Source organism: Apodemus sylvaticus, chromosome 22 (genome assembly GCF_947179515.1).
Source record: "Apodemus sylvaticus chromosome 22, mApoSyl1.1, whole genome shotgun sequence".
NCBI lineage: Eukaryota > Metazoa > Chordata > Mammalia > Rodentia > Muridae > Apodemus > Apodemus sylvaticus.
In genome coordinates this window covers 26,954,199-27,023,807 of record NC_067493.1, presented here as the reverse complement: position 1 = coordinate 27,023,807, position 69,609 = coordinate 26,954,199, and the positions used below count along the sequence as shown (strand labels likewise).

Genomic DNA, 69,609 nt, shown 5'->3' with positions numbered 1-69,609 from the left:
TAGACGGAGATGCTGGCAGTGATGCCGACGGATACCTCAGCCCATTCCACCCCACCCACCTGGGCTCAAAGAATACTGAACACCAAAGCGACCTCCCAGGTCTACAACTACCCAGCTAATTCTCTTAAAACACCGAGCTGAGAGGGCAACCGTGGTCGGGCGTGGCCAGAAGCTAGCCCAGAGCCCAACATAACAGGCCGGCTCCTTGTTAAGGACAAGAGTGTTTCTTGAGTATGGGGAGATGCCAGACCTGGGAGCCACAAGCTAGGACTCCAGGCCAGGGCTGGAGGGCTGTGGAGATGCCTGTTTGGTTTAGAAAAACCCCACCTAGGGCTACACCACGCTGAAGCTGGGGAGCCCGTGTTAGCTCGTGAAGACGGTTTAGAAACCAGAAGTCAATGGATCTTCCTGCCCAGAGAGAGGAGTTTCTCCCTGTGAAGCTCTACAAGCCCCAGGCCTCACGGAGGCCCAAGCCCGGGGGCCTGTCACACACTAAGTCTCCCCACCTTGGGCGCCAGCTCAGAGCTGTGCTGTAGCACTGTGTACAGAATCTGCATGTTGTTGGGGTTTCGGGCATTGGAGAGCTCATTGAAGATGACAAACTTGATCGTGGTCCCCAGGTTGTCCTTGTGCGCATTCAGCAGTTCCCTGGACACAAAGAGCCAAGCAGGTGACGGGGAGGAGGGGGGAGGAAGGGGGCGCGGGACGGGACAGGCTGCCCCTGCTGCCTGCTGGCCTGCTGACGCGCCAGCTGACCACATACCTGATGCAGAGCATATAGTGGTTGAGGAGCACCTTGGGCTTGAGGCGGATCTTGATCAGGTGGGAGATGACATCCATGTCTTCCGAGCCATGTGAGTTGCAGTTCATGCACACGGACATCAGCAGGTCCTGCGCTGGCCTGGTCAACTGCGGGGAGGCCAGGGAGACCACCGAGCATGCAACCACGACCACCCGGAGCCCCCGAGGAGACCCCCCACCCACCCATGAACTCTGTTCCGCCAACGCGGCGTACCTTGGGGTTCTGCAGCCACATCTCCAGCCGCTGCACGGCCAGCAGCCGCACCTCCTTGTAGCCGCAGGTGGCGGTGAGCAGCCGCAGGAGGTTCCTGGACACGTTGTCGATGGGCTGGCGCCGGTTGAGCTGGTCACGGAGCATGTCCAGGATGTACTCTTCCACGCTCTCTGTCAGTTCATCGTACCTAGGCCAGAGGGGGGGGAACGGAGGCCAGGAAGCATGGCAGCTCCCATGCCCCCCCCATGGGTCTTCTGAGACCGAGGCTGTCAGCCCACCTACCTTGGCATGAGCTGTCCCTCCTGCTCAGGACTCAGCTTCTCCTCTGCGATCAGCAGCTCCGTCTGACTGTCCTCCTCTTCTGTGAGTGACGGGTGGGGGCTGCTGCCTGCGGGGACCACGGGAGCTGATGGGTGCCTTCTCCCAGGGACGTGGAGGTTGGTGCCCTTGCCCCCCACCCCCAACCTCACAAGACACTTTAGCATCTCTTACCTGCACCAAGTTCACCACCACTGCGTGCCCCCTCCCCCTGCAGCATCTTTGGGGGCATCTTGGTGTTGAAGGCTGTCTGGATATTGTCCACGAAGGTGCGGCAGTGAGGGCTGTCCACCCAGATCCGCTCGCCCAGAGAGTCTTCGATGTATACCTACGGTGAGTCAGGTTTGGACCCGGCCTGATGCCGGATGGGTACCCAGGGCAGGCATGCAAGAGGCCTTCGCCAACGCCCGTAGAGGAAGGCAAGCACACCGGGGGCCGCCATTCGTGGCCCTCTCCTGTACTGGTCTCCAGCATCCCCACTTCCTCGTGGCTCTGCTCACAGAGACCCCAGAGAGGTGACTAACCTTCACGAAGATCTCAGGCCAGTTCTCGTCCTCCTCGTACGCGGCCATGAGAAGGTTGCAGGCCAGCACAGACACTAGGCTGTTCCCTTTGGCCTTGAAGTTGACAGAGGCGTCCCTCCGCAAGAGGCTGCACAGGGCCTGGAAGGAAGGTAAAGTTACAGTGCTCGTGAGATGGACCCACACCACACAGCGACGGCTGCGGCAGGTGGAGGGAGGGTGGAGTGAGCAGGAGGCGTGGCCAGTCTCACCTCAATGACACCCTCTGTGGCGAAGATGTTGGGCTTGATCTTGGCCAGGTACATGAGGCTCAGGTAGAGCGTGCTGTCGGGTTTGGCCCTTGTCACCTTGAGCTGCTTCGCTGCCCCGCAGAGCACTCCCTCAATCCTGTCGTCATTGCCCTCCAGCTCAGCCGCTTCAATCTCATCCAGCAGCACTGTGGGCAGAACTGACCACACGGGAGCTTCCGGTGAGGGAGGGGTGGAAGCAGAGGCCACGTCCAGAGCAGACAAGTAGAGGCAACACAGACGGGCCTCACCAGCACACGAAGGCTCTGAGCTCCCAGAAACCTTTCTCAGAAACCCATGGCTTCACAAATACTGAACCACGCCCCCAGCCCCTCACTGGAAGATTCTAGGCAAGGGCTCTACCACTGAGCCACACCTCCAGCCCCTCCCTGGGGGATTCTAGGCAGGGGCTCTACCACTGAGCCACGCCCCCAGCCCCTCACTGGGGGATTCTAGGCAGGGGCTCTACCACTGAGCCACGCCCCCAGCCCCTCCCTGGGGGATTCTAGGCAGGGGCTCTACCACTAAAGCATAGCCCCAGCCTCTCACTGTGGGGATTCTAGGCAGGGGCTCTGCCTCTGAACTATACCCATAGCCCTCAATTTACTTCTTCCCTGTGAGATAGGGCTGTGTTAAGATGTGGCTGGGGCTGGCCTTGAACTTTTGATCTACCTGCCTCAGTCTCCCAAGCAGCTGAGGTGACAAGGCCTACACCACCAAGCTTGGCTACCATCTGAGCCTTTCAAATGACATCCCGGTATCGAGGGATAATGTAGCCTTTTGAGACACAACTTCATTAAAGGCTGCAGGACAGGATGCTTGTCCCCTTTGGCTCTCAGGGAGGAGTCCCCTAGAAAAGGCTCTGAGCAGACACGCAGACAGTGGTGTCTGCGACTGGAACGCTAGGTGCTCCGAGGCTGGCACATAGCCAGTGGGTGACAGGTCTAGGCTAAGGCATCACGGAGCTGTTATGAGTCACGGAGGGGCCCTGGGCTGTAGAGTTCGGTGGTTACAACACTTGCCTCATGTGCATTGGGACCTGGGCTCCATCTTGGCACAGTCAAAGAAGTCATGGGATAAATGACAAGAAGCAGGGGAGGGTCAGACACCTGCACAACTGCAGGGACAGTCATCTCCCCTCTGAGGTCTCTTTGGTACTTTGGGGCACCTATTTTCCACCTAGAAAATGGCACCAAAATGCTCCCTGTCCTGGAGGCAGAAACAGTGAGCAAAAGATCCCCTTCCACTTAAGAACCAGGCCAGAACTACCTGAGTGCCACCACAGTCAGCGCACCTCCCCCAACCGGGTTCAGAACAGTGTTGCCACAGCCAGGGGCAGGCCATAGACACACCAGATAAATGACAGAATGGAACACTATGGGGTTGGGAGGTGCATCTGTTCACAGTGCCAGGCAGAGAGCCCACCCCCCCCCCACTGTGCTAACAGAGCCAGGCTGGAAGAGGCTCTGATGGGCACTGGGGTGAAGGACGGGATGAAGGAATCTCTCTGGGGATGTCGCCAGTCTGACCTTACCTTCAATGGGCACCACAGATGGCTCCTTGATGGATGGAGAGATGGCTCGTTTTTCTGCAACTGCAGCCTCAGCCAGACGTCCCAGGGCGCTCAGTGGGGGTGTGGAGGACAGCTTGGGGCGTTTAGTGAGACCAGTCAGCGCAGAGGCCCCAGACAGAGATGCGGATGCATCTCGCTTGCGCTCTGAAGGTAGCCCAGAAGGGGCTGGCTTCAGCAGGGTGGATGCTGTCTTTGATTCATTGGCCTGACCCTTGGACCCCAGAGCAATAAAGTCCCCAGGGGGAGGATGCCCTGCAGAGGAAAAGAAACCCCACACCTGTGATACTCCTCCTCAGAGCGGGACCCTGAGGAGACAAAAGTAAATTCAACAACACTCTGGCAGAGCAAGTGATGGCTGACGCTAATCCTGTGCTCACTAGAAACCAAGCCATCCTAAGTACTGTCTACTTAATTCTCACCGAGTTTCTTCAAAAGCATGAACCTCACTTTACAAATAAAGACACAGAAGTTAGGTAATGTACCAGAGTCACACAGTTAGCAAGAAGAAACTTTAGGTTCCCAGTCTAGATTATCCGGCTCCAGGGACTGTGATTCTGATCCAGGTACCCCGTCCTTTCCAGATACCCAACAGGGCAAGGATGCCCTTGTCCTCCAGGAGTTCCCCCCCCTCCCCGACTCCCCAAGACAGCAATGTTTGCATGAACCCTGAGTTGGATGACCGTGTTCTGCAGGAATACTGTGTTGGATGCCTATGCTCTTCAACAGTTCCCAAGTTAACTATGTCCCGTAAGAGCCCCTTCAGGGGCCATGCCGGCCTGCAAAGAACCCATTCATTGACTGTCCTGCGGTCGTCGCGCGCAGGGACGCACCTGAGGGCTTGGCGGCCGCGCTGGGCCTCCGTACGGTGGTGGGTTTGGCTCGATTCATCCTCCCCGCGGCCCGGGCGCCCCTCGACGAAGCGCCGTCACCTGGGAGGAGGCGACGGGAGTCACTCGCTCGCTCAGTCATTCATCCCTCGCAACGGGGCCACTGAGCGGAGTGCCCAGGGCCGCCTACCGGGGTCACAGAAAGGGGCCAAGTGCAGCGCACACGCGGCCGACTGCGGCGACGGATGTCACCGCAGGGAGCGGAATTCACCTAGGTGCAAAGGCCTTTCACCCCCGGTGCATCACCCTGCAGACCCGCAGCACGGGCGCTCCGGAAGTGCAAACTGATCAGCGATCCTTCCGAGCGCCGATTCCCCCCCACATAACCGGAAGTAAAACAAACCCGAAGGCGAGGAAGAGACAAGAGAGGCAGGCCGAGCGTCTGTAGTGTTTGCACCGCCCTCTGGCGGCCGGAGGCTGGATAGGACCGTACCTATGCCTGTATGAAAGTTCTGCTTATCGGGCAAAACGGTTCCCTCTTACTGTTTTGGAGCTAAGTCTGATCCTAGCTCAACAAGTTAGAATCCTATTTTCTTTGTTTTGTTTTCTGAGACAGGGTTTTTCTGTGTAGCTCCGGCTGTCCTGGAACTCACTCTGTAGACCAGACTGGCCTTGAACTCAGAAATCGGCCTGCCTCTGTCTCCCAAGTGCTGGGATTAAAGACGTGCGCCACCACTGCCCGGCTAGAATCCTATTTTCATATTGATCCGTCAGTGACATGTTCTAGAGTCAGGGATACTGAAGGCCTCCTTCAATGGCCTCTGGATTTCATCTGATTTGGGTACCTCCCTAAGCATGGAGACCAGAGCTGTCAGGACAGGTGCTGCCAGACTCCTACCTCCAAGGAAGTCCCAAGATCTGTTCACTTCCGGGTGCTATCTGGACAGGCCGTCCAGCTGCTGGATCAAGTGCAAAAATTTCAAACATGGCCAGGCGGTGGTGCCTTTAATACCAGCACTTGGGAGGCAGAGGCAGGCAGATTTCTGAGTTCAAAGCCAACCTGGTCTACAGAGTGAGTTCCAGGACTGCCAGGGCTACACAGAGAAACCCTGTCTCGAAAAAACAAACAAACAAACAAACAAACAAACAAAATCTCAAACATGGCCCTGAGACCATGTTTGTGTGTGTACGTGCATGTGTGTGTATACATATATATGTGTTTTTATGTGTGTGTGTGTGTGTGTGTGTGTGTGTGTGCAGGTCTGAGTGTATGTATACACACATAGACAGACAGACAGACAAGGTCCCAAGACCTTCAAACTCCCTTCATAAATTGTCCCCATGATGGCCAGCCTCCTTGATGACAGCAAGCCCAGAGCTGTCTAGTAAACATGTGTGGGCTGACGAAAGGGTGTGTTTGAACGCTCTGGCACAGAGGAGGCTCCGGGCAGAGAGCTGGTCTTCAGCCTCAGGCGTATGCCTCCTGATTCCTGTCAACGCATGCAGTTTAGGGTCTTTCTCACCATGACCCCAGGGCTGCAATAACACTCAAAGATCAAAGGGCCACAGCAAGGCAGCTCAGTAGATAAAAGAGCTTGCAGAGCAGGCATAATGGCTGAGTTTAATCCCCAGACCACATGTAAAAATGGAAGGGGACACCCAGCTCTACAAAGTTGTCCCCTGACCTGCACATGTGAGTGCTGTGGCGTGCACACCCGAGCAGTCTGCACACTCATACCCATAATAAAATAGATAAAATTTAGATTTAGAAAAGGATGAGCCGGTGTGGTAGCACACACCTTTAATCCCAGAACTCAGGAGGCAGAGGCAGGTGGATCTCTGCGAGTTCCGAGGCCAGCCAGGTCTAGTGAGTTCCAGGACAGCTGGAACCACATAGAGAGACTCTGACCCAAAATAAAAAGCCAAAAACAGGATGATGGGAAGTCTGTTTACTTCACTAGATCCTAACCCAGAGGCAGTGGGGCCCAGCTCAGCCTGTGTCCTGCTGAGGACCTTCTGGGGAAGGTTGGGCAGAGAGTCCCCCAGAACCTATGTAGCAGTGCTGGGAAACAACTCTGAGCAGAGCTGCAGCTGCTGCGGTCTAACTGTCCTCGTGGCAGGAAGCAGCTGTCTCCATCCGCCAGCCTGAGCCTCATCCTGCGGGGCCTGGTGGTGGACGGCATCTCTGGGGCTCCCTGTATGGACCCAGCATCCCCAGTTCCGCTTAGGCCACATCACTTGCATCAACTCTCCTTCTCTCTCTGTGGTACTAGCGTTAGTGCCTGCAAAGCATCCCTACCCGCTGCCACCCATCTGTGCTGGAACTCCTCACCACAGGCCATGGAAAGAGCAGATGTCTGCCCTAGCATCCATTCAGGGACATTGAAGTAGGACAGCTGAGGAAGACTAAGGAAGCTAGGAAGTCCAGATTTATCTGGCTCAGCAGCTGAGGGCCTGGGCTTCACCCATTGAAAGGGGAGCTAACCTCCTCCATCAGGACCACTGCTGTCCTCTGACCGCTTCTATAACCAACTCCATTCTGGTCTCCCCTTCCGTGTTGCACAGCCAGCTCCCTCTCCAAGGACCTTGGGCAAATTGGTACGCTTCTTCCAGTGCACCAAGCCCATCCGTCCCCCTGTGACGACCTGGAACCATCATCCGCTAGGAGTGAAGACCATTTTGTTTGTTTCCCTACATAGCCCTGGCTGCCCCAGAGCTTACTATGTAGACCAGGGTTGCCCTGAATCCAGAAATTCTCCTAGTTTTGCCTCCTGAGTGCTGGGATTAAAGGAGTGTGCCTTAAAAAAATGTTTTAAAAAAATGTAAATTGGTGGTGTCTTTAATCCTAGCACTGGGGAGGCAGAAGCAGAAGGATCTTTGAGTTCAAGGGTCAGCCTGGTCTACATAGCAAGTTTCAGGACAGCCAGGGCTACACAGAGAAACCTTGTCTAAAAAAAAAAAAAAAGAAAAGAAAGAAAGAAAAGAAAAGAAAAGAAAAAAAGAAGAAAGAAAGAAGCCGGGCAGTGGTGGCGCACGCCTTTAATCCCAGCACTTGGGAGGCAGAGGCAGGCAATTTCTGAGTTCGAGGCCAGCCTGGTCTACAGAGTGAGTTTCAGGACAGCCAAGGCTACACAGAGAAACCCTATCTCGAAAAAACAAACAAACAAACAAACAAAATCTCAAAAATGGCCCTGAGACCATGTTTGTGTGTGTACGTGCATGTGTGTGTATACATATATATATGTGTTTTTATGTGTGTGTGTGTGCAGGTCTGAGTGTATGTATACACACATAGACAGACAGACAGACAGGCCAGCCTGGTCTACAGAGTGAGTTTCAGGACAGCCAGGGCTGCACAGAGAAACCCTGTCTTGAAAAATCAAAAAAAGAAAAAGAAAAGAAAAAAAGAAAGAAAGGAAGGAAGGAAGGAAGGAAGGAAGGAAGGAAGAAAGAGAAAGAAAGGAAGAAAAGCAGACAGGAAAGGCACCTGACATCGGTCTCTGCCTCCCGGCACCCCACCTCCCCATGCATGTGTGCCCAGACCTATGTGTGCCCATGCTTTTAAACACTGAACCATTTCTCTAGCTCCTATATATTTGCTTTTGTTATTGTTGTTGGTGGTGGTTTCATTTTTCTTAATTTTATGTATGTGTGCACTCTGCCACTGTCTTCAGACACCGCAGAAGAGGGCATCAGATCCCATTACAGATGTTTGTGAGCCACCATGTGGTTGCTGGGAATTGAACTCAGGACCTCCAGTTTATGTTGCTTTCTTCAGACACCCCAGAAGAGGGCATCAGATCCCATTATAGATGGTTGTGAACCACCATGTGGGTGCTGGGAATTGAACTCAGGACCTTCAGAAGAGCAGTCAGTGCTCTTAACCACTGAGCCATCTCTCCAGCCCTCTTTCTCTTTTTTTTTTTTCTGAGACAGGGTTTCTCTGTGTAGTCCTGGCTGTCCTGGAACTCACTCTGTAGGCCAGGCTGGCCCTGAACTCCGAGCTCTGCCTGCCCAGTGGTGGGATTAAAGACATGAGCAGCCAGCAAAACAGCTTATTTCTGAAAGTGTCCATCATATCTGCTCCAAAGAGTAGACACTTTACAACAAAGAATGTACACACAAGAGTCAAAATTATGAACTGTGTAGAGTCTGAAGTTATGGAAGCAAATACATTTTTTTTGTTTCTGTTATGTTGTTGTTGTTGTTGTTGTTGTTTCGAGACAGGGTTTCTCTGTGTAGCCCTGGAACTCACTCTGTAGACCATGCTGGCCTCAGACTCAGAAATCCGCCTGCCTTTGCCTCCCAAGTGCTGGGATTACAGGCGTGCGCCACCACCGCCTGGCTTGTTTGTCCTCACTCTTACTACCAAGTCTGTTCCTTTGCTGGCATTTTTCATATTCCTGCCATATTCATATTCACATATCACAACTGAGACATTCAGCCTCGTGGACTGAACAACTACTGGCTTCTTGGACCTTCCATGGGTAGACAGTCATTGTTGGGCTAGCTGGACCACAATCTGTGTGACAATTTGTATATGCTTGGCACAGGGAATGGCACTATTAGGAGGTGTGGCCTTGTTGGAGGAAGTGTGTCACTGTGGGAGTGGGCTTCAAGACCCTCATCCTAGCTACCTGGAAACCAGTCTTCTCATAGCTGCCTTTGGCACAAGGTGAACTCTCAGCCCCTTCTGCACCATGCCTGCCTGGATGCTGCCATGTTCCCACCTTGATGATAATGGACTGAGCCTCTGAACCTGTAAGCCAGCCCCAATTCAATGTTGTCCTTGTAAGAGTTGCCTTGGTCATGGTTTCTGTTCACAGCACTAAAACCCTAACTAAAACAACCTGTAAGGGATTGCTAATAAATCCCTTTGTAGCTATAGCTATATAGACATAGACATAGATATATAGATTCATTCTTTCCATTCCATTCCTCCAGAGAACTCTGACTAATAAAGTCAGGCAGCAAGGAACATCTGAGGCCAGCTGGAATGGCTGCCTGGAGCTGTCTCCCCTCTAGTGTCTTCTCACGGCTACGTTCAATGCTACTAACCTACCCAGGAGAGACACTGGTTTTCAGGGACTCACGCAAAGGTAGCAACTAGGCACAGGATGTCTGCTGTTGAGGTAGGGTTCACCAGTTACCTACAAGCCGTGTAGTATTATGTACGTTTTATCTCTGGCCTCGGTTTACTTACCTGTCAAATGGGTACTCGGGGGAGCTGCTGAGAAGTTTCATAGCGGTGAGGCCTGGAATAGTGCCCTGGATGCTCTAGACACGCTGTTCCTTTCCCAGCCCTGCTCTGCCCACTAAATTTAGAATCGGCTTCTCTGTTTCGGAGGCTTCATGCCACCTGGGATTTAGAGCTATAAGCCAGCAACATGTCAGTGTCTCCCAAGAGCATAGCTTGGTGCCTATCTGTAGTGCAGGGAAACGTCCAGGATTTCCTGTGCGGAGGAATATTCCTAACAGAGGGTTCAAGGTAGGCTAATTAAATTCCCTGCTGCAAAGCTGCAGCAGCAACAGCAACAGCTTCAGGAGGCCTATGAGCCTAGAGTGGCGGTGCATGCTTCTGAGGGGTCTAAGGGAGGAAAATCTTGAGTTCTGGGCAAGCCTGGGCTATATAGCAGGACCTTGTCTCAAAAATCCGAGGGCTGAAATAGAGAGGTGGCTCAGTAAAGTGTTTGTCATGGCGGGGCGGGGCTCAGTGGTAGAGCCCCTGCCTAGAATCCCCCAGGGAGGGGCTGGGGGCATGGCTCAGTGGTAGAGCCCCTGCCTAGAATCCCCCAGGGAGAGCCTGGGGGCGTGGCTCAATGGTAGAGTCCCTGCCTAGACTCCCCCAGGGAGGGGCTGGGGGCGGGGCTCAGTGGTAGAGCCCCTGCCTAGAATCCCCCAGGGAGGCGCTGGGGGCGTGGCTCAGTGGTAGAGCCCCTGCCTAGAATCCCCCAGGGAGGGGCTGGGGGCGGGGCTCAGTGGTAGAGCCCCTGCCTAGAATCCCCCAAGGAGGGGCTGGGGTGTGTCTCAGAGGTCCATCTCTAGGAGCAGAAGTGGCGCCAGACAGTGATGGTCCAGAAGCGTGTGCACTTGATACCTGAGTCCTGTTGGGCAGCTAGTCTCCAGTCCGAAGCAAACCTTGGCTGTCAGACAGAAGTCCAGGGAGGCAGCCCTGGCTGGTGGCCTGAGACCTGCTTTTCAACAATTGTCTGAAAATAGCCCAGGCAGCTCATGAGGAAATGAGTCCCCGTCATGGTCACGGGGAGTGACAGTGGGACAGGAAGAGTTATTGACACGAAGGAGTGGTACCTCTAGGCCTCCTGACCTCAGGAGACTTTTGTGCATCGAGTTGTCAGCCTTGAATCCCAAATGCTTGAGAGGAAAGAACTACTAAATGGGGTGAGGGGAGGTTTCCAGAGTCAGTGGTCTCCCTGGGAGCCTCCAGGAGCACCTGATGTGTGATAGGACTTTTTCTCTAGAATAGTGAGGAGGGAGGCGGGACCGGGGGTGGGGACGGAGCTGCGGAAGAACCAGCCAAGGCTGGAAGACAATTGGTCCTATTTTGCTTGTGTCTATCTTAACTTACCTCCTCCAGGCGCCAGGTTCCCTTTCTGTTTTTTTTTTTTTTTTTCCTTCGGGGGCAGGGGTTGTTTTTTTTTAAAAAAAAGATTTATTGCTGGGCAGTGATGATGCATGCCTTTAATCCCCAGCAATTGCGAGGCAGAGGCAGGCGGATTTCTGAGTTTGAGGACAGCCTGGTCTGCAGAGTGAGTTCGAGGTCAGCCAGGGCTACACAGAGAAACCCTGTCTTGAAAAACCCAGAAAAAAAAAAGATTTATTTTTATTTTCTGCAGGCGTGTTTGGCCTGCATGTAGATCTGTGCACCATGTGCATGCCTGGTGCTCTCAGAGGCCAGAAGAGAGTATCAGGTCATCTGGAACTGGAGTCATAGACAGTTGTACCATGTGGGTGCTGGGCACAGAACCTGGGTCCTCTGCAAAAACAGCAAGTGCTCTCGACAGTTGAGCCATTGCTCTACACTTGCCTTTGATTTCCTCTGTATGTTTGTGTGTACATGTTCCCGTGTGCAGGTGCGTGTGTGCGTGTGTGCATGCATGTGTGTGTGTACACACACGCATGTGCTTATGTGTGCTTATGAATGTGGAGGCCAGAGATCAACTTCACTGACACTTTTTAGGCTTCATTCACCTTAAAAAACAAACAAAACAAAACAAAACAAAACAAAAAACAAAAAAACCAAAACAGAACATTCTAACCAGGTGGTGGCAGTGCATGACTTTAATCCCAGCACTCAAGAGGCAAAGGCAGGCAGATTTCTGTGAGTTCGAGGCCAGCCAGGTTTACAAAACTAATTCCAGAACAGCCAGGGCTGCACAAAGAAACCCCGACTCCAAAACCCCACAAACAAACATTTTTTTTTTTTTGCCAAGCAGTGATGACACACGCCTTTAATCCTAGCACTAGGGAGGCAGAGGTAGGTGGAACTCTGAGTTCGAGGCCAGCCTGATCTACAGAGCAAGTTCCAGGACAGACAGGGCTACATGAAGAAACCCTGTCTTGAAAAAACAAAAATAAATAAATAAATAAATAAAATTGTTTTTATTTTCAAATTACATGTTTATTTGAGGGTACGTGAATGTGTGTGCACGTGCCCTCAAGAGGTCAGCACCATCAGAATTTACTGGAGCTGCAGTTACAGGTAGGCCACCTGTGGATGCCAGAAACCAACCTCGGGTCTTCTGCAAGAGTAGTATACATCCTTAACTGCTGAACCATCTCTCCAGCTCCCATGTTGTTTGTGGAAAACAGGGTCTTTCACTAGTTAGGAACTCAGTGAGTTTGCTAGGCAGGCTGGCCAGTGAACCACCGAGACTTCCTGTCTCTGCTTCCCCAGTGCTGGGATTACAGGCACATGCCACTGTGCTTGGCTTCTTGTGTGTGTGAGCTTAAAACATGGAATTGGGGGCCAATAGAACTCTCTCCAGCCTGCTTTTCTTTTCTTCTAAAAAAATTATTAGCATGTAAGCATGCGTGTGTGTGTGTGTGTGTGTGTGTGTGTGTACATGCATGCACATCTGTGAATGCACATACAGGCATGCATGTGCCATGGCACATATCTGAAGGTCAGAAGTCAGATTTTAATAGTCTGTTCTTGGTATCCATCCTGTTACAGCGAAGTCTCTCTTGTTTCTGCTGCATTGCATATTCCAGGCTGCCTAGCCTGGAGATTTTGGGTAATCCTCCTGTCTCTGCTTCCAATCTCTCCATAGGCATGCTGGGATTAAAGGTGTGCACCACCACATCGAGTTTATATGTATTCCAGGGTTGTCAGGCTGTAGTGTAGTGAGTACTTGAACTGGCTAACCCATCTCACTAGACACCCCATTTCTATCTTGAGACAGGGTCTCATTATGTAGCCCAGGCTGTCTTCAAATTCAGCCTGGATATTCTTGGCTGTCAACTCAACTGTATCTAGAATTACTTAAGATCCAAATGTCTGGGCACATCTGTGAGGGAATTTTTTTCCTTTATTAAATCATTTGTCATGGGAAGGCCCACTTTTTGGTGGTGGTGAGGTGATTTGAGACAGGTTTTTTCCTGGCCTAGCTGGCCTGGAACTTGCTCTGTAGACCAGGATGGCTCTGAATTCAGATCCACCTGCCTCTGCCTTCCGAGTGCTGGGATTAAAGATCCACCTTTATATGGACTATACCTTCTGCTGGCAGCCTATATAAAGGATATGTTAGTCATTCTAATAAATGTGCTCTCTGCCTGTCTGTCTCTCTCTCTCTCTAACATAAATGTTCTCTGTCTGTCTGCCCATCTCTCTCTCTCTTTCTCTCTCTCTCTCTCTCTCTCTCTCTCTCTAACACACACACACACACACACACACACACACACACTCTATAAACTCTGTTCCTCTAGGGAACCCTGACTAACTCAGGTCCCCTGGTTGGAATGATAGACCTGGACCATCACCACATCATAGCTATCCTAGACTACATAGTAGGTGTAGGTGTGAGGTCAGCTATGGAACCTTGTCAGGAGAGAGAGAGAGAGAGAGAGAGAGAGAGAGAGAGAGAGAGAGAGAGAGAGAGAGAGAGAGAGAGAGAGAGAGACCTGACTGGGAAAATCACCTGCTCACAGGGTTTCCACTCCTCCCCAGATGAAATCTACTACTAGCTCTCTCTAGATCTTTGACCCTTTGTAGAGTGATCAGCTTTGATGTCTTCCTGTGTCACCTAGGCAATGGGAATGTCCCTCACTAACAGGTACCCATTTCAGGGACACTGTTGAGATACCCAAGTGTAGGGGTGTGGTCTCATAATTGTGACCACCTCTGGTCCACATCCTTTGTGACTCACAAGGTCCATGTGTAGGAATGAATTAGGGACTTTGACCTCAGCCATTGAGAAGGTAGTGGCCCTAAACAAGTGACTAAGATACTGAAACATGACTGGGAATGTGGAGTGCTTGTGTAGCATGCATGAAGCCCTGGGATCCATTTCCAGCAATCGGAGGTAGAGACGGGGGTGGGAGGAGTTCAGGGCCATCCTTGGCTACACAGAAATTCTAGGCCAGGCCAAAGTAATGATGACACCGAAGGCCAGCCTGGTAAGCTAGTCGGTTTGTATTGGGTTTACTAACAGGAGAGTGGGTGAAGGGTTACTTACGGGGCAAGGATGACCCAAAAGCGGTTGCATCACCAAAAAGTCCACCCCAGCAAGGGACACAACTCAGGCCAACTGCAAACTCTCTGCAAGCTCCCTGGTGCTCTCTGCAAGCCAGACAGGCAGCTGACAGCCTGAGCCTCTGTCCTCTCTGCAGGTCAGCTGGCCGAGTTACCCTCCCTGGCAATTACTGGGAGTGGTCTTTGAGCGACGTCCGGGTTTTCACTTTCCATGAATCTCTTGGAGGAGATGTTCTAATTCCAAGGAAGCTGCTATACAATAGATGTAGTGGCTCCCACTCAGAAGGCAGAGGCAGGAGGATTACCGGCAGTTCTAGGCCATGCTGGGCTACAGATGGGGCATACAAACAAAGGGCTGGCGAGATGACTCAGGGTTAAAGCCCCTGCCTCCAAACTCAATAACATGAGTTCACTCCTCAGGACCTACATGGTAGAAAGAGAGAACCGAGTCCTGAAACTTGTCCTCTGAGCTCCACACATGGGTAGACACACATACAGGCAGGCACACACACACACACACACACACACACACACACACACACACACGCACGCACCACATGCATATACACATATATACACAACATACCACACACAATACATACACACATACAAGTAATGGCACACACATGTACATACATATATACACATACGCACACATATATACATCACACACATATATACATATACTGTGGTACATACATATACATATATAGTGACACATGTACATACATGCACACATACATATGCATGCACATATACACACCACACACACATATATAAACATAACCACCCACAACATACATATACACATGAGCAGTGACACACATACATATATACACACACATACATACAGCATCACACACATATACACAATAAACTCTTAAACAAACAAACAAACAAACAAACAAGCACAAAAAAGCCAAACCAAATCTTAAATAGGGTGATTGTCTCTGTGATATCTTAGTGACTGGTAGTCATGGCTGTTACCTGGGGTCATGGCTTTAAGCAGGAATTGTCCTCTGCACAGGCCTTGTCCCAAAGTCCTGGAAATCCCCATTCTGTGATCAGCAAGAAGAGGAAAGGGCTCTGGTCGGCTGTGCAGACAGAGGACACTATGGCTGTAAGCACAGTGACAGGTGAGGTATTCGTCTTAGAGCTGTGTGTGTGTGTGTGTGTGTGTGTGAGAGAGAGAGAGAGAGAGAGAGAGAGAGAGAGAGAGAGAGAGCTAACACAGATGTGTGCTCGTGAGTGGAAGCCAGAAGACAAACTCACACATAATTTCTCAGAGACCATTCACCTTATTTTCTGGGACAGGGTCTCTCACTGAACCTGAAGGCGATTGGTTCAGGTAGGCTGGCTGGTGAGGAATCCTCCTGCCTCTGTCTCCAGGTACAGGGATGGCAGGCATCCGCTGCTGCACCTGGCTTTTCCTATGAGTGCTGGGAGTCGCAGCGCAGAGTTTCATGCTTGTGCCGCGCACACTTTATCCACGGAGCCGTCCATCTCTCCAGCCTCTCCTGAGGACCCTCGATAGAATCCCACTAGAATCGCTCTCACTTGACTTGTAACACGGACGCAGTTGTGACGACTGTGGGGACACTGCGCAGATTATGATGCACTTTTTTTTTTTAATGTAGCCCAGGCTGGTCACACACTGACTAGGTAGGCAAAGATGGCTTTGTGCTTCTGATCCTCCTGCCTCCGCTTAGTGCTGGGATTACAGGCGTGTACTCCCACACATTTGGAGCTGGTGATGGAACCCAGGGCTTTGTGTAAGCGCTGGGCAGGAACTCTACCAACTGAACCACATCCCCACTCTGGAAGCTCCGATACTCTACTGGCCCCTTTCATCAACGTGATTGTTGGAGGCCATGGGCACCGATATGGTGGCAAAGGATCAGGAGCTTTTGAAATCTAAACTCTACCCACCCTCTTCAGGCCTGCCATGCTTCCTTTTCTCTTCTCTAAGACCCCCTCTAAGACCTCTAAGCTAAAGCCAGTGCATTGTCTTTACCTCAGAAGCCTTTACAGACCTCTGTAGTTCCCCCTGCAGCCCTCATAGAGTGCAGGGGACACGGGACCTCACTATCACCACTCTTCTGGGAGGGAACTGGACTCAGAGAAACATCTCTGAGGACATAGCTGTGGCAGGACAAGTGAACAGTCTCTGTCTGCTCATTGATTCTCCCCCTATAAAGGTGAGAGGGAAGTCCCGACGAAACACCACATCCATCACTTAAGCAGGAGGCAGCTCTCGCACTGGTAGGAACTTCCATCTGCATGATATCCAACTCACAGGCTTCGGTGGCCGATGCTGCCCATCAGCTCTGGGAGGGTCATGTTCCAATATCTAAGGGGATACCATACACCATCCCGGATTCTGGCCTCTCCAAAGATCTAGTCTCCATTTTCAGGGGTCTGAGCTCTTGGGAAAAGGGGTCTTTAGGGGGACCGATGGAGTGAAAGTGCTACCCTTCTCCATCAGGCTAGTGCTAACCCACTCCTGTCTGTAGCCTTACTGCTGAATGAATTATGTTGCCAGCTTCAGGTTGCTTCCATTTCTCCAGCTTTGCCAGAGCCATCTGAGTTCCTATCTGCTCTCCAGAGGAAGAGTGTGGGAGGGCACGTAACCCTCCGGAGATGTCCAGCCTCCCTATGAACATAGATTGCCCTTCCCCAAGGACCAGCCCAAAACATCTAGAATGAAGGGCCAGTCTGACTCTAACCCCAGGGACATGACCCTTTCCAGGGCAGCAAGGGATAGATTATCAGGGTGTAACCAGCATTGCTTCTTCCATAAAAGCCACTATAAAAGGGAATGTTTGTCTGGGCAAGCCAAGCCACAACCACAGGTCTCCACAGTCACTCTGCAATTGAACCCATGGTAACTTGGTCGGGTGGGGTGCCCAGCCATAATCCTAACACTCAGGAGGTGTAGACAGGGGAGACCCTTGAGTTCCAATGTCTTAATATATAGCTCAGGTTATTAAACTCACGACCCTCCTGCCTTAGCCGTCCAGGTGTGTATTAGAGGTGTGCACTACCTGTGACTCCGTGAGTGTGCACGTGCTTGGGTATGTTGAGGCCAGAGGGAGAGCTAAGCTGTTGTTTCGTAGGTGCCACCTGCCTTGCTTCTTCTGACAGGGTCTCTCATTGGCTTGTCTCACCCCAAAGACCCTCCTGTCTCACCTTTCCACTGCAGAGCTAATACAGGCACACCACCTCATCTGTTACCCTTTCAGCAGTTTTTAAAAATGTGTACTGTGTTTTGCCTTCATATATGTCTATGTACCATGTGTGCCTAGTGCCCTCAAAAACTAGAAAAGGGTGTAGGATCCCCTGGAACTTGAGTCACAGAGAGTTTAAGAGCTGCCCTGGGAGCCCTGGGAACTGAACCCAAGTCCTTTGCCAAAAGAGGAGGAGGAGGAGGAGGAGGAGGAGGAGGAGGAGGAGGAGGAGGAGGAGGAGGAGGAGGAGGAGGAGGAGGAGAAAAGAAAGAAAGAAAGAAAGAAAAGAAGAAAAGGAAGGAAGAAGCAAATGCTCAAATGCTCTAACCATTTGGCCATCTCTCCAGCACCCCACCTTTTTATTTGGGTTCTGGAATCAAACTCACGTTCTTGTGCTTGCCCTGCCCCTATTTTTCCAGATTTTTAATTTTTGAAACAGGGTCTCTGTAATGCCAGTAGTCCTGGCATTGGCATTCGCTATGTAGACCAGGTTAGCCTTGAACTCACAGAAATTCACCTCTGCCTCTGCCTTCCCAGTGCTGGCCTTTTTTTTTTTTGTTTTGTTTTGTTTTTTTGTTTTTTGTTTTTTGTTTGGTTTTTTTTGTTCTCTTGCTTGAAGGAACTGAGGAGAATAAGATATCCCAAGAAAAACTCCATGAGAATAGCCTTATGGAGTCAGATAAACTGCATAAACCCACCCGACCCCCGAGAGAGGCCCTTGGAGAGGACCAGTTGAGACAGGTCCAGCTCTGCACATGGATGTTGGAAGCGTGTTGAGGATGCAGGGAAGCATCCTTCAGATCTTGGAGGACAGCCCTGAAAATATCCTGGTGAGATGCTGTCACTAATGTTGTCATTGGTAGGTTAAGCTGCTTTCGGCAGGTCTTAGCTGACACAGACGGACCCCCGGACGCCTCCCTTTAGTGGCAAATACCAGAAGAACATTTAGGAGCAAGAACAGATTTACAGCCCACTGCAAGAGGTCGTGGTGCCTGCAGCACCGTGAGCTACAGCATGGAACTGGCCACACAGAAAACCACGGGTTTCCAGGTGCTTGGGTCCGTTGCCCTCCGACATATTTCCAGAGCGCCTCATAGATTCGCTCTCCATAGTCTACACAGTGTGTGGGTTTGAGAGCCCCGTTGCTAGGGCTCAGGGAGGGAAGCCTCCTGCTCACTGTGTTCTCAGACCTGGGCATTCCCTCCCCTCCAAGGGTAGCAGGACCAGCATCTACAGCTTTGTCCTTCTGAGGCAGGATGAGGGGCATGGCTCCTGTGTGAGGACATCTTGGGACTCCTAAGCAAGTCTAGGAATCCAACTGCTGCGCCGCGTCGGAGTACAGGAAGTTCTGTGTGTGCTCTTGCCCCCACCGACGCCTATAGAGAACAGCCATATATATGTCCATGCCTTCCCACGTCGGACAGAAATGGCTTTCTGTCTGTCATGGTTTGAATAGGTTAGGCCCAGGGGGTGGCACTGTTAAGAAGTGTGGCCTTGTTGGAGTAAGTATGTCACTGTGTGTATGGACTTTAAGACCTACTGCTTGGAAATCAGTCTTCTTCTAGTGGTCTGCAGAAGGAGATATAGAACTCTCAGCTCCTCCTGCACCATGCCTGCCTGGATGCTGCCAGGTTCCCACCTTGATGATGATGAACTGAACCTCTGAACCTGTAAGCCAGCCCTGGTTAAATGTTGTCCTTATAAGAGTTGCCTTGGTCATGGTGTCTGTTCACAGCAGTAAAACCCTAAGACACTATCCATTGCTTACAGAGAAAGAGAGAGAGAGAGAGAGAGAGAGAGAGAGAGAGAGAGAGAGAGAGAGAGAGAGAGAGATGAGGGCAGGCATGGTGCTGTTGCATGCTTGGGATCCCAGCCCTCTCTGGAAGCTTCGAGCCAGTGCCACTGAGGTAAAGTGGGTAAAGAGCTCAGTGGGGAAAGGTACCAAGCCTGACCGACTTGAGTTCGATCTCCGGAACCCAAAAGCAGAAAGAAAAAAAACGACTCTCTAAAGTTGCCCTCTGACTTCCATGCATGCGTGGTAATGTGTGCACACCAACCCACACACATATGAACACACATATAAATAAGTAAAAAAAATTAAAAAAAAAGTTTTATAAGCATTCCAGGCCACTCTGAGCTACACAGTGAGACCCTGTCTCTGTCTCAGACTGATAAATCAAAAGGTCAGAATATGGGTCAGAAGAGAACGCTTACATACCCCTTTCTCCTTTGTAGGGTGCACCTGCCCTGCTGATTATGTAGTGGAACTGACCCACTTCGCCACCTTGATGTGGACTTGGTGTTAGGTCCAAAACATGGTCAATAGCTGGTTGACCTCTATTCCTCTGCCAAGACCCGGGGAGGCTCCAGCAGCTGCGACCTCAGGATCACAGTGGGTAGCACAGACGACAGTGGGTGGCATAGAGACATAGTGCCCAGGCTGAAAGTTCAGGGAAACTTGGGGTTCACACCCAGCGTGCGTCATGCTCGCCTGTCATCCCCTACCTTGGGAAAGGAGCACAGACCCCGCCCCGGGTGTGCTGGAGATGAACCCGGCTCAGCAATGAGACAACTGCACGTGGAAAGATCTAGGAGGAGCCAGGGACTGGGGCAGCAAGGGGCGTGGCCATCAGGGGCGTGGTGCGGACGCGCGGCCAGAGGGGCGTGGTTTTTGCTGAGCGAAGAGGCGTGAGCAACAGGGGCGTGATTACTAGGGGCGTGACCATCGCGGGGGCGGGGCGGTGACGCGCTTCGACGCGCGATCCCGGAAGCGGTGTCAGTACTGGGGAGCCGGCGGCGGGCGGCGGGCGGCGAGGACTTGTTGTTCTTCGCGGAGTCGGAAGGAGTAGTCCGAAGCGCGCGGGCGGAGACGGCGACTAAGGGGAGCGCGAGAGCAGAAGCGCGCGTGAAGAGTGCGTGTCCACAAGGAGCCGCCGCGCCCGGCCCCGCGCGCGATCCGGGTGAGTGAGGGTCTTCGGGAACTGGGTTGGGGGACCCAGAGTTCGTGCACCTGCGGGAGGAGCAGCCCGAAGGCCGCGGGGCCCAGCCTGGGCCTCGAGCACGTGTCACGCGGGACCTGGCTCAGGGCCCACGCGGGACCCACCACGTGCGGGAGAGTGGCACCCGGGAGCCGTGCGCACCTGGCCATTTCCGTCGGCGTAGAATTTCTCCCCACCTCGCCCCGGGCCGCGACCCCGAAAGGGCCTGAGTAACTGGTGTCACTTTCTAATCAGCTGACCGGCCAGCGGTGCCGGATGTGGAAGCTGTGGGTGGGGAGCGAGGCAGGTGACGGTCTTGGCCAGCCTATCGCTTCCGTCACTTCAGGTGTGGTCTGGGGCCAAGGTCTCGTCTAACTCGAGGTTCCCTTGTAGGGTGAGCGGATAGGTGTGTTAAGAGTGTGTGTGTTTAAGAGCGTGCGGCGAGAAATCAGAAGCAAAAAACTCTAGCAAATTACAGGTGAAGAAAGCCTCGTGGGTCCTACGTGCCTAGATTAGATCCCTTTGGGGGAGAGAGACATTTCTTCTGGCATCCTTACTCCTGGAGATGGCAGCCACTCCAGCCTCCCAGAACTTGCCCTGTATGCTAGCAGTCAGTATTTGGGAGGTCAGGCAGTTTGCTGCTCTTGTTTCTCTTGGGAAGCTCTGCTGCCTCGCATTTCACACAACTCTTTAACAATTTAACAATTCACCCTCCAATTTATGGACAGGCACTCACGTTTCTCTGGCCAGGTGCACTGAGTCCCAAAAAGCTAGCTTGTGTCACAGCTGGTAGGTAGCTCAGCCCTTCCCTTTTCTCTGTGGAATCACTAAAATTAGCCCAGGGATCCCAGAGGTTGGTACCGCTGAGGTCTTACTGTGGCCGCCACATTTCAGAACGTATCTGGTGGAGCACACGTGGGTACTTTGATGAGCTGGTATTTTCCAAGTCTGGTGTTTTAGGGCCAGGTAACTTCTTTCAAAGGTATTGATCGAAAGCCATTATGTTTATGGTGGTACATGCTTGTAATCCTAGCACATGGGAGTCTGAGGCAGGAAGATCTTGAGTTTGAGGTTAGCCTGGACTACTTAGCTAGTTCAAGACCAGCCTCAGTTACATAGTGAGACACTGTCACAAAAATCCAAGTCGAAATAATAAGGTATGAATTTAAGCCTGTGGATGGAGTCAGGAAAACTGTAGGACATACCTGCAGTCCATGTTACTGTGGACAGTCCTCACTGGTGACAAAACCTTCTCTGACCCTTAGATAAATTCAACAAGAGAAATGTGGTGTTTGACCTTGATAAAGGAAAAGTGTCCAATGTGATAACTTAAAACTAAACTTCTTGTGATTCCAAAATAAAAGATCTATTAGAGCAAAACACAAAGCCAGGCTTTGCCCGAGTGCATTCTCCTCTTGTTCTTGAACTGAGCTGGGCTTGCAGGGCCCCGTTGCAAGTTCAGGGCTGTGTACCATCCAAGTAGTTGCTAAAAATGGGAGGGAGTTGGATGGAGAGTCTGCCTTTCTGTGTCTCAGCCCCTTTTCAAGCACCCTCAAGGCTTCTGGTGAGTCTTTTCTGGCCATTCTGTCCCGAAGGACCCTCAGTTTTCAGTCCCTGGCTCTACCAGCCCCAGGGTTTGTTTACAGTCTCTGGTAACTCTTTCCTGCAGTCTAGACTAAGAGGTTGTGTCTGTTTCTGCCCCGGCTGTTCTGAGTCTAAAGGTTTCTTAGAGTGGACTTTCTGGATCCCGGGTCTAGTCCACACGGGAAATGGAAATAAAACCAGCTGGGAGAATTCTCTGTGTGGCCAATCTCTGGAGCTATAAACAGTGACTCATTCTCCCGCCCCACCCTCCCTGTCCCCCGCTTTGAGAAGATGCCTGGTCATTCTTATTTACTTTTGCTTTTTATAAGTCACATATGCGTTCTGTTTCCTCTTTGGTGCAGTTTCAGGAAACTGAAAGTGTTATCTGCAAAACCTATAGAGTTTCACAGAGGTAGACCTGAGCCCTGGTGATCCAACACCACACTGCCTGGTGTTTGGGAGGATACTACAGCCCTGCTTGCTTGATGGCCTGGCCCGAGGCTCGAGGTCGGGGTTAGCGGCTAGTGACTGTGATATCTGGTGTCACACCTGCCAGCTCTTCCCTGGGGCCATCTGGTATGGTAGGGGAGAGCACACACCCGCTACTAGGCTTCCTTTCCTGTCTGAGTCCCCGCCTTTGCATATAAAGCAGACCTTCTTTAGTGCCTTGATACCCTAAAGGAGCTGGTATCAGCAATACAAGATCTCTGCTTCACAGAAGCTCATTGTGCATGGAAGCTGCTAATAAGAAAGTTCTAGAACCAGGCCTAGCTCCAGGGAAAATGCTGACTCCCCAAAGGCAGCAATTAGGAGGGCTTTCTGGAAGAAGTGGCAGTTAAGGGTAGAGTGGAACCTCCATGTCCACCCTAGCCAGGAGCACTCATCAGCCAGAGAAGGGAGCACGGGCAGGGAAGCTCAGAAGGGAACCCCAAGACCTATGTTACCTTTAGAACTGAGTCTGAGGCACCAAGGTCAGAGTTGGGGATCTGTTGTACCAAGGCTAGGGTCCAGAGAGAAGCTGGACTGTGCTTGGGGCTGGGTAAGCTAAGAGGTGCTTCTGTAATCCCAGCTCTTGGGAGACTGAGGCGAGAGAAGGTCAGTTCCAGGCTAGCCTGGGCTGTGTGAGGCGCCATCTTAAACAAACAGGTCTGGAGAGAGAACTCAGTCAATAAAATGTTTGCTAGAGTCCACATGCACACGTTAGATGTGGTGGCATATACTCTTGTCCACATGCACACGTTAGATGTGGTGGCATATACTCTTGTCATCCCAGTGTTGGGCAGGGAGACACAGGAGGATCACCGAAGCTCTTTGGTCAGCTAGCCTAACGTTTGTGATTAGTTCCGGGCCACAGAGAGACCTGGTTTCAAACAAGTGAGGTATGCCCAGTGAGGTGGCTCAGGGGGTAAAGGTGCTTGCTTGCCAACAAGCCTGGTGGCCTGAGTTCAAATCCCCAAGGCCCACATTGTAGAAGGAGAGAACTGACTCCCAAAAAATGATCCTCTGACCTTTACACCCACTTTGGCAAGCACACGCTCTCTCTCTCTCTCACACACACACACACACACACACACACACACACACACATCTGGGCTTAGCTGTTTCCTGGGGACATCCCCAGTGAGACATGGAAAGCAGAAGGTTCCAGCAGCACCATGATGGTACAGAGCCCTAAGATGGACCCCTCATCCACCAGGGAGAGGAGGCCAGGTCAGGGGCAGAAGGAGGGGCAGCCACGGCTGAGAGAGGTGTGCCATGCAGCCTGCTGTGAGCCTTCCAGCTGCTTGAGTCACCTCTGCATGTAACTGGGATGACACAGCTTCCTGAGATTGCAAACGCAAGGTGACCAGACGTCCTCTAGACTAGGCAGACAGTTGTGGCTTATGGGAGGGAGGGCGGCCTGCCAGCCAGGGCTGGGTGGAGGTTCCCAGCCATGCGCTGTGGAAGGACAGCCCAGTGACATCTTAGTGGTCTGCAGTGGCAGGGTCCCATTTGACCAGCTGTGGTTTGGTTCATCAGCAAGTGGCCACTGTATGTCAGCCCCATGTGTCCTCGGGGTCCTGGAAAGGGTACTTGGCTCAGGCTCCCAAGCAGAGGTGGCTACATCCTTAGTGGCTTTAGGTTCTGTGACTGACTGCTGTCAGGGTGATGCTTGCTGTCCAAGGCTTGAACCTGTTCCCTTGGACAGAATAGGTCTCTCCCCCTCCTCATTACCCGCCCTGCTCCCTTCCCCATCCTGGGAGACCCTGAAGAGCACACGTCCTGGTCAGCTGGATTGGGGGCTGGAGTTGCTGTCACCCTGTGGAACAGGGGATATCATTCAGAACTCCCAGGTTGGTGTTACAGTTGCAACAGGGTGAGATGGGTGATCCAGATTATATACTACCCTGGGGAACACGGAGCCCCTTTGAGACTGGGGTCTTCTCTGGTCCACCGTAGCAAAGTCTCTGTAGCTCGCTGTCTGATTTTTCTTTGGACCTGGATGCGGTCCTTGCTGTGTGTTAGGACTGCTAGGAGGTCCTGCAGAAGAGAGGCCTGAGGCTGTAAATGCCCCCAATAGTGCAGTCAGCACAGGGTAGTGCTGAGGAACTGCTTCCGGGGAATACCCTCCCCTTCCCCTCCCGCCCCCCCCCCCCCGAAAAAGATAGTCTGCTGGTGCCCGGACTACCTGCTGTCTCTGGGTGCCAGGTTGGATTCCCACACTCTGTGGTGTGCCTCTCTGCTCTTTATGCACAGGGCCTCTTCTACTCCAGTCCGTCCTGAAGTGGAAGGACTGGCCACTCTGTCCCCGCTGGCTAGCTGTGTTTATCAGAGGAGCTGGGCGTGTGCACACGTGCGGGGGTGGGGTGGTGGGTGTTCACCCTAAGTTGTCGTGGCTGACTTTGGACACACTCTGGAGCCCAGGCTGGCCTTGAACTTGTAATCCTCCCAGGTTCTAGGATGACAGGCCTGACCTGGCCTTTGATGGGTAGGTTGGGACTGTACCCATGTGCTTCGGGTACACACATTTGAGTTGCTGAAGATCTCTGTTCCTTAGATTGTCCCCCATGATTGCCACCAGGCAGAAGGGCATGCCTCTGTCTGACTCAGGGCCAACTGACAACCTCGTCTTTCACCTGGACAGACTTGTACAGCGTTGGTCCTGAAGGATGGAGTCTGAGTTATTTTGACAGGGGGTGCAGGTATCCCTGCTGAACAGGGTTCCAGGAACCGAAACCTCACCAGGGCAGGATAGGCTGGGGTGAACACATTAGCTGGCTCGGTATGTGGATGCACCCAGGACCCCTGAGTGGGGGCTTCTTACCACTTGGGGTCTTTTCTCTCATCCTCTTTTTCTGAGGAAATGACCCCAGAATTGGGGCTTTGGCATTTGTCCATGGATTTACTTATTTTAAGCCAGCTTGGGTCTGAAGAAGGGTCCCTTGAACTCAGACCCCAGCAGAAGCCCATGAAGCAGGTGTGCATGGAGAGAGCCAGGGAGGGGCCCTTGCTGTTGGCCTGGTGGGCTCCATCCAGTGGTCAGTTGACTCTCATGGGATCACCTGGGGGGTGAGCCCTTGCTCTGTGCACATCCTGGCCACCCGGGTGTCACAGTACCATCCTTACGGGAGTGGAAAGGTTCCTGCTCCAAACCGAGCCTGCACGTCTAGGCACCCGTGGGTCTGGGTTGAGTCCCCCTTCTTCCCAGTACCTTCCTTTTCCGCTGGCAGTGGCCCCTGGGGCCCGTGAGCATGCGGGTGGGAGGGGTGTCCTTGTGTGGGAATGTGAGCCGGCTCTGTAAACAGCCTGTGACTCACCACATAGCTATGTCACTGACGCTGGGGTTGCAAGTTGGAAGAGATGCCCAACCCCTCCTCCCTCCTTACACGGAAAACTTTCTCAGGGCTCCCGGGGCTCCTAGGCGCCTGGCTCCTGAGACTTCCTAATGGAGCAGCCTGTGACTTCTCTGGTGCCACTGTTACCTAGCTGGAAAGGAGGTGGTCTGTGGGTGATACCTGCTTTGCCCAGATCCCCATGTGATCTCTTATCGACATTGGATCACTCCCACAAGCTCTGGTCCTTCTCAGGTCCCAGACGGGTACTGTGACAGAATGTATGCTGCTCTACCTGAGCCTTCTGGCCCTGCCCTGTCCTGGTCTGCCTACTGCCATTGGCCACTGAACGTGACCAGTGATGTCACCAGGGTACCGTGCCTATTACTAGAGTCAGTATCGTGTCTCTCGCTGATGGCTTCCTGGTAGTAAGGGTGGTGGGCAGTGGAGACCGGACCCCACCAGAGGTGGGATCACTGGGTAGAGAAATGGAGCCTAAAGGTCCCCCACTTCTGTGGGGAAGGGATGGGGAGGTCATCCTCTGTCTTATTCATGCCTACCCTCCACACGCTCTTTTGTGTGATTTCCCCTGACATTCCTTGTTCTGTGCCCATCCTTGTCAGGGTTTGAAATACAAGAGGTGGGGGTGTAGCCCACCCGAGGGCGTCCCTGTCCCTCTTACCCCTTCCCCAGTTGTCAGGGAATGAATGGGTTTGTTTACTGCCTGAGAACCTCGTGTTGTCCTTCTGCACAGGCTTGACCCACAAGTCCCAAATGCTTTTTGGGCTTCTCTGTTGCCATGGCGACCGTGGGGGGTTGGCTATATCCCAAGGTCGTCATGGCAACTATCAGAGGGGAATCATGCTTGGGATGCTTTGGCTGGCTTTTTCATGAATGATGAGGGTGTGTGACACAATGCAGACTGGAGAATGAGAAGGGCGGGCTGGGGGGCTGGCGGGCTGGCCATGGGGACAGGGCCTGCCAGACAGCCCAGTAAGTCTGCCAGGTGGCTGGAGTTCTCTGTCCGTGTCTCCGCCTGGATCCTCTGAACCTGCTACCCACCAGTAGCCCCCACCCCACCCCACCCATAGGGGCCTTGGGGTCACTCTGAGGGGCTGGGGTGGCCAGGGAGGAGTGGTGATGTCACAGCTGCAGTGTCCTTCACGGCGGTAGGTGTCCCTTGGGTTGTGGGAGGGTGGGGCTGCGGAGGAGTGGCAGGTGTTCTGTACCCCATCTGTCTTGGGGGGGCTGTAAATGAGGTTTCTGGAAATAGCCTTACTTCTCTCCCTGGCAAGGCACTGTCCCAAAGCCCTCCTTCAGAGTGGAATACTGCCGCTTATAGAGCCTGCTCTGCGGCTGCCAAGTCCCTTCAGTCCTGAGGATGCATGGGGCACCTGGTGTCCTCCAGCTGTAAATATCTTGTAGCATTCAGGGGGGCACCTTGAGCAGACAGCAACAATTGTTTGTGACTGGCAGTTACTCCACGGGGCTGACGGCCTTCCTGTGAGCTGAAGGGGGAGCCGGGCGGCAGCCCCCAGGGACCTAGGGGGTCTGTCTGCTCTGGGGACCGATGCTAGAGCATGAGGCGTGGTTGGATCTCATTCTCTCCCGCTAGGCAGAGGCAAACTGGTCAGGGCACCTGCGCCAGAGCACTGAGGTGGTGGTTCTCAACCTGTGGGTGACCCCTCGAGAATGCCAAAGAACCCTTCTATGGGAGGGTCACTTAAGACCATCAAAACTCACAGATATTTACATTATGATTCATAGCAGTAGCAAAATTACAACTATAAAGTAGCAATGAAAATAATTTCTTGGTTGGGGTAAAAAGAACATGATGTTCTATATTAAAGGCATTAAAAGGTTTGAAGGCTTAAGAGCAGGCCTACCATATTTGCAGGTGCTGTTCCTCAGAGGTAATGACACTAGCTTGATAAGTCCTAACTTTCTGTGTCTTTCCAGCTACACTTCTCTGGTGGTTCCGTCCTGGTGACAGGGCCCGGGTTATGACGACTAATCTCAAGCCCAACAAGGCGTTGAAGGTAAGGCTAGTATGGGCCGTGTCGAGCACTGTCTTGGCTTGGCACAGGGACAATGCAGCCTGCCCTGGTAAAGCCACAGCACTGCACTAGAAAATGAGGTCAGCTTTGTCCTCAGGAATTGGAGAAAGAGCCAAAGAGGAGAGGCCGTTCGTGGCCTTGATACCCAGGGAGGCAGCGCGCAGGTGGGAGGGCGGAGGGCAGGTGTGGAACACACACTAGCAACCTAGGGCTGCATCCACAGGCCCGTCCTCTGCCCAAGCTTGTCCCCCCTGCCCTCCATGCCAAGCGAGCACAGTGGTATCCCCAGGTAAGTTGATGTCCCTTCTACCTGCTCAGGTCCTTACTGCTTGATGTCACTATCACCAGAAGTGCTATTGAGTCAGCTTCGTCGCCTCAGAGGCTCCTGATGTAGGAGTAGTGGGTGTCAGGGAAGGGCAGGCCACTGTATCATCCTGTCCCTAACATAAAAGCACTTGGCCCTCTGAGGCATCTGAGGGGGCAAGGTCTCCGTTCCGTGTGTCTGTCGAAAACGTTAGAAGTTGACCAAGACCTTCCTGAGGGAATGGCTGTCAGGTCCTCCCTGTTCAAAGAGGTGTCATAGCATCTGGAGCAGGGCTGCCATGGGCCTAATCTTGGAGTTCCCTGCTGCCACCCTGGTGCAGAATGGGAACGTGGGGCAGGTGAGAGGCCCTGCAGGGCCTTTGTTGGACCGGCCCTTAGCCTTGGGTGATTTTGTGCCTTTCCCATGAACTCTGTCCCTGTTCTGACCGCTGCCCGTGTGGCTCCTCAGGTCAAGAAGGAGGCGGGCGAGAACGGGCCTGTTCTTAGCGATGATGAGCTGGTGTCCATGTCGGTGCGGGAGCTGAACCAGCACCTGCGGGGGCTCACCAAGGAGGAGGTGACTCGGCTGAAGCAGCGGCGCCGTACACTCAAGAACCGAGGCTACGCAGCTAGCTGCCGCATCAAGCGTGTGACACAGAAAGAGGAGCTGGAGCGGCAGCGCGTAGAGCTGCAGCAGGAGGTAGAGAAGCTGGCCCGGGAGAACAGCAGCATGCGCCTGGAGCTGGACGCCCTGCGGTCCAAGTATGAGGCCCTGCAGACCTTCGCACGCACCGTGGCCCGCGGGCCCGTCACTCCCACCAAGGTGGCCACCACCAGTGTCATCACCATCGTCAAATCCGCTGAGCTGTCCTCCACCTCTGTGCCCTTCTCAGCTGCCTCCTAGTGTCTGCTGGGGCCGGGCAGGGCACGGGCAGTGGCACAGCCCTCATGCCTATCCCAGGCTCCCTGGCACAGACTCCTCATGTCTACTTGCCCACTGTGGACCCTGCAGAGCTGAGGGCAGGGACGGCAGGGACAGGCAGATGCGGGATAAAAGGGAAGCTCTCTTGAGCCAGTGCTGCAGGCAACCCCCACTCACATCTCTCCTTCCCCTGGGGGTATGTTTTTAAGAGCTGCCAGGAAGCACCCGGCCAGCCTGGTGGACAACTTTAGGCCCCTGTGGCAGAGCATGAGGACTTGGTCTTCCATGTCTCCGGTGCCTGCTCGTCAGCACCGTCGGTGCCGTTCCCTCTAAGGGCATCCAGCTAGGTGGACACCATACTGCCTGTTCCTTTCTGGGCTCTGGCCTTCTTGTTCTTATCAAAGGGCGCTACAACCTGCTTTAGCTCTTAGATAGAGAGCCAGGTCCACGTCCTGGGAACCACTTGCAGGAGGTAATGTCTCTCTGTTCCTGTGTGTATATAGGCTACCATCACAGCCTGTGAAGACTGGAAACTGCTGGCCAGGTGGCCACATAGGAGAGAGCCTGTCCAGTATGTGTGCCGAGGGTTACACGAGTGTCATGGAGTGTCCCCGCAAGTCTGGTAGGCTGCCCCATAGTGGCGCAAGGGCCACTTGTCCACAGAGCCAGCAAACAGCCAGGCTCGGGTTCACTGGGGCTTAGCAGAGGGGAAAGGCGGGAGAGAAACCGGTGAAGCCTGCGAGATGCTAAGGGATATGTCGTCGGCAGTTGAGGTGTGTGCTGCTGCGAAAAGAACAGGAATGCAATAGACAGGGCTAGTGTGGAGTCCTGGCAGCCGAGGGCCAGGGGATGTGGAAGATGCCCGATAGGCATAGTATGAAGGGACAGGGATTGCATCTGAAAGGCCTTGTGGACACACCCATTGTGGGCAGGTCAGCAAGGACCCCAGGCAGATGATACATTGCAAGTACTCTGCAACTTCGGTGCCCAATTGTTACCTGCTTTTTCCTCCTTCATAGAGTTCTGGGGCCACTGGACATCTTGCGCTTTTTTACTGAAGGAATCGTGTCCTCCAGGTCCTGGGGAATATGGTGGACAGGGAGTCGGGGGCAGGCTGGGCCACAGCCAGGCACTTAGAAAGCACTGTTGGAACCATAGCCTTGGTAGGTAATCCATATTGGATATCAATAAGGACCATGGATATTTAAAGAGAGAAGATATATATATATATAATTATACACACATTTTATCGTACAGATTTTTCATAACAATTTTCTTTCCCAGTTTGATACTGTAGATCTTTATTAATGCAGAGTAGGTTGGACAGTGGGCGACGAAGGCTCAGGGTGCCAACCTCCCTCAGTCTTTCTGTGGTGGCTCTGGGCATCCTGGTAAAGCCTGCTCCAGCAGGTGTCACACTGGATGAGTGGACTCCAGGGTGGGTTGCAGTGGCAGGCAGGTGACCACTGACTGGCTTCCTGGCCACAGTCACTCCTGACCTGTGGTGGACTTCCTGGGTGGAGGCTCTATACTCTTGGCCTCCAGGGTAGACAGGGCTGTCAGTCCCACCTGGAGCACCCGTCCAGGGCACCTGCCTGGAGGGGGCTGGGAAGGGTGTGAGCACACCCCATGGCTTTGTGTCACTGAAATCTCATTGTCACAATTTAATATATGGATATTTTTATTTAAAGATAAAAGTGGGTTTTCTGTCTCGTTCCTCTGACTTCTTAAAGCAAGCTTTAACTTTTCCAAAAGGTGACAGGGACACATGCTGACCATGCAGAGGCCTGGCACCCTCAGCCACCTGCCACTTGGCAGTTTCATTTCAATATTTATTTTTTTTTTTTGTGCTTTTTCCCCATGTTATAAATTATTAAGAAGAGATCAAGATCACAGACTTGTTGGCCCCCTGTCTACACCCTGCCTCATGGCCACCACTTAATTTATTGCTGTACATGTCGCCGTGACTGCTTTTGTATCTTTGCAATAAAGAATTTCCTGTTTGAGATGCTTCCGGTGTCTGGATGGTGATGTGGTTGGGAACCATGCACCCTGATGAGGCCTAGCTTTCTTCTCTGCACACCTGGGCCCTCCCCTGGGAGTCGGGTCACAATCCGAGGCTGGTCTCCTAAGATGTAGGGACTATCACCAGGTGATACATTCCACGTGTACTCTTAGATCATCCGTAGATATGTCCTTCAGTGCCCAGGATATGCTGACCAAAGGCCTCTGATGGCCAGGGCAACTTGTGGGAACCTCAGGAACTTGAGCCATCCTCAGAGGGTGACCCATGTCACCTGCTTGGCCCCTGTCCCTGAGCAGTGTTGGTTGGGGTCGTAGGTGAACATGCAGGACATTGCGAGAGGCCCAGGGTCTGTGTGGAGCACGGATTAATGCTCCAGCTCAGTGACGCTAACAATGCTCTAAGGAGTCTGACTAGAGCTGAGGATGACTCAGGTGGTAAAGTGCTTGCCTTGCGAGCATGAGGACCTGGGTTCAATCCCTAGGAGGCCAGGTGCATATTTGTAGCCCCAGTGTTACAGAAGCAGAGATAAATAGATTTCTGGTGCTCACAGGCCTGCTGGCCTAGCCTGCTTGGTGAGTTTTAAGACAGAAACAGTCTCTAGCTAGGCCAGATTTCTCTACAGCTGACTCCAGAATCCCGTCCCCAGCTTATAGCCTACTTCTGTGTCTGGGTGGTGACCAGCCTCTGGGTAGATGGACTGTAAAAAGCCCTGTCCGCCCGTGTTGCACACCCACCCAGGTATACTCAGCACAAGTTCAGAGTGGCAGGAGCCCTTCATGGCGTCTCATGCCTATAAATTAAATTCCAGCAGTTAGGAGGGTGAGGTGGCCAGATTACTCCCAAGTCCAAGTCCTTTGACTACATAGGTTGAGGTCAGCCTTGGCTATGTAGTGAGTCCGGGGCCAGCCTAAGCTACAAAGATCCTATCTCAAGGAGTAGGGCTAGTACTATAGCTCAGTTACATAGTCTGTCATGTAAATGTTGAGGACCCGTGTTCGGATCCCAACACCGACATAATCCCAGCGATTGCAGGGGGGGGTCAAAGTAGATCCTTGAGGCTTCATCCGAATTGATGAAGTGCTACAGTTCTATTAAGAAATCCCGTCTCAAAAACTTTAAAAATATAGTGGGAAGGTAACTAAAGAAAACACCCAGCATCGACCTCTGGCCTCCTTACTAATGTGCACACATGCCTCACACCTGCACAAGAAATGGCAGAAGGTTGTACCAGGATAAGCCCAGTTACTGCCTGGCAAACAGCCCCATCCTAGGACCCCATGGGCGGGACCTGCAATGGTCCTTTTACCAGCGGTGAAGACTGAAGCCCCGCCCCCTCCCTGGTACTCCATTCAGTATCCCATCATTCTCCAATGAGCAGCTTGGCCTGGCCAACTCCTTCTGAGTCAGTCTGTAGCCACCAGAGCCCTGGGGGGAGGGGCATGCTATGCCTGGTTTGACTTTACTTTTTTTTTTTAATTAATTTATTTATTTTATGCATATGTAGCTGTCTTCAGATACCCAGCAGAGGGGGTCAGATCCCATTACAGATGGTTATGAGCCACCATGTGGTTGCTGGGATTTGAACTCAGAACCTCTGGAAGAGCAGTCAGCGCTCTTAGCCTCTGAGCCATCTATCCAGGCCCCTTGACTACTTTGTGACATGTTCAACTGATACGCCTCAGAGTGCAGGTGGTGGAGGAGAGGCAAGGTGCAGTGACCCCTACTCACATCTGGGACCCTACCAACATCTGGGACCCCTACCCACATCTGGGACCCTTACCCACATCTGGGACCCCTACCGACATCTGTGACCCCTACTCACATCTGGGACCCCTACTGACATCTGGGACCCCCTACCGACATCTGGGACCCCTACTCACATCTGGGACCTCTACTCACATCTGTGACCCCTACTCACATCTGTGACCCCCTACTCACATCTGTGACCTCCTACTCACATCTGGGACCCCTACCCACATCTGGGACCCCTACCCACATCTGTGTCCCCCAACCCACATCTGGGACCCCTACCGACATCTGGGACCCCTACTCACATCTGGGACCCCTACTCGCATCTGGGACCCCTACCCACATCTGGGACCCCCTACTCACATCTGGGACCCCTACTCACATCTGTGACCCCCTACTCACATCTGGGACCCCTACCGACATCTGGGACCCCTACTCACATCTGTGACCCCTACCCACATCTGGGACCCCTATCAATATCTGGGATCCCTGCTCACATCTGGGACCCCCTACTGGCTCAGTAACCTAGAACAACTTGTTTAATACCTTTGGTTGGCACCCCTTCCCCAGTGCCAGGGTACAGAAGTTCCTGGTGTACATGTGGGTATTTAGTGATGTTAACTGACTGTCCAGGGCCCAGGAGCCTACTTTGTATCTGGGCCTGTGGGAGGATCTAGCTTGTCTATGATCACGTGGCTTCTCCAGGGCAGAAGAAGGCAGCCCCCTGCTGGCCAAGCCCTAAGCCTCATATTTGAAGGCCTGGCAGGCATAGAACCGGTCGGTCGGTCGGACTCTAGAGTGTAAGTCTCTGGGAGTACAGCGCCCCTCCCAGCCCTGCTGACTGTGTGGGCTGTGGGGCCACCCTCTGTGCCTGCCAGTCCCAGAAGGCAGATAAGTAGGTGTGGGTGGCTTTTTACAGGCAGGTGCAGGAAGGAATAGAGCCTATCTTATCAGCCCAGAAGGGTCAGAGAGAAGCTAATGGCCTTGCCTCCTCCTGTCTCTGGGACCCAAGAATAAAAAAGACAGGAAAATAACACCTGCTTTGTCTGATATTGTGGGCTGTGGGAACTGACAACTAGGCAAGCGATACCGTTCCCGGGTGGATGACATTTCTGTCTAGTTGCCTGCCTGGCCTGCCTTTGTCCCCCGCCTTTCCAAGGCCAGTCTAGCTGGGATACTGAGCCTATCTAGACTCCCTGAGCACGGATCTGGTGTACAGGAAGAGACGAGAGAGAAGGCAGGATCTCAAGCTTGAGTCCTTGTACCGGGGCATGCCAGGCTATGCCATGGGTGGGGCTGACCTTCTGAAGTTCTGAGGGAGATACCTGCTCTAGCTCCCATTGTGGTACAGAGCTGGTCGTCTCATGGCAAAGTCCACCTTCTTTGCCATATACTGCTCTGAGCCACATCGTGATGCCTGCCTTAGCTGTTCTGACTCCCAGACTCACTCCATAGGCCCCAGTGAGCCACCATGGAGACACATCGCTCAGAAGACAAACACCACAAGAACAGAAATCCCAACAAAGTCTAGAAAATGCAAGGTGTTTATCTATAAATAAGCAGCTGGCAGACTGGCGCACTGGCAACTCTGTTGTGCTAAATAGGCTAAGCAGCCCCTGCGAGAGCCTCGCCGACTTTCTATATTAGAATGCAAGGGCAAGGGGTCTTCTTCATGCATCCAAGATAGCCACAGGCAGGCCCAGGGTATGTGGCTCCCCAGCCCTCGGTGACTGGGCCCATTCTGCTTGGCCGTCCCTCTCTGTCCCTCCTGCTCAGCAGAAGAGCTAACCACCTGTCTCTTGTGTCCATGGAAGGAATGGCCAACCCACAGCTCCACCTGCGGGCTGTAACTAAGACATCCCACTGGGTCCTAGGGTTGGTCCAACTCGCCCCGGTGACTTCACTCTGGGCAGTCCATGGAATAGAGAGGCCCTGTGAAATCTCACAGTGAGGCTCTCAGGATAGGCTGGGCCTCTGTCAAGAGATGCTGGTAGGTGGTGACCCTGTTTCCCCACCCCAGAAACCCAGGCATGCTGGGTCCCCAGCTAAGCGCCACATACCCCGCACCCCTACAGGTCCTCTGAGGGAATCAGCATGCGTTTCTCTATGTTGCGACTCTTCTTACCACCTCCAGAGCCACTGGCTGGGCCGGCGTGGGTGCTGGGTGATGGGTGCCCACCCTGGCCAGGCCCGGGAGCTTCGTGTGTGGACTGCTGTGTATACTGCTGGTAGGCTGGCGAGAAGTTGTGAATGGCATCCTGGACGATGTCCTGTGGGCTGATGGTCTCCTTTAAGCCACTGGATATGCTTTGCATAGGTGCTGGCGGGGCTGGAGGGTACAGTGTGTGGGGGGCGCTGAGTCATAGGTCCTCTGGTCCACAGTACCCCCACTTCACCTACCCCACCCCTTTAGCCCTGTCTCTCACACGCCATCTTGGGCTCTCTGGGTCTGGGGACTCCTGTGTGTCAAGACATTGCCATTGGCTAGCGGGTGATCTCAGACACCTGAGACCCGGCTCAGCTCCTGTATCTCAGCATTGGTCTCTGGGCCTATCCTTGAATAGATTCCTGCCCAGAGGAAGCCCCTCACCTTGAGCAAGTGGAAACCAGCCATGTGCCCTATATGGCGCACACAGTCCAGTAGCCAACCCAGCTCCTCCTGACACCTTGAGACCTTCCCCAAGCACTAGGATTCCTAAGACAGTAGCTGGCTCTGCCCACATCTCTCAGCGCTCATAATCCCTTCTCCCTGCCTGGCTCAGATACCCTCGGGGATGTCCCCTCATCAGCAGTAGACATCACGGCTGAGCCGAGGTGCCCCTGCCGGTGGGCCCAGCTCACCTGGCGAGTTCTTCTTCTCTGAATACACCTGACTGGGGAAGGCGTAGCGCAGCGCGAGGGAGGCAAAGAGCATCTCAATACAGATGAGGAAATTCTGGTAGCCAGCGGCTAGGGTACCAGCCCCAACCCTGGTGCCGTCCACGGCCTGGACCTCAGGGATAACCCCACACCTCTCCAAGATGGCCAGCAGCATTCCTAGGGACAGTGACAACCCCTCAGGCCTCATCCGTGGATAGGAGCTGAGCCCTGCAGTTCCTACTGCAGTCCAGAGTATGCAGGGGAAAAGGGTAGCCTGATTCCAGAGCATCTTTGGTCCTGAGTTCATTGGTGGACGTTAGGATTGAAAAGGGTTCCTGGGTGCTCTCTCTGACATATCTAACTCGGGCCAGGGGACTCCTGCTCTTGGCCACCTTCCATTTCCTCCCACATTGGGGATTGAGTTCTCATGGCCTGCTGGGAGCTCGGCAGGGACCAAGGCTCAGGAGGCTGAGGCACAGCCTCCCATCTGTTAACAGACTTCACAGTGTCCTTCTCTACTCCAGACTCCACCAGCTCCAAGCGGAGCAGCAGAGTCATTGACTTTTGGAAGGTAAGGTCAGGGAAACTGAGGCACGCAGGGCTAGGATGGAGGTAAGATTTGAACCCAGGTCCCAGGGATGCCAGTCCTGGCCCCACACCCTCACCCACCCAGTTCACATACCCTGCCAAAAGGAGAGGAAGATGATGGCTTTAATGGTGAGGAACTTGAGTACTGGCTCGAAGGGTCTCAGGAGGTCTCTGGTGGCAAAGTAGAAAAGGAACAGAGCGTAGAGAGCCAGGCTAACGGAGGCATTGTACACGAGGGTCACGTACAGGTAGCCGCTGTGGATGCTGGGCCAGAGAACTGCAGGTTAGAGAGGTCCCTGCTCCTCATGGACATCCTCTTTGCCTGTCCCTTTTCTGTCTGGGCAGCACAACCCTAGGACAGCTCCCCCGAGTCCTCTCCCCAGGGCCTTGGGCAGTATCAGTGGGCACAGTGGTTGGGGGCCCGGAGTTCCTTCCGTCAGGAGTAGGGCATGGTTCAGGCCCCTCTCCAAGAGCTGTTGTCTATCCTGGGCATTCCCACAAACTTAGCGATGTCATGTGTGTGTGTGTGTGTGTGTGCGAGTGTGTCTCCTTCCTCATGTAGCCCAGGCTGGCCTCAAACATGTTATACAGACAAAGCTAATCTCCCCCAAGCTTTTAGCATGCCTACATCTACCACCCAAATGCTGGGACAACAGGTGTGCACCACCACACCCGGTTTATATGAAGCTGGGGATGGAACCCAGAGTCTCATGTATGCTACATAAATATTTTACCAAGCAAGCTACTGCCAGGGGTGGGGGTGGGGGGCCGCTTGAAGAAGGGGGAGCCCTGCCTCCCATGCCCCCCCCCAGTGAGGCACCTGCTCACAACCCCCTTACTTGAAATCCCCATCGTGGTATTTGTCAAAAGCCTGGAGGATGATGGTGATCAACGCCATAACAGGTTTGACAATGCAGAACTGGAGTGTGGCCTGGGAGGGGGAGGGGAAGGGAGTGAGGCTGGGCCAGGCAGGGGTGAAGCAAGGGCATTGGGGTGGGGTGGGGCAGACCCCCTCACCTGTTTGCAGAAGCGTAAGAACGTGATGGAGTAGGACATACCACGGAGGCAGCAGGTCCCATAGAAACAGCTGGACCTGGGTGTGAGGAAGAAGTCGGTAAGGCTACTTGTACGGAAACCGGAAGTTCTCCAGTGTGGCCTGGCCGAGTCCGGATGGGTTTACCTGATGGGTTTGCCTCGGATCTCAGCCATGATGGCGCTCTCGCCCCCCAGATATTGGAAGCACAAGGTCAGGAAACTGTAGATGACAAATGCTACAAGGGGAGAAACGGGGTGACAATGAGGGTCGGTCATGGAGCTCCCTGTACATCAGATACAGTCGGCAAACCCGGGGAAGCAGGTGCGCAGACTCAGAGTAGGAATCCTACTCATGGAGGCTGCAGACCATACAACCCCTGAAGCCGGTTACGGATGAGAGAAGGAAGTGGAGCACCTTGAGGGTGGCAGGGGCGCTCAGCTCTCCAGGTCTCAGCCTGGGCGGGGTGGGGGGTGGGGGAGGGGGTCTCACCTTCGTAGCAGTCTCGCACAGAGTCGAAGTAGACGTAGTAAGGATGGCCCCCAAGGAGGAGGAGGCTGAGCCACGAGTCGAAGGCGTAGATGGGCACAATGAACAGGAGGCGAATGACGAACCGCTGCTCTCGCGGGGCGGTGTAGGAACGTAGGTGGGAGTAGATCTGTGGCAGAAGGGTTCCCAGTGGCACCTCTGCTCCTGTTCCTGGCCCGGCTGTCCACCGCACGGGTGCCAGGCAAGTGGGGGAGGACCAGGGCCAGGGGGAGCGCCAGGCTGCTCTCTTTCTCCCACACTACCTAATGTTCTTCTACCAAGCACAGGACCAGTACAGAGCGGAAATAATCAGAGGGAACATAGCGCATATATTAGGTGAAAAATGAGACTCGCTTATGACCGGGGGCTTCATGGGCGCTAAGACCAACTTAGCATCCCTGTCTTAAACTAGAAAGTAGGACTGGAGAGATGGTTCAGTTGGCAAAATCTTGCTTTGCAAACCTAAGGACCTAAATTCAAATCCCCAGCACTCGTGAGCAAAAAACTAAGTGCAATCACACACACACACACACACACACACACACACACACGAGGATTGGGGGCACCTACCTATTGAAGGGCAGAGGCACAGCTAAGGTAGAGACCTTGCCTAACAAGAGAGAGGCTCCGGATTCAATCCCTAGAACATGAGCCCTCCAAATTAAATAATGCTTAATATATACAACTATATAGTAAACGTTTTTTTTTTCTTTTAAGACAGGTGCAGCCGGGTGGTGGTGGCACACACCTTTAATCCCAGCACTTGAGAGGCAGAGGCAGGCAGATTTCTGAGTTCGAGGCCAGCCTGGTCTACAGAGTGAGTTCCAGGACAGCCAGGGATGCATAGAGAAACCTTTTCTTGAAAACCAAAGGGGGAAAATAGAGACAGGTGTAACCTGTCTCACTATGTATATGTAACCCTGGCGGACTTGGATCTCACTATGGAGACCTAGCTGGTCTTGAACTAATTGAAACGTGCCTGCCTCTGCTTCCTGCGTGCTGGGCTTAAAGGTGTGAGCCACCATAGCCAGCCTTTATTATTTAATTTAACCCAAAGTTTGACACAGGCTAAGCAAGTGGTTTCCCATTGAACCATATCTTTAGCCCTTTAAAATTGGATTCATAGGCCAGGGTATGGCTTTCTGGAAGAGTGCTTGCCTGGCATGTTCAATCGCCAGCACCACAAAGACAAATATATATATATGTGATTAACAAATAAAAATGTTACGCATTTTGGCATCTGTGAGTACAGTGCCACATATGCATGTAGTGCCTATGGAGGCCAGAAGAGGGCGTCAGAGTACCCTGCAGCTGTGAGCTACCCAATGCAGGTGCTGGGTCCTCTGCAAGAGCAGCCCCTCCTTAAGGGATCTGTAGGCACACGCTCCACCACAGGCCGCACTTCTAGTCCTCCTTTCCTCTTGTCACCTCCAGGGTCATTCTTCGAACACCACCCTTCATATAAACCGGGAGTTTTATGAGAGACAAGATCTCTTCCTGAGCCCGGAGCTATATCAATCAGGCTAAACTTACAGCGGGCCGATGACTTTCAGGGATCTTCTTGGCCACCCCTCCTTGAGAATACAGATGTATCCCACTGTGCCTGGAGTTTTTTGGTGGGCGCTATATTGAGCCCGGGTTCCCAGGCTTACACGGCAGGCATTTTCCCTACTAATCTATCTCCTGTTTTGATAGACATATAAAAGGCTGAAACCAGCCATCCTTCGTTCTTACTTGCTTCTGCAATACCGTGCAAAATATTTAAAAGGGGAAAAAATTTAAAAAAGGGGGAGGGGGGAAAGATTACTGTTGTTGGTTTTGAAATGAGAGGAGGTGTAGTTCACTGTGTAGCCCAGGGTTCTCAACCTGTGGGTCGCGACCCCCTCTAAAGATGGTTTACCTGATATCCTGTATATTAGATATTTACATTATGATTCATCGCAGGACCAAAAGGACAGTTATGAAGTAGCAACAGAATAATTTTGTAGTTAGAGTTGACTGCAACATGAGGCACTGTGTTAACACTGGTAGCATTAGGAACAATGGGACAAACTGGGCAGTGGTGGCACATGCCTGTAATCCCAGCACTCTGGGAGGCAGAGGCAGGCGGATTTCTGAGTTCGAGGCCAGCCTGGTCTACAGAGTGAATAAATAAATAAAGGGACGATGGGACACTGCTGGTGGAGCCCAGGCTGGCCTCGAATGCATTCTTCTGTCTCAGCCTCTCCCGGCACTGAAGAGGACAAGTCTGCTCATCGCCTCAGACCTAAAATTCATTCCTTCGACATTTTCAAGCCTACAGCGTATTTTGCTACTCTGTAGAGTTATCTTGAAGAACATTCCGAAAGTTGAGCTATTCATTCATTCATTCATTCATTCACCCATCCATTCAACCAAGAGTTTCCTGGATCCTGTAAGTGTCGGAACTGGGGTAAAGCAGGCCTGAAAGGTCTCCTGTAGCATCGCTAGGCTCTCAACACGGGGACCATGGAAGGCCTTATGTTCTTTGACCCCCTTCTAGGAATCTATCCCCCGAAATACATGGGATCCAGAAAAAAAAAAGAGGAAAGAAACTGTGTGCAAAGAGGCTCATCACAGCAAAATACAGGAACTAAATACTGTGGCCATGCTCACTGCGGGAGGGCCAGACTGGATACACCATAGAGTCTGGTTGCAAAGGAATATTAGATAGTCGGAAAAAATGACACACAACTGCACAGCTCTATGGGAAGTCCTCTGACAGGATAAGGGACCTGAGATCAGGGTAGGAAACCAAACAGGGGTCAAGTGTCATGCGTGCCTGACAAAAATGGAAGGGAAAGCCTGGGATGTGGTGGCGTGGCTATGAACACCCAGGACGCCCTGGGCTTCATCCCCAGCCTCATAGAAACAGGGTAAGGAGCGCAACACCTGCCATCTCAGAACTTTGGAAGCGGAAGCAGGAAGATCAGGAGTTCAAGGTTATCCTCTGCTACATAGGGAGTTTGAGGCCATCGTGGGCTACAAGATGCTGTCACAAAACAAAACAACAAAACAAAAATCCAGGAAGGTAATTATACCGCTCCCCTTGAAGCTATCTGGATTTTCTGTATTTTTCTAGAAGAATCACCTCAGTTCTAGGAACAGAGAACCCAGACCTCTACTACCAATCCCTTGTATTACCTTTGTTTTATTTTGAGGTGTGTGTGTGTGTGTGTGTGTGTGTGTGTGTGGCCTCACTAGTTTGTTCAGGCTGGTCTTGAACACACGACAGACCTGAGGGCAGCTCTCCGTTGGGACCCTCTTCGATCAGCCTGTGCCTCTAGAGTCTTTCAAAGGAAGCCAGCTGGCATCTGGACGCTTCCTCCCCATGCCAGGCCACTGTGGGAAAGGCCCTTTGGAGAGGTGCCCTGCGTGGCATGGCGGTACAGGGGCCGCGTGGGGTGCTGCGAAGGCTGCTGGCGTCAGAGGCCAGCTCCTTATCTGTCCCTTCCTCTCTCCCCCATCCCTTCCTTCCTCCACTGGGGAGGGAGGACACAATGTCACCAGCCAACAGGAGACCTTTCCCAGGCTGGTATCGTGCGGCTGGTGACCTTGGCAAGCTGCTGCCCTCTTCTGCCTCCGTTTCTCCACTGGTAAATGGGGGTGTCGATCCCCTCTGTGTCTAGCTGCTCCCCCTTCCGGAGAGGTCTTCCTGCTGAGCCTAACAGCGTGCCTCTTGCCTCGTGCCACCTCTGTGGCTAAGAGCTGCCCGCCCGGCCTGCTCTCTTTCTCCCTTATATCCTGGTTACCGAGGCACCGGGACCAGCCAGCAGGTGTCTGTCACATGCACAGGTGTTTGCTCCTGCTCCCTGCTGCCAGCTCACCTACTGATTCAGGCCCTCCCTGTGGGTGCCAAGTGGGTGTCCTAGAGAGGCTGGGGCCTCTCTAACCAACCTCCAAGTCCTCAGCTCTGGTTCCAACTCCCCAGCTCCCCTGCCATATTCCAGCTGCCTGTCTTCCGTTCCCTATTTCTCCACTCCCTGCCGCCCAACCCCCACCCCAGCTCCTTGACCCCCCTACTCTCCTAGCTCCCCATCTCTCACCTCATGCCCCCAACACACCTCCTGTTCTCCACTGTCCCAATTCCTATCCGGCTCAGTCCCCGCTCCCTCCTCCCCAAACTCCCTCTCTGTTTTGAGGTTCTCTATAGAGCAGGCTCCAAGCCCTGCCTGGAGGGAAGAGGCCCTCTCTTCCTCCATTTTGTAGGGAAGAAGGCCCCCGGTCATCTGAGCCTTGGTGTCTCTGAACTGGGACTAAGCACTGACCTCAGGGAGTAGAGTGAGGGGCCTCAGACATGACTGGGGACGCCCACCCAGCAATCTGCCCTCTGCCTGGCAGAGATCTCCCTCCTTAGGCATGCTAGCCCTGGAGAAGGGCCGTTGTGCCTGGGATCCTACCATGTCTCAGTGTCTGGTACTGGGAGCTGTCCCTGGAGGTCTCATGATCACAGCTTCTGTCCATGGGGCCCATTTGAGCTGTGCCAAGTCCCATAGAGACGTCCAGGCTCAGCAGGGATATGGGCGTGCAGGGGGTGCTTACCTGGTGGCCGGTTAGCAGCAGAGCAGTCCATACAAATACGCCTGAAATGCCTCGGGCCAATGCGCTGGTGAGGAAGAGCTGGGGGGCCCCCTGCGAGCCGTTGTCCACGCGCTCCATCTGTGGCCCGGCTGCCACTGTGGGCATTGCCGGAGGGGGGCTGGGTGGAAGCCAGGTCGCTGACACGAGGGGGGCTCCGGCTGTCTTCAGAAACTCTGATGCATTCCTCATCTGCAGAAGCCCGCAGAGGAGTGAGAACCCAGCGAAGGCTCCTCCGGTGGGAGTGTGAGGGGCAGGAGGTGGGGCCGGAGGTGGGCAAGGCCACGTGGGTGTCACCGCAGGACCAGTTCTGCCCAATGCACTTTCTGCCAGCCTGGCCACCACCCCTAGCACCGGTATCCACAGAAGCTTCCCTAGGGGCCCACCATAGCCACCTGTCCCCTTTGTGAGAGTCAGGGTCTGATTTTCCCACTGGCTCTCCTGACTCCCGGCAGTTGTGGGCTCACACTTGAAGAGCAGGGGCCCAGCTGCTTTCTGGCCTGGGGCTCAGATCCTGGGTTGACAAGTTCCCTCAGGTTCCTTCGGACCCCGGCTCTAAGGGAATCTAAGACTGCGTCTAACCAGGTGTTCGTGGCACGCCCCTGTAATGCAGGTGGATCGTGCATCTGTGAGTATGCACGATCTGTGAGTATAAGGACCAGCCTGGTCTACCTCATTACTTTGTTTCAGAAAAGAGAAAAAAAAAATCTCCGAAGAAACTTAAACCTAAAACAAACTTAAACAAACAAAAAGACCCAAAGCTTGTTTCTACCACGGGCTGGGCAGTGGGGGGCGTCTGGGAGGGGAAGACCAGTAGGTACACCTTCCTGCGGGGGTGGGGTGGGGGTGATCCACCCTTCCCCCTCCTCCCCCTCCGGTGCCATCTGCCCCCACCCAACCTCCGCCTGCCTCTGACCCTGACCAAGCAAGAATTCCTTAGAGTCTCACTGGCTCCTGCCAGCAAGCGGTAGAGTATGCGCCTGCTGGGAGGCAGCGACATCGGACCTCCTTCCTACCTTCAGTCGTCCGTCATGGGGGCGGGAGCCTACCTCTGTGAGCAGGAAGCTCTTTGGCCCGGGCCTTGGAGACCTAGCCTCCTCTGGGGCAGCCTGGCTGGTCATTCACTAGGCCATGTGGCCCCCAGTGGAGGCCAAGCTTGCGGTGGGGCAAGGCTGGTCTCAGGAAGGTTGCGCTAGGCTAGGAAAGGCACACAGGGCCTCACCTGGCCAGTGGCCCACCTGGGCTTCAGGCTGAGGGAGGGGCCGAGGGAGGAGAAGCAGAGGCTTGTCCCCGCCCCTGGTGACACTCTATCTCGCTGGGGCTGTTTGCTCGGCAGCTGGCTTCCAGGAACTAAGTGGCTGGCAGGTGCCTTTTACCCGCTGGCACTGGGGAGTCCGGCCCTTGAGCAGGCAGGGACAGGAAGGGCAAAGGTAAAGTAGGCAAGCTCTGGGGAGAAGGCCCTGAGCATTCATCCGCCACAGTGCTTCTTTCTGGGTGCTGAGAAAGGTCTAGAACACAGTGCTTCTGAACCCTCTTCATGCATAGACTCTTTAATACAGTTCCTCGGGTTGTAGCGAATGCCCTCCCTCCCCTCCTCCGGCCACAAAATTATTTCTGTCGCGACTTCATAACTGTAATCTGGCTATTGGTATGAATCGTAGTGCAAACATCTGCATTTTGCGATGGTCTTAGGTGACCCCTGGGAACAGGTCATCTGACTTGGAAGGGGGTCGAGACTCACAGCTGAGCACCCCTGGTCTAGACAAAGCGGTGCTTACCGTGCGTGTCCCCACTGCTTGGTGGCGCACGCCTTTAATCCCAGCACTTGGGAGGCAGAGGCAGGCGGATTTCTGAGTTCCAGGTCAGCCTAGTCTACAGGGTGAGTTCCGGGACAGCTAGGGCTACACAGAGAAACCCTGTCTTGAAACTGGGCAGGCCTGAGGACGCGGCTGGATAGATAGAGCACTTGCCCAGTGTGCACTCTGGGCTCCATTCCCTGCAGTGCATAAACCAGGCATGGGGCTGCATGCCTGTTATCCTGGCATTTGGGAGGTAGAGGCAGGAGAATTAGAAGCTTAAGGTCATCACTGCTACATACAGGTTTTAGACCAAAATGGGTTATGTGAAAGCCTGTCTCACTGAATGAATGAGTGTGAGTGAATGAGTAAAAAAAAAAAAAAAAAAAAAAAAAGAGGGTGGGGAGGTTGGTTTAGCCAAACTTCATGGCACAGGTCTGTCTTCCCAGCCATTCGGAAATCTGAGACAAGATTAATAATTCAAGGGCATCCCAGGATACAGAGCAAGTTCAAGACCAGCTTGGACAACTTAGTCCTAGCTTATTGGAGTATCTGCCTAGAATCTCCCAGTGAGGGCATGGGGATGCGACTCAGTGGTAGGGAGCCCTGTGACATCACATAGGCGACAGCACCACCTGCACACCTGTTGCCAAGGCAACAGCCACCATATTCCCAGAATCCAGTTGACTCACCTCCCACCTTTACCTGTGACCATGTCACCATCCATATATAAAGGCCCCGCCCTCTTTCTCTTCCTCCCTCCCCCTTCTCTTTCTGCTGCCATCTTGCCCTTTCCTCTCTCAATAAATGCAACTGTTTGGCCTGGTGTGGTCTTTCTGAAGCTGCCTGACGGTCCTAACACGGGGTGTGTGGCTCAGTGGTAGAGCTCCTGCCTAGACTCCCCCAGGGAGGGGCTGGAGGCATGGCTCAGTGGTAGAGCCCCTGCCTAGAATCCCCAAGGAGGGGCTGGGGTGTGGCTCAGTGGTAGAGCCCCTGCCTAGAATCCCCAAGGAGGGGCTGGGGTGTGGCTCAGTGGTAGAGCCCCTGCCTAGACTCCCCCAGTGAGGGGCTGGGGCGTGGCTCAGTGGTAGAGCCCCTGCCTAGACTCCCCCAGTGAGGGGCTAGGGCGTGGCTCAGTGGTAGAGAGTACTTGCTTTGCTTTCAAGCTCTGGGTTCCATCTCTACAACTTCAAAAAGGGTCTGGAAGGATCTGGCAATGTAACAAACACTTCTATCGAGAGAGGCTCACCTACCCTGGTTCCTAGGATAGGTGGGGGCTCTGGTCATATCTCAGGGCTGCGCTGGGCCCATGTGAACCATACCATTCTGGGTACTGTCATGATGTAGCCACTCTCTTCTGGTCCTTTGTGCCATCTGAGACCCAACTGGTAACTTAGTAGACAGGTCTTCAGGCCGCTTTCCTTTTGCACTTGGGATGTGGGACACCGGGGGAGTGGAGGAGCTTACCGTGTGTCTGGGATACTCCAGAAGCAAACAGCAGTCCGAGACTGAGATCTGTCGATCTCCTGCTCCCAGACTGCGCCATCCACGTTTTCTCACAATAGATTTTTCAAGGCTGCATGTGCCGTGGAGGTCCCTCCATGACTACTTAGGTAACCTCCGTTCCTGGCATGCAGGCCCTGGACGGGCCATGGCTCCCACACCTAGGCCAGCTCGCCTCGCAGATAGAGCTGCCCCTGCATGGGGCTGGCTGTCACTTGTAGCCACAATGTTTCCCAATCCCACTGCTGGACATTTTTCCAGAGATCCGCTTGTGTGTTTATCTGTCCTTAGTAGGAGTTTCTGGAACCTGGCACTGTGCCTGGATCCCCTAATCATCGTGGCCCAGTTGTGATGGCCTTGGCCTGAGGGTCTCCTCCTGGTTGGAGTTGCCACTCCAAAGGGAGTTGCTACTGTGCCAAAGGAGCCCGCCCGCCCCCCAGAATCCCACTCTGCCCCACAGAGAGACCATTCATTGTGTGTGGACAGGCTGTCATCCTTGGGAACAATGCTGAAGGCCAAAGCCAGTTTCATTCATGGCCTCAGTGGCTTTTGGGCTTTGCAGGGACTGCGAGTCACCCTGCTGCTGCGGCAAAAAAGGGAAACTGAGGCCTCTCTGACCCTTGACTGTTTTGTTCCCAGAACCCAGCCCAAGAGATGAACCCCAGGTTCTGCCCCAGGCCAGGTGGACCGAATGACTGAGGCAATAGCAGGAAGCACTATGACTTGACACCAGGAGCCTGCCTGGCATCAAAGGGCGAGGCCTCTAGGAAGAGGGTACTGGACAGAGGGCCTGGTAGGCAGGGACACCTACTTGCTAGGAACAAGGGCCAGTAGCATCAACCAGAGGTGTCCTTGACCCTTGGGAAGCCCCTTCAGTCACGGCTGCTAGTGTGGAGGCCAGGCCCAGGGACACGCCTGTGGTCCTCATAGCTGTCCTACGCCTGGTGTGTTCACGCTTAGCTCTGTCATCCACGAAGGCCTTGGAGAGTCTGTCTAAGCCTATCCCAGGCCTTGGAGGCAAGAGTTGTGAGGTCCCCTGCCATCTCTACCCGACTTCATGCAGTCTTTTCAAGAAATGATCTCAGCCCTCAGCCTTATCCCGCCTCCCCGTGACCATGGATCCCTTTGCCTCTAGGCCTTAGTGTTCCCACGTGTAAAGAGGGATTATTCAGGAACTGGACTGTCCAACTGGCCTCTATTCCCATTGGCGCAGGCTTATTTTTGTCTTGTCCACCCCATCCAGGCAGGGTAATGGGACATTTCTGATCATCACACTCTAGAATTCTGGGAGTGTCTGAGCCTCAGTGTTTCCACCTGCAAAATAGGCCAGCAATGATTGCCCTTGGGCTGCTAGGAAAAACACATGAGATACAGTCTGACCCACCTTCTTGGCAAGGCACAGAAACCCCACCCATTCCTGGGCATCAAGAGTGCCCCAACCCCCACCCCATCCCTGCAGTGTCTGCCCTCTGCTGGACACCCGTAGTCACTGCGGCATCTTCCCAGTGAGGTTCTAGGCTTTTTGGTTATGTGCAAGCTGTGAGAGTCTATGTATCATTCATGATAAGAGGGGTCAGGCAGGCAGCTCTCTGATGGATTTTTGTTTTTTTGAGACAGGGTTTCTCTATGTCGCTCTAACTACTCTAGATTTCACTTTGTAGACCAGGCTGGCCTTGAACACAGAGATCTACCTGCCTCTGTCTCCCCGAGTGGTAAGATTAAACTTGTGAGCCACCACTGCCAGGATCTGAAATGGGCTTTAATGGCGGCGACGACGCCCTTCTGGGTGGTAGATCCCCTTTTCTGGCTCACATCTGGGGCAGGTGAGGTGGCAGTAGAGATGAGCCTTTTCTGGGTACACAGTGTGTGTTTGGTACACACATCTCTGTCTTTGCTAGGGCTTGGGACCATTTTTGCTGCCTGCCTGTGGGACCGGGGAAGGACTTGCCAAATACCTCGGCTGGAGAGGGGGTTCCCACTCTCCACATAGGCCCACATTCTGGGAGCTGAAGAAGTAGAGAGGGGAGCTGGGCCATGCTGAGCTCAGACACCACCAGGGAGCTGGGACTGAAGAAGGGAGGGTCCCAGGGCAGAGCAGCAAGAGAGAAGCTAGATGGCCTCTTGTTCCTGTTCTACTGAGTTAGGCCTCACCAGAGGCCAGGATCACAGGCCACACTGACAGAGGGCTGGACCCTGGCCACACCCATATCAGGATAGACCTGCTTGCCCAGATGAGGCTGAGGGACCTCTGACCACTGTTCCCTGTGAACAGGACACCAGGGTCCTGGCCAATCTAGAAAGTTGAGAGACAAGAGGAGGTAAGAGACACCACGCTGCCTGTTCCTCACTTCCAACCCTGCCCCATGCCCTCCATTTCTGAGGCTTGCTGAGAGTCCCACACCTGGCTTCAGGCTGGCCAGTGACAAGTCTGTTAGCTCTCTAGTCACTCTCCAGAGTGGGGGGTCAGGCTCTGTTTGCCCTGGGACTTTGGGGCCACTTCCTAAGAAACCACCTGCTGGTGGCATCAATTGGCTAAGCCGACAAGTCCAGGGGCAGGTCCTGCAGAGCGGGCAGCACGACTTTGGCATCCACTGAGCCCAGGCTAGCCTCCAGAGCCTCTGACTCCCCTGCTAGTGTCCACTGTGACCACAGGGAGGGTCATGCCCAACAATGCTCTGACCCTGATTCAAGTAGCACCCACACCAGAGGCACGGCAGAGTGGAGATGGAAGCCCAGAGGTAGCTCCTTGTGGGTCAAAGGTAGGTCAAGAGGTCATGGGTGTCTCTCTCTCTCTGCCTCTTCTGTCTTTCTAGGTTCCAGAAAGCCTGGGTGATGAGTCCAGATTTGTGGCTTTCCATGATGGGGAACCAGACAGCCACCCCTTCCCTGTGCCTCTGCTTCCCAGTCTACCTGCCGGAGAGTCCAGAGTACATGTGCCAGAGGTGACCTCTCTCTTGGATGGAGAAAGGGAGGAAGGCCCAGAAAGCTCTTGACCAAGCCTTGCCTCAGTTTCTCCAGGCTATCTGAATCTCTATGAATGGTTCTCCAGAGGGTCTGGGCACTCAGTGGTGGTGGTGGGGGACTTAGGTTGCTAATCTCAGATGGCTATCGGTCCTCTTAACAGGCTAGTGAAGACTTGAGACTCAGAGTCCATGCAGCTCAGCCACCCTAGTGTCAGACGGAGTGCAGGGGGAGCCCTGGCTCCCCTTCATGGGGATGGCCATGGCGTGCTTGTGTCTGATGGCCCTAGACCCCAGGGTGGCCCGCCATCCTGGCAATGTGTGGACGCTGCTCCTTATCCCTCCTGCCAGCTGGACTCCCTTCCCACTCCTGCGCCCACCTGTCTTCTCCAGACCTTCCTCTTAGTCTTTTGAGAATCTGTCAGGGCCTGTCCGTGCTTGACTTTGCCCCAGAGCCAGATGCCAGACTTGGGTGTGGACCTGGGGGCCCTTCACTGAGAGATGGGCAAAGCCTTGCCCTGTGTCTGAGACCTTTTGTGATAAGTAGGAGTCTGGACACAGGAGAAGGCTGAGTGGGTGGGTGGTGGGGGGCGCGATGCTGGTTCCTGGCAGCAAGTTTCACCCCATCCTGTTGGTGACACGGGGGCCCCAGCTCGGATACCATTCTATTCCTGAGCCAGCCCCACAAGCATGCATACCCACACCCACACAGCTCACCTCCCTGGAGGCTTTGATTTCTCAGTACACACTCTGTAGTTTCTGGAGGAGGTCCTGCCTCAGTGTGGGTCCCAGCCCTCTGCTGTCCTCCTTCTCAGCATCTGGGGCAGCCCAGGCCCCTTGGACACTATTGCTGCTGCCTGAGCGTGGCTTCTCAGAGGCCCCGAAACTCCTCCCAGTCCTGCCCGGCCTGCCCTGCCTGCCCAACAGCCTTGTTGGACCACACCCTTCACCAGGCCACACCCTCTCTCATCCAGGATTCTGAGATCAGCTTTTCTATGCCTGTCCTGGTCAGTTGTGCCCTCAGAGCTTATGATGCCTCAACTGGTTTTGGACCATGAACCTGGTGGGAGCTGGTCTCCAGATCCAACCTGGATTCTCAGGTAGGGTCATGATGCTGGTGACATGCGTGTACTGACAGGTAGGGATGACTCCAGTTTTCCCTCTAACCACTTGGCTCCCTCTCCTTTCATCTCTGAAGCACCAACAGGAGGTAGAGGACCCACCTCACCTATAGCCTCTGATCAAGGTCACTGATACCCAGACAGCCCCTCCCAAGAGAGCAGAATTAACATAAAAACACAAGCAGCGCTTAGCTACCCACAACACTTCCTCCTTTCTGTTCTAATAAAAAACAAAACCTTTCTCTCAATATAGAGCATAACTACTACCATTTTGTAATTTATAAGGTATAAATAGACCTAACACCCAGTCCATCCATTTTGTCATTATGATAGAATATTGTCATCAATCCTAAATTAAAAGACTTATCATTCTTTACCTCACTTGTGTCCTGGCTTTAGATTGTAAGCCATCTGAAAACCATCCTCTCAGATCTATATCATCTTTCTCAATGCTAAACAGCTTGGGTTAGCTATGAGACTACCAGTCTTCAACCTCGTCAGAAATCCAAGAGCGACTAATATTACCTGAAAATATGAGAAGCACAAAATATAGCTTCTAAAACTTAGCCAATTTATAGAGAACACTGATCACCTGGACAGGCCCTGTACGTCAAAAAGTTGGAGTATCGGTCTTCAGCCTTCTGGCCCAGGATCATCTGATCGACTTTGGTAATGCAGGATTTTGAAGGGATGATTACCCTGTCTTGGCAGAGATTATCAGTTGACTGTTCTGCATAATGTGTCCTTTTTTTGGACAGTGTTTTGTCCGTAGATGAAAAGAGGCAATTCTTGCCTAGTGGCTGTCTCACCACAACTGGAGCAACTACTGAGGCCAGCCCTTTGCAGCCAGAAGTGGAGCTGGAAAATGGATCACTAAAATATGGGTATAATCTCTTCCGTGTCTGTTTTGAACCCAGGGGAAAACAAGGCACAGAGAGATGAAATCATTTGTCCAAGGTCCTCCTCATAGGTGGCAGGGCTGAAACCACGCCACCTGACTGCAGAGGCGATTCTGTCCTCCCACTCCAGGACGTAGCCTCTCAGGCTAGGGGAAGAGAGTAGGTGATAGGTTGGAGGGTGATGAAGCCGATGGAACAGGATATTGACAACAGACAGCTCTTGAGCTTGTCCTGATTCTTCTGTTTGGGTGAGTCTATGTGAAAGCACACGCTAGTACATTCATGCATGGGCCACGTAGTGTGACAAGGACAGGGTCTATTTGCTACTGTGTGTCTGGGCAATGGACCCACAAAATGGCTGTACCTGGGAGCTTGTGAGAAATTCCTCTCTACAGACCTATCAGGCCACAATCTACATGCTGACTAGGCCCCACTGACATGTGGTGTACCTCTGTGCCATCACTGACACCGACAGCTCTTTTGGTAAATGGTGGTTAGATCCAAATGGTGGTTTCCCCTAAGGCTGAAGAGTTTGAAAATGTTTGTATGTCCTTGCATTCCTATGGACAGGAAGGAGCCAGAGATGCCCAAACATCTGGGTTTCTATGAGAGTTGCGGAGATGGAAATGAGCAGAGGTGGCGGAGTCTAGGTAACCAGGATTTGTCCAAATACCAATGTGTGCAAGGATACAGGTCCTGTGTCCCTACCAAGCGCTGGGCAGATACTTAGCGCCTTGTGCAGAGAAAAATCTGGCTTAGTGAAGGAGAGAGTTGTAGCAACCATGGGTCACCTCTGTAGGCTGTGGGGAGTGTGAGTAACTGTGTCTAGGGGCCTTCATGGGAGGCATCAGAGGGATTCACCAGTGAGGGTCCATATGGCCCCTGGAAAACAGGTGTGAGCAGGCCTGTGGGGGAAACATGTGGGTCAGACACAGTAGCCAGTGGAGACCAGTTGTTGAGACTCTGGCTTGCCCCTGCTCTTCCAGAATGCAAACAGCCTCTTCTGGATAGTAAGCATTTGTCTGGGAGTATAAGGATGAGCAAACCCAGCTGAAACCCAAACCCTCAAGTTTCCTAGATGTAATCGCTTGGGGCTTTTTAAGCCATTGTGAGAAAAGTGAAGACATTGTTGAATCCTGTCTGGTGTGACAGATGCACACCATAGCAAGAGCTACTGCACAGGGCAGAACTTTCAGGGGTCACATGTCTGCCAGTGGAAGGACAGAAGCTTGGGTCCCTGGGTAAGCCCCTTCCCTCAGCTGCAGTAAGGCAATGGTAGCCTTCCTTCCCGGGTGGCAAATCGTTCTCAGGGTGAGGTGCAACTTGGAAGAGCTGCACTGTCAGGCCCCTGGTGCCATCCTGGCACACAGCAGGGATTCAACAGGTGATCTGAGCTCCAGGTCCCCGGGTGACCCGGAAGGTTAGGAGAGGCCATTCCTGGTGTGTCAGGAGGATGGGTACTAGAGACTAAAATGCCAAGATCAGTGCGTCAAAAGAGCCTATATGTAGAGAGAGCCTGGAAGCCCTCCATCAACCTGAGGCTTCATCCATGGAACAGAACTTTCAGAGTGGGAAGAGGGACACAGTTGGGAGAAGCAGGGACCACAAAGAGTTAAAAGGCCAATGCACAATGTAGCCTGATGTTTTCGGGACGTTTTCCTTAGCCTACTTCTGTTCTTGGAAGTGTTTGATTCCTTCTTCGTAATTTGTCTCTTTCTATTTCTGGTTTTTTTTGGATTTGATTTTTTCAGACAGGGCTTCTCTGTATAGCCCTGGCTGTACTGGAACTCACTCTGTAGACCAGGCTGGCCTCGAACTCAGAATTCTGCTTGCCTCTGCCTCCCAGAGTGCTGGGATTACAGGCGTGTGCCACCACTGCCCGGCTCTATTTCTAATCAAGTATTCCTGGTCCCAATCCTTTGTCCTGGGCCCACAAGCCTGTGGACTCTGCCCTGTGAACCTAGATTATGGGTCCTAAGCCTACTTTCTCTGACACTCTGGGCTTTCTGACTGCTTCTGACTTTCATGCCTAACAGACACAGCTTTCTCTCCATCTCCTATCCTCCAGGCAACTGCCAGACAGTATTTCCATCTTGCCTGTCCTGTTGGGTTTTTTTCCCCTTGAAATCTAATAAAATTGTCTTCAAGCTTCTGAGTCTGTTTTTTAAATTCTTTTATTAATGATATTAAGAACCAAAAAGAGGGAACTCCATTTTTCTAGTAGTTAACATTGAAGTCTCCAGAAAGTCACATTCTCTGGACTCCTGCATTGCTAATTCCCTACACCATCCCACCCCACGTAAACTAAACACATATTGTGCTCCTCCCTTTGGCCACCACACTATTGAAACAGAGTACCCTGGGGGACTTTGATTTCATCCCGAGGGAACTCTCATGTGGGGAGAAGGAAAGAGCTACAGCCTAGGGAGTAGACATTGCTGGGGGCTTGTCTCCAGGAATGAAGTCTCACACTGCTCTGAGAACTTGACTCCTTGCAGGAGACTGAACCTGACATAATGGTGTTGGGTGGGGACCAAACCTTGCCCAGTATCACTTGGCTACGCAATCTATTTAAATCCATCTATTTAACACCAAATCTCATGTTAGGACTTTAAAGGAGGATGTGGAGTCCTCTCTCTCTCTCTCTCTCTCTCTCTGCCCATGTCCTGGGTCTGACTGTGACTCCAGGAACCCTGCGGTTGAACAATTCTGAATAAAGTTAACTTTGCCCAGCTGGGCTTCCTATTGTTTGGGAGCAATTCAAATGAGCAGCCCAGGGGTCTGTTACCTCAGCATAGTCTAGGAGCAACGCATCGGAGAAGGATGCGGGCTCCGTTCCTTTCCACAGATCTCTAGACCCTGTGTGCCCAGTGAAACCAGGGGAGGGGAAAGTGTGGGGAGACAGAGTTCCATCTTTCAAAGGGTTCCGTCTTTCAAAGAGTTCTCAATATGTCATGGAGGTGGAGGTTAAAATGAAAGTTCAAATTTGGGACCGTCTTTTCTCCCTTGGTGATGGCAAGTTCTAGAAACTAAGCTGAGGTCTGGGTGGCTGGGACTCAGCAGGTGGCTGCAGGCACTGGTTTCCCTGGCTGGTTTAACTGGGGTTCGATGCTAAAGGTGAGGAAAAGCTGAAGGACTTTGAGCACCATTGGAGGACTTTCAGCAGCAGGATGATGAAGGGGCTTAAGAAGGGGGGAGTATAGGGGGTTAGGTGAGTGTGGCTAGGCGGCGTGGGGGAAGGTGTCCAAGCGGGCCCTTGCCTGGGCACCTCTGCCCCTGAGGGACCACACACACACAGACATGGTATAGAATAGAGTTTATTCAGAATAGGGGATGGGAGTTAGTGGGAGAGAGAGAGAGAGAGAGAGAGAGAGAGAGAGAGAGAGAGAGAGAGAGAGAGACAGAGAGAGAGACAGAGAGAGAGACAGAGAGAGAGAGAGAGTGGAGTGGAGAGAGTGGCGGCCGGCCATGACCATGTGGGGGTGGGGGGGAGAGTCCCAGGGGCAGAGAGGTAAGAGAGTATGGGAGAGCGGAGAGCAAAGAGAGAGAGGAGGAGCAAGTAGCCCCTCTTACAGTGGGCCAGATCTCTGGGGCGGGGCATACCTGGCTATTGCCAGGTAGGTGTGGGGTGGAGCTTAGACAAAACCCCAACAGAAGCTTTTGCATGGTTCTAAGGAGGTCTGGATATTCTCCACAAACTCTCATTGATTCACCGACTTTTTATCCTGGCTAAATCTTTCCCGGACATCATCCTTGAACAGAAACTCGCATTTGAACCCCAGGACACATGCCTAACATCCTGGTGTTTCTATCTTCTGCCTCATCATGGTATACTGAGATCCAGGTCTACATTATCAGACAAGCATGTGTCTGCTTATCTCCTGTGGATTATTATATAATGTGCGACAGGTGAGCCCTCATTAAGCAAGGCTGTGAGTGACTAATTTTAGGAAAGATTCCTGCTATTAATATGCTTTTCCTGTTATTATTAAACATATATAATATCAATAAGTGATAGCATACCCCTTTGGAGCAGATTTCTGCAGATCCACAAAGATGTACTGTCTTACAGTGATGCTATATAGACAAATAGATGACTTAAGTTTTAATGATGACCCTATAAGAATTCCTACAACTATATCTGTGATTATTAAGCTCTTTTATAGTGGGACTGTTATTAGGTCCTTTTCTGATAGTCAAAACTGCAATGAGAATTCTGCCAGTCTCCCAAATGTCACATTAATTGCTCTTAGATGGTAACCAGACTTTCTCCTACTCAGCACATTCCAAGAGGTTGTAAAACAATTAACCAAAGGTCATAAAAAGGAACTAATGATTTATTATAGGTGCTGGGCCAGAAGATAAAGTATTGACTGGGTTTGTCCATTCAAAACTTCACTAATAACTTAGTTATGCTTTTAAACTTTCAATGGACCTGTAGAGCTCAGACAGGATAAACATTTAGCTAGATAATTACTCCTAATGGATATGAATGTAAACATTCTCTGTTGTAAACTTCTATTTCAGTTTATGGTTTGATTTTTTGTGAACTTGTGATGAATTTTTTTAACATGTGATCATGTATTCTGAAGGATGTGTAAGTAACTGAGGACAAAAAGATGAAGAGGAATTAGAGTAGAAATGTTTTCCCTTCCCCAGTTAGAGTAGAATTTTTGCTTTTCCCTTCTTAGAAGAATTTTTCCCTTTCTCCACTTAGGATCTTTCTGCTTTCCCCTCTTAGATAGCTTTCATAGGAAAGCTTTTTACAACTTAGTAATAAACAATAACCACTTCTCTAAGTGTCCCATTTTCTTCCTGCAACTTCCGGACTAGCAGGCTGCAAGTTAGAGCCCAGCAGTTCCTGTTGAGAGAGAACAAAGGCCACATTGCCTAATCCTCCTCCGCTGTTAAGCTGCAAGTGATAATCACCTAAGCCAGCAGTCTTTCACCCTCCAAAAGAGCAAGAAAGTTTCTAGGGCGTTCTTTTTTTAGAAGTTATCATCAATAGTTGCAGTACAGTTAGAGAGCTAGAAAGCCCCGAGACTCTCAGACTTCAAGGCCATCTCCAGAGTCTCTATGACTCCACCACTACCTTCTCCGGGCCAGGAGGCTCCTGGTGCTCTTTCTTTCAGGTATTTCTCTATACAAATAGTGTGGTTATCTAAAATGTATTCCTTATTCATGGGAAAAGCAGTCCAAAGATGAGAATGAAGAAAGGGCAACTTGTATGAAGATTGGGATAGACCTCTGCAGGTCACGCCCTATACAGAGAGCCTTGCTTCTGCTTTAGAGATGCACCAGACTTTGGGGGCCACACTTGGCTGTTTAACTTATTGGCATACTTCTTATTTCATGTATTATTTTTATTCATGTGTGTGTGTGTGTTTACATGCGACATGCATGCAATGCCCGTGGAGGTGGACTTGGAGGCAGTCATGAGACACCTGAAGTGGGTCTGAGAACTGAATTTGGGTCACCTACTCCATTTCCGCAGTTCTTATTCACTCAGATTAGCTAATTAATTTGTGCTTGTGTGTGTGTGCATGCGCTCATGTACTAGGCACACATGTACATGTGTGTAGAAGGCAGAGCTTGAAACCGGTGTTTTATCATTGGAGCCACTGAACCTGGCTGGCGCTAACCGATTTGGCTAGCAGCTGGCCAGCATGTCCCAAGAAGCCTTGTAGCTGTGCTTCCGTGTAACCTGTTGCTGTGCCTGGCTTTTCACACGCATGTTGGTGGTGAGATCAAAGCCTGCCACGCATGCTGAGCAAGCATGTTATGGACTGAGGCATCTCCTCAGCCCTAGTTTCTGATTTTTTTGATGTAATAAAAAAATGTTCCAGAATGGTATATGGTAATGTGCAGTTTTACTACTTGCATTCAGGTAAATGACAGTAAGTGAAATCACTGGTTCCAAAGACCATACTGACTCCCATTCCAAGACCGCCATTGGGAGAAGCCCAGGCTTCTACTGGTCAAGAGTGAGGCAGTGAGGCCTAATCATCTCTCCACCACACTGTGCATTATAATGTCCTGACGTGACTTGGAAAGGGAAACTGTGCTTCATTACTGGCTGAAATTGCATGTCTTTAATTATTGGTGGGGCTGATGTTTTCTTTTTCTTTTTGTTTTTTTAAAGTTTTATTTATTTATTTATTTATTTATTTATTTATTTATTTATTTATTTATTTAGACAGGGTTTCTCTGTGTAGCCCTGGCTGTCCTGGAACTCACTCTGTAGACCAGGCTGGCCTCGAACTCAGAAATCTGCCTGCCTCTGCCTCTGCCTCTGCCTCTGCCTCTGCCTCTGCCTCTGCCTCTGCCTCTGCCTCTGCCTCTGCCTCTGCCTCTGCCTCTGCCTCTGCCTCTGCCTCTGCCTCTGCCTCTGCCTCCCAAGTGCTGGGATCAAAGGCGTGCGCCACCACTGCCCGGCGATGTTTTCAGTTTGTATTTCTGTTATGAGCGTTAGTTTATAACTTCGCTCATCTTTCAGCCTGATGGGCCAGGCTGAGTTTTCTTAAAGCTCTCTATTGCTCTTACCTAGGTGGCTTTGTGGATGACATGGAAGGAATTTTAAACATTCCTTTTCAACTCACTATGAGTGTGTGTGTGTGTGTGTCTGTGTGTGTGCGTGCGCGCATATGGAGGCCAGGGATTAATTTTAGATGTTGTTCCTCAATAGCTGTTCATGCTGTTTTTGGAGACAAGGCTTCTCCCTTGAACCTGGGCCTAGGCTGACTGGCCTAGGCTGACTGGCTAGGATAGCCCAGAGGTCCTCCTTTCCCTACCTTCTCAGCTTTGGGGTTACAGCAGTGAGGCAGACACTGTGTCCTGCATTTCAAGTAGGTTCTGGGGATTGAGCTCAGGCCCTCATTCTTTTTGTTGTTGTTGTTTGTTTGGGTTTTTGTTGTTGTTTTTTGTTTTTTGTTTTTTGTTTTTTTGAGACAGGGTTTCTCTGTATAGCCCTGGCTGTCCTGGAACTCACTCTGTAGACTAGGCTGGCCTCGAACTCAGAAATCTGCCTGCCTCTGCCTCCCAAGTGCTGGGATTACAGGCATGCACTGTACAGAGCCATATTGGGGCAGTCTTGCACTTGGTCAGAGTTTGACTTTGGTCAAGGTTAACTTCTCCCAGTTAGCCAGGATTCTGCTCCACCTAGGGTGGAGCGCACGTAGTAAAGGTTAAGTTCATTGTTCTTCCTGGTATAGGGATTCCTGAATTAAACAGGTGACCCACCCAGCTGCCGGAGCAGTCAAGACGAAGACCTCCAAGAGAAGCTAGACAACTTCCACCGGAACTCAGCCTGGAGTCTGGGGGGAGGGTTTGCCCAAACTGTTAAAAGGTCCGGCGCCATTAAAGTTTACGGCTTCGATCAGTGAACATTGACTTAGCCGTACTTTCTTTTCGCCGTTCTTCCCTATGACCCCAAAATTCTCTCAACAGGTAACCCGGTTTACATGTAGCTGCTGGCGGCTACATAGTGGCGCCTGAACGTGGGAAGACCTGGCACGAGAGAATTTCTTGAGGTAGCCCTATCCAGCGAAGCTTCGCAGAAAAAGGTGAAAATTAATGGTGTCCGCACGGTAAGCAACATAGAGGGCAAAACTAGCGCTAGTGAATTCGTGTCTATGGTTGTGAGTGCAGGAATGGATACAGTTTTTCAAGCATACTGCGTGGACCCAGCGCAGGACTGCTTGGGTTGATAAGATAGGGAAATATGGGGAAGGAATTTGGTAGGCATTTGCCCAAAGCTCGTAAGAGCTGATTTCGGCGAAAAGAAAGGGGTTTTTAAAAATAGGCATATGTCCACAGCTTCTAAGAGCTGTTTAAAGAGGAAAATGGATGCAATTGCTTAACAAGCACGCTTAACTTTCTGTGTATCTTTCCGTGTTTGTCCCGGTGCACCGACTGTCTATGTGTATGTTTATGTCCTCTCTGTGTCTTTGTGTGAATGACTGTTTCATGTTAAAAAGAAAAATTGGTAAAGATTACATCTGCTGGTAACCTCTTGAGCTAGCCACAGTTTGTGTGGGGATTGATTCAAAGCCACGCTGCAGCAGCGTAGCTCACTCACCCAAGACAGAAACATGGCTGGGGAAAAAGCCGCTCTTAAAAGCCCAGAAACCTCGAGATTTGGGAAGACCTTGGTTTGGCTTGTGAAATTCATGTAGTCGCTTTATACTTGTTTCTAATTGGTTTTAATGATATAAGGCTTTACATTTCTTGACTAAAGAGTTATAAATTAATTGGTTATTATGTAAAAGGTATAGTGTTATTAAGAAAAGGTTAGTTTAAAACTGGTAATTCAGTGTTAGAGCCATCTTAACTAACTACACGTGGCCTAACGCCACTCATGCTTTGTTCTTGTTTATAATTGGATTTAAAGGTATATTTTGCATGTCTTGACTATAGAGTATTGGCTTAAGTCACTGCACATGATTTAAAAGGTATAATGTTATTAACAAAAGTTAGGTTAAGGCTGGTAGTTTAGGGTAGTCGCCATTTTGAACACGTGGCATGATGGTTAAGGCTGGTAGTTTAGGGTAGTCGCCATTTTGAACACGTGGCATGACGATTAAGGCTGGTAGTTTAGGGTAGTCGCCATTTTGAACACCACATGGCATGACGCAATCCAGGAAATACAGGCCTTTGGGACGCTCCTAAATTGGCATGGTGTTTCATGTGAATCTTGGCCTGGAGATTAGACTTAATGAAGATTAAGATCTAAAATATTGTCTCTTTAATAAGTTACACTGTTATACACTTGAACATAAGAACTGGCAGACAAACCTTGTGCTGTAAATATGTGTTTGCCATTGATTTTAAAGAAAATAGATTGTTTAAAATTGAGATTTGCTTCCAAAATTACAATTGTGCTCTAATATTGCAAGAAAACATTGAGTTACAATAAAAATCAGTGTGTCATTGGCTACAGTTTTCAGTTTGCAGGCTCGTAATTGTTAACATTTTGTAATTAAGATAATTTTGAGAGTGATGCAGCTATGGGTTTTAGAGGCCCATTGCCACTTTTCCACAAGTTTATAGGCTACAATGGTAGGAGCAAAATTTAACCCTCCAAGATTAAAAAGGAGATCTCAGTGAAAATGTATTTGATATCAAGCAGGTTCCTTTGACCGTGGAATTACAGGTTTCTTTTGTTTAATCCTTAAATTGTCCTTGTAGGTTTGGGTCTGGTCTTAGATAAAAGGCTCAGATTAGAAGATATTTACATTTGAGGAATCTCATACAATGTCCTTGCCAAGGACTCAAGGTGGATCCTAGGGCAGATAAAAAAAAATTTACATTTGAGTTAATGCAAAGCTTAGAGCTGCCTCAGGGGAAGCTAGTGAGGAAGTTTTGAGAAATTGTTTCTGCCTTACAGGCCCCACCTAGGGAGTGTTTGGCTTTAAAAAAAAAAAAAAAAAAAAAAAAAGGTTTTTGACTTATCCAGGTGTGGGTTAAAATGCAGTTCAAATCTATTAAAGGTCAAGGAGGCTATAAAAGCATTAACATTTGGCCTGTCTACTCCCTATAAAATTATTGTAAATTTAAAGGGTTGGTTTTTTGCTTTACATTCTGATAATTATAAAAGCATTTGCTTCTAATTTTAAAGAAACAACAAAACAATTTCATTAGAAAGTTTTGCCTCAAGGAATGGCTAACAGCCTTATGTCTTGTGAGAAAAAGTGTTTTGTCTCTGTTTCAATACTAGAAGTTAAGATCTTAAAATTTTCAGTGTATAATGTTCATAGAATGTTTGTTACAGGCCCTTGCTCCTATAGACTTTTAGAATTTTTAGGTAAATGGCTTTCAAAAGTTGTTAGGATATATTAATTGGCTTTATCTTATATTTACCTCATTTTAAGCTTGCCACAGAAGGTCTTAAACCTCTGTTTTCAAGGTAGGAAACATTTGTTCCTTGCTTCAAGCAACAATCAAATTTATTATTAATGGTTGGTCTATTACATGACAAGCATTTTTAGGCAAAATTAATAATTGTTATCCAAAAGATAATTTGTACTATCAGATCACATGTTTATTCCTTTAAGTTTCTCCCTGCTTCAACACAGATACCTGAATTGGGTGCTATAGCAGCTATTTTTAAGATGTTAAAGGTCAAGCTTTTAATAATAGTAGATATACATAGCTCATGGTTTATAATTGCTTAAAATTGGTCCATTTTTAATACTGCTAATTCTTAATTTCTACAGTTTGTACAAATGTGATTCAAATTTCTAAGTACAAAGGATATATTCTCTAAATGACTGTCCTTTAGGTATTTGAAATAATTTTATATTTTGTGCACATCAAATTATAAAGATTTGTTCTTGATGTCCTCAATTTCTACCTCTACCACGTAATGGTGTTAATCCTAGAGGACTTAGTTATTACAGATAAATGATATTCATATTTCTAATTTAAAAGATAAAAAAAAATATGTACATGTGACTAATGATTCATTTTTAGGCTGTCTAGTTGCAACTGCTCTAACAGAAAAAGCAACTATATTTTATATAATTACATAGTTATTGCCTATGTTATGGTTTATACTTTGTGTTCCAACTTAAATTAATAAAACAATATCTTCTTGGAAGAAAGAAGAGAGGGGAAATCGTGTCCCTGTACATATAATTTAAATTATGCTTACATGTTTTTAAGAAAATTTTAAAATTTTAAAATTTAGATGCCAAGAAACTCCTTGCTAAATGTATATGACATCTTGTAATTAGACATATTGATGTCTAGGTGAAATGAAGGAATTCACTTACTAACATATGCCATGATCCTGATTTAATATTGGGGGAGAAGGCATGTCCTCTGTTTTTTCCACAGAATGCTGCAGAAGATATGCTGACTGTGTGCTTGCTGAATGCCCAGACCATGGTAACATAAGAGCTATATTGGATATATGTTCTTGACTTACCTCAATTGTTAAATGTCCCAGGTTAGATAAATTGCCTAGCTTCAAGCTTTTAGACTTTGTGGGACAGAACATGGAGACTGTTATGCTAGCTTAGGAAAAATTAATTAAGAAGAGTTAAAATGACTCTTCTCCTTATTGTGCTCAGCTGACTCAACCATAGACTGGTCTAGAAATAATTCCAATATTGAAGATTCCAATTTTGAAGATGGCTAACAATCTTCAGCCAGCTGTGTTAATTTAACATATAGTCTCCACTTTTCCTGAGAAGTAACAGCTTATTTCTTGATTCACAAGGCTACCTCTCCCACCTCAGAGGCCAAGCTTTGGATCCTTAAAGTTGTTAATTTACAACTGAATTGGATACTTCTGGGACAAGTTAATCCTATTCCACCTTTAACTCTTGACCTTGTCTGTTAAGCAGACTGGCTGTCTCCACCCAGGCTCACCTGGATGGAGAGATTACATGTCTGTTAAAGACACTTGCAGACCCCCCTGGCTTCAAAACTTACACAAGTGGATCTCCAAAGAGGGAGCCACATAGAACTCAGATCTATGTGTGTTTGTTTTTGAACAAACATGGGTACCAGCGAGACGTGCGAGGCAAAGCACTGCATGGGGAGGTGAATTTCTGCTTCTGAGTCCCCAGGAAGTACACCTAATTGCATAGGGGTTAACGTCGAGAGGCTGTCCTTAAAATAATAAGGGAGCCTATTACCCCTCCTCTGAAAAAGACGTTATACAATATTTAAGAGGAATTACGGTCAATGCTTCCCCTCCTGGTTAAGGCCCGCCTTCTTATGAAGGATATTTATCCACTTGTTTTCTACCTCCTCGTGTTCAAATTAATAAAAAAAGGGAGGACATGTACAGAGCCATATTGGGGCAGTCTTGCACTTGGTCAGAGTTTGACTTTGGTCAAGGTTAACTTCTCCCAGTTAGCCAGGATTCTGCTCCACCTAGGGTGGAGCGCACGTAGTAAAGGTTAAGTTCATTGTTCTTCCTGGTATAGGGATTCCTGAATTAAACAGGTGACCCACCCAGCTGCCGGAGCAGTCAAGACGAAGACCTCCAAGAGAAGCTAGACAACTTCCACCGGAACTCAGCCTGGAGTCTGGGGGGAGGGTTTGCCCAAACTGTTAAAAGGTCCGGCGCCATTAAAGTTTACGGCTTCGATCAGTGAACATTGACTTAGCCGTACTTTCTTTTCGCCGCTCTTCCCTATGACCCCAAAATTCTCTCAACAGGTAACCCGGTTTACATGTAGCTGCTGGCGGCTACAATGCACCACCGCCACCACCACCCGGCTCAGGCTCTCATTCTTGCAAAGCAAGCATTTCACTAATGGAGACTCTTCTCCAGGGACATAATACATCTGTTTTAAAATTCTGTTTAAAAACAAAGGCTACATGGCAACATCAGAACCCAGTTCTCCCACCACAGCAAGTCTTGGATACCCCAAAACACTGGAAAAGCAATACTGATAGAGGTCTTCAAGAAGGACATAAATAACTCCCTTAAAGAAATACAGGAGAACATGGGTCAACAGGTAGAAGCCCTTAAAGAGGAAACACAAAAATCCCTTAAAGACTTATAAGAAAACACAAACAAGTGAAGGAACTGAACAAAACCATCCAGGATCTAAAAATGGAAGTAGAAACAATAAATAAATCACAAAGTGAGACATCTCTGGAGATAGAAAAGCTTGGAGAGAATTCAGGAGTCATAGATGCAAGCATCAACAACAGAATACAGGAGATAGAAGAAAGAACCTCAGGTGCTGAAGATACCATAGAAAACATTGACTCAACAGTCAAAGAAAATGCAAAAGCTTGTAACCCAAAACATTTAGAAAATCCAGGACACAATGAGAAGACCAAACCTAAGGATTATAGGTATAGAAGAGAGCAAAGATTTCCTACTTAAAGGGCCAGTAAATATCTTCAACAAAATTATAGAAGAAAATGTCCCTAACCTAAAGAAGAGATGCTCATGAACATGCAAGAAGCCCTCAGAACTCCAAACAGACTGGACCAGACCAGATCGTCCTCCCGGCACATAATAATCAAAACACCAAATGCACTAAACAAAGAATATTAAAAGCAGTAAGGGAAAAAGGGCACGTAACTTATAAAGGCAGGTTTATCAGAATTACACCAGACTTCTCACCTGAGACCACGATAGCTACAAGATCCTGGGCAGATCTCATACAAACCCTAAGAGAACAAATGCCAGCCCAGACTACTATTCCCACCAAAACGGTCAGTCATCATAGATGGAGAAGCCAAGATATTCCACGATAAAACCAAATTTACACAATATCTTTCCACAAATCCATCGCTACAAAGGATAATAGTTGGAAAACTCCAACAAAAGGAGGGAAACTACACCCTAGAAAAAGCAAGAAAGTAATCTTCTTCCAACAAATCCAAAAGAAAGTAACCACGCAAACATAAAAATGACATCGAAAATAACAGGAAGCAACAATCACTATTCCTTAATATCTCTTAATATCAATGGATTCAAATCCCCAATAAAAAGACATAGACTAACAGAAATATTTTTCATGTAAATCTTCAACTTTATCAGAAAATGCTTGTAATTCCTCTTTCAATTAATTTAGTAATGTTTTTTATGTCTACCATTTTATCTGTATTATTTTCCATGATAATCTTCAATTTTAACATGTTTTTCTATTTATTTCTTCAATTTTATCAGAGATATTTTCCATGTAAATCTTCAATTTTATCAGGAAATGTTTATAATTCCACTTTCAATCAATTTAGGAATATTTTTAGGCCTACCATTTTATTTGTATAATTTTCCATGATAATCTTCAATTTTGACATGTTATTCTATATTTTTCTATAATTTTATTAGAAATATTTTCCATGTAAATCTTCAATTCTATCATAAAATGTTTCTACTTTCTTTTCTTTTTCTTTCTTTCTTTCTTTTTTTTTTTTGGATTTGTTTTTTTTTTTTTTTTCGAGACAGGGTTTCTCTGTGTAGTCCTGGCTGTCCTGGAACTCACTCTGTAGACCAGGCTGGCCTCAAACTCAGAAATCTGCCTGCCTCTGCCTCCCAGAGTGCTGGGATTACAGGCGTGTGCCACCACCACCCAGCTATTCTTTTCTTTTTCAATTAATTTAGCAGTGATTTTTATGTCTACTATTTTACTCTTTAATTTTCCATGAAAAGTGTCTGTCTGTTTTAACGTGTTTTTCTATATATTTCTTCAATTTTGTCAGAAATACTTTCCATGTAAATCTCCAATTTTATCATAAAATGTTTTCACTTTCTTTTTCAATAAAAAAATGAAAAAAAGAAGAAAGTAATGATGGAAATTTAACCCGTTCAATAAAATGAGTATGTCATTATAAAAAGAAAGAAAAAAAGAAAGAAAGAAAGAAAGAAAGAAAGAAAGCTCTGTTTATGTGACTTCTTCACTGGCTCTAAGACGATACTTTAGTCATGCCTCACAGTCTGTTTTTGGCTGTGTACCCAGGCATGTGCACCCAGAGGCATCTCTTTCTGTGCTGTCTGCCTTTGAGTAAAGGATGTCCGCTTTTGGACGGATGTACTCACCACACAGTCAGCCCATACCAACATTTGGGTATCTGGGAGGGTATTCTTCTATTTCAACCCCTTAATCCTCCAGTTCTTTGCATGCTAATTCTTCCAGATCAGAGGTTCATGTTTTATTTATTTGTTTTTATTTTTATTAAAGGCACACATCACAATTATCAGTGATTGTTCAACTCCGATGCCTGGCTTCTACTCTGAGTGTAGAAAGTCCACAGCTGTGAGCCCAGGTGCTAGAATTCTTGCTAAACCACAGAATGGAGGAATAGCCTCTGGAGAGATGTCAGAATAAGCACTGGGGACGAGGCTGTGACAGCATGCTTCCTGCTGACCTCTAGCCCAGTGTCTGCCACTGGGTGGGATCTGACAAACCCTGGTCAGAAGTTTGCACTACTAACTAACTTGTCACTAGCGCCCTCGCTTTGAACTCAGACTCCCAAGTCATTTGTTCCCTAACCACTCACTGAGGGAGCAGCAGAACCTGGGGAGGCTATGTGAGAGGGAGCCGCCATGCTCAGAATCTGAAGGGCAAACGAACACGTGAGGAAAAGGGAACAGAAATGTCCTGGTTTTTTGGTTACATGACGAGGACAAAGGATTCAGAGACATCAGAGAGATGCTGCTGAGGCAACAGGTTTATCAAGAATGACAAGAGTGAAGCCAGGCGGTGGCGGTGCATGCCTGTAATCCCAGCACTCTGGGAGGCAGAGGCAGGTGGATTTCTGAGTTCGAGACCAGCCTGGTCTACAGAGTGAGTTCCAGGACAGCCAGGGCTACACAGAGAAACCCTGTCTCAGAAAAAACAAAAAAATCCAAAAAACCAAAGCTAACTAACAAATAAATAAATAAATAAATAAATAAATGACTAGAGTGGCCTATCAGTACAGACCTGTAATCCCTGCTAATAGGACACAAGTTCAAGACCAGCCGGGTTAACTTAGCAAATCCCATCTCAAAATAAAACATAAAAAGAGGGGTATAAAATCTAGCTCCACCATAGGGGATTGTCGAGCATGAGTACAGCCTACCTTCATTTCTTATCCTGTGCCAGTATGAAAAAATTAAAAAAAGACAATGATAGTAGAGACTCGTTTGTGGATGGATCCCCTCTCCATGCAGATGAGGCTGTGTTACCCGTGTTGGATTCATATGCTGAATACTGGTCACTAGCAAGACCTCTTATGAATGGGGTTTCTTGGCTGGTCCCTAACAAGACCTCTTAAAGCCCGAGAGGTTTGATTCTCCACAGAATTTGATGAATGGCTTCTGTGATGCAGTCATGCATGCAGCTCCTGCAGGTTTTCTTCTTGGTGAGAAAATCTAGACTAAGCTAAGCTCAGCTGTCACCATGCTCTGAAATCTTCACAGAAGTCGCTCTAACCTGCGACTCTGGAGTCCCGACCCTGAGGTCAACTCCTGCTGCAGGCTCAAACACACCCCCATGCCATGTGATGTCTCAATGACCCAGGTGCAGTTCAAGTTGTTAGGGTTGAAGTCAGGGAACCCTGGTGACAAGATGGTGCCACTGGAGCCTTGAATGAAGCCACTGCAGAGAGCGCTAGGAGTGAAGTGGGCAGAGAAAGTCAGAGTGTCTTATCCCCTAACCATGTTTCATGGGTCCCCAAACCACCAACTTCACTGATGAGTGTTGGGAGTCAGTGAATCAGTAACCTGGTATATCAGGGCAGGAAAAGAATCTGCTCTTTATCGCCCTCTACTGGTGTGCCTCACCTTCACAGCTGGGAAGGGCATGACTCAATTGGAAATTTGGTTCACACTCCAGGGGCTCCCCCACCCCTTAATGTGTATCCTGAGTCACAGCTGAAGGTCACCAGAACACCCATGTAGAAGTCATTTCCATGACGTTGCCCACTGAAGGGGATGGCTGGGTCCAGACAGTGGTCTGACTCCGTGTAAGAGCTGGAAAAGAGAGGCCACAACTGGGAACAGACAGCATGTGATGTCATCAAGAAGAGTTCGCACCTGGCTTACGAAGGGAGGGAGGACAGAGCCTTGGTTTACAGAGGAAGACGTTGCCAGTTACGGACTCATGAAATGTGGCTCTTGGTATTCATGTAGTGGGGCTTGGGGGGTATTTGAAAGGCCCAGCTCTCAAGCAGGTCCACACATTCAGCCCAGGTCTACTGAATGTTCACTCTGGGTTAGGCACTATATCAAGGATAAGTGACAAGGATAAGTAAGCAAATGACTGTCCTCACGATGCTCTCAAGCCACGCCCACGACACTTCTTAATTTGGTTTGGAAGTTGACCCTCTAAATCAAGGGGAGACAAATGGAGATGACGAGAGAATGCAGGTGCAAGGGAAATGCCAGTGGGAAATTTCAAGTTCATGGTCAGTCAGACTCTTGATCTCACTGTGCAGGGTACAGCAGCAGCCCATCATTCCTAGACAGGGGAAGCTGTGAGCTGTGCACATGGGACCTGGCCTGCAGGTCATGAGCAGCTCAGGTCCCATGAGAACGATGTTCTAGGATGGCTGGGGCTGGCCCTGTGGTGGAGCCCAGTCAGGGGACCTTCCCCCAACCCAGTCATTCTGCTTATCTGCTTCTTTGTGCCACCTGCTGAAATCCACTCTCATAGTGGAGCTGGGAGGCGATGTCCCCGTGACTCTTGTCAGTAGAGAATCAGAGGTAGAGGAGTTGCTGGTGCTAATGAGGAACTGGTGCACCTGGGTCCCAAGGTAAACACCAATCAAAGGCACCGAATATGCCCATCCATGTTGCACTCCCAGGGTGCCATAGTTGACCTCAGTTTTAAACGTCCTAACCGGTGCACTCCGTCCTTGGAAGTGCACTTGCAGCCCTCTCTAGCGAATGGGCCAGAATCTGTCTTAAGATGCAGAGACAAAGGCTTCATGGGATTCAGAATGTTCTAGACTGGGGATTCACGCATAGAAGTCCCAGGATCAAATCCATTTGGTCTTTGGCTTAGAGAACTAAGACCAGCTTTTACATTTATAAAAAAAAAAAAAAAAAAAAAAGCCAGGCAGTGGTGGCACACGCCTGTAATCCTAGCACTCTGGGAGGCAGAGGCAGGTGGATTTCTGAGTTCGAGGCCAGCCTGGTCTACAGAGTGAGTTCCAGGACAGCCAGGGCTATAAAGAGAAACCCTGTCTCAAAAAAACCAAATCCAAAAACAAAATAAAACAAACCAAAAAAAAAAAAAGGTTTAAAAACACAAAGCAATAAAGATTGTACAACAGAGTCACACACGGGCAAGTGGCCCACGGAGCATGGCATGTTTTCTCTGCCAGTCTTCCTGGGACAGTTTACAGACTCCATTTGGAGAAGGTCTGGGTTCACATCTGGGTGCCTACTTTCCCACCAAGGGGCTTAAGTAGAGTCTGGGAATGGAGGGAGCACTTGAGCACTTGAGAGGTTGGGGAGCACTCCTTCCATGCTGAGGATTTGTGGGCTCTAAGTGCGATGGTGTCTAATGGTGTTTACTTGCCATCTCTCTTTAAGGGGATGGTAAGGGAAAGATCTCTGGAGTCCAAGGTCGCTTGCCATCCCATACCCTGCCACAGTCTCCCAATACATCAGTCAAGCCCGAATGTAAAGCCAATGAAGCAGTTATCCCCATGTCCTCTACCCTGATGATGTCCTAGCACTGGTGCTACACTGCCCCCAACTTTGTCAGAGTGGAAGCATCATCTTGGCACACCCCTCCCTCCTAGAGGCTGTGGTCAGCAGCATGTGTCGGATGTAATTTTGATCGGGTAGCCAGGCTGGGCTTTGGTCACCAGGCACAGCTAAGGGTATCCTGGTAGAAGCCAGGCCAGCCAGGAGATAGCGTAGTCCCACAGGGCAGAGTCAGGTGACCACTACAGGGGGCTACGGGTGGGCAGAGGGAGCAAAACCAGATTTGTCGAGAGACAAATGAACAAAGAAGTAAACAAAACCCCTCTCTGTAAAATGTGTCAGCCAACAAGGACTTGTTTTGTTTTTATGGAAAATTACATGAAGTCTAAACTATGAGCTTTGCCAACTGGGACCCTTATAAATGTGACCAGTTACATCATTTGCAGGTTTATAAAAGGACCGAAGAAAAAGACTAAAAAATTCTTTTAGCAAAGTCTGTTTGTCATTCCAGTGGGGCTAATATTTGGGTCACTGTTGCCTTTTTCTTTGTTCCCAACTCAATTGTCAGGCCCGAGACAGAGGCACCAGCCCAGTCTATTTTATCCCATCAACACTGGGAAGCTGGGGTCAGCACAGGGCAGTGTTGTCTCGCCACACTATGATTATCGAGTCACTTGCCTTCTCCAACAGGCATGCCCAGTAT

The 69,609-nt window shown here is 50.6% G+C and overlaps 3 protein-coding genes across 8 annotated transcripts in view; 1 reads left to right on the top strand and 2 right to left on the bottom strand.

The window, feature by feature from the left end:
• The window catches only part of Ints1 (integrator complex subunit 1), a 24,516-nt gene extending 19,601 nt beyond the window's left edge, over nt 1-4,915 (bottom strand). For 3 of the 5 annotated variants that reach the window (XM_052167591.1, XM_052167593.1, XM_052167596.1), the window contains exons 1-9: nt 4,545-4,915; nt 3,676-3,966; nt 2,106-2,302; nt 1,858-1,995; nt 1,508-1,661; nt 1,299-1,403; nt 1,016-1,209; nt 764-909; nt 507-648 (exon numbers count right to left, since the gene is read on the bottom strand). In XM_052167591.1, coding sequence (XP_052023551.1) covers nt 507-648; nt 764-909; nt 1,016-1,209; nt 1,299-1,403; nt 1,508-1,661; nt 1,858-1,995; nt 2,106-2,302; nt 3,676-3,966; nt 4,545-4,683 — 1,506 coding nt within the window. In that variant the 5' untranslated portion in view covers nt 4,684-4,915. Of the gene's footprint in view, nt 1-506; nt 649-763; nt 910-1,015; nt 1,210-1,297; nt 1,404-1,507; nt 1,662-1,857; nt 1,996-2,105; nt 2,303-3,675; nt 3,967-4,544 lie in introns of all 5 variants that reach the window. The other 2 variants (XM_052167592.1, XM_052167595.1) reach the window with 1 other exon arrangement.
• A 15,326-nt stretch (nt 4,916-20,241) lies between these two features.
• On the top strand, nt 20,242-31,142 carry Mafk (MAF bZIP transcription factor K). Its single transcript, XM_052167458.1, has 3 exons — nt 20,242-20,440; nt 27,814-27,893; nt 28,684-31,142. The coding sequence occupies exons 2-3, from the start codon at nt 27,858-27,860 to the stop codon at nt 29,116-29,118; spliced, it is 471 nt and encodes a 156-aa protein (XP_052023418.1). The 5' UTR covers nt 20,242-20,440; nt 27,814-27,857; the 3' UTR covers nt 29,119-31,142.
• Nucleotides 31,143-34,437: 3,295 nt separating this feature from the next.
• Tmem184a (transmembrane protein 184A) lies at nt 34,438-49,604 on the bottom strand. 2 transcript variants are annotated; one of them, XM_052167457.1, is made up of 9 exons: nt 49,492-49,604; nt 42,480-42,707; nt 37,884-38,049; nt 37,539-37,629; nt 37,376-37,451; nt 37,198-37,289; nt 36,453-36,622; nt 35,753-35,947; nt 34,438-35,240 (listed from the first exon to the last, which is right to left on the bottom strand). In XM_052167457.1, the coding sequence occupies exons 2-9, from the start codon at nt 42,705-42,707 to the stop codon at nt 34,981-34,983; spliced, it is 1,278 nt and encodes a 425-aa protein (XP_052023417.1). In that variant the 5' UTR covers nt 49,492-49,604; the 3' UTR covers nt 34,438-34,980. The 2 variants fall into 2 exon arrangements, with proteins under 2 accessions (XP_052023417.1, XP_052023416.1); XM_052167456.1 differs by lacking the exon at nt 49,492-49,604 and adding an exon at nt 43,565-43,707.
• Between the last annotated feature and the right edge of the window lie 20,005 nt (nt 49,605-69,609).

Coding starts and splice junctions, on each gene's coding strand:
- Tmem184a (XM_052167456.1), bottom strand. CDS start 43,636: ATGACCAGCCAGGCTGCCCCAGAGGAGGCTAGGTCTCCAAGGCCCGGG. Junction 37,290..37,375: donor TCTTACGCTTCTGCAAACAG/GTGAGGGGGTCT, acceptor TCCCCCTCCCAG/GCCACACTCCAGTTCTGCAT. Junction 35,241..35,752: donor AGAGAAGAAGAACTCGCCAG/GTGAGCTGGGCC, acceptor TGTACCCTCCAG/CCCCGCCAGCACCTATGCAA.
- Mafk (XM_052167458.1), top strand. CDS start 27,858: ATGACGACTAATCTCAAGCCCAACAAGGCGTTGAAG. Junction 27,894..28,683: donor AGCCCAACAAGGCGTTGAAG/GTAAGGCTAGTA, acceptor GTGGCTCCTCAG/GTCAAGAAGGAGGCGGGCGA.